At 40.9% G+C, this 66668-nt stretch overlaps 1 long non-coding RNA gene across 2 annotated transcripts; it reads left to right on the top strand.

Moving 5' to 3' along the window:
* The first annotated feature begins 17558 nt into the window (after positions 1-17558).
* LOC309701806 lies at positions 17559-38057 on the top strand. Of its 2 annotated transcripts, none has more exons than XR_014275261.1 (3): positions 17559-17680; positions 36791-36905; positions 37896-38057. It is a non-coding gene; the product is annotated as an uncharacterized lncRNA (long non-coding RNA). The 2 variants fall into 2 exon arrangements; XR_014275262.1 differs by lacking the exon at positions 17559-17680 and adding an exon at positions 18866-19183.
* The last annotated feature ends 28611 nt before the right edge of the window (positions 38058-66668 follow it).

The following is a 66668-nucleotide window of genomic DNA, read 5'->3' as shown; positions in this document are numbered from 1 at the left end:
GGAAGAACGATGATAGATGATGAAGTTCATCACCCACCCACCATGCCGACGAGAGGGACGCAGCGGCGATACATTCGGGGAAAGAGAACGTGCAAATTTGCCCTCAATTAAAATGCACTTCAGCAGTGCTGACGATTGCTTCGTCCCGTGAACGCGCGCGCGCGTGTAACCTCATCTAGCTGCGGCTTTTAATCAGCAGATCAGTCGACACTGTAGCTGTGACTGTGTTTAATAAATGAAGCGTCATGTCTGTTTCATATGCGCGCGCACACCGCAGGGGCGCACGTGTTAATCTGAAGTGACATTGACTTTAATGGCCACTTTAAATGCTTTTATTATTTTAAAGCACTTTACGACTGCCTCTGGTGTGGAGGAGTGCAGTGTGAGCAGTATCAGCACAGCAACAGAAGCTGCTGATGAGTGGCTTACATCCCGCTACCACCGGTTCTTAGGCCACTTTCAGTTCAGTGTCAGTACAGACAGCAAGTTAAAGGATAATCGGGTTTTATTAGAACCTAAATGGGCTCTCCAGTCATTACTGTAAGTATAGCACTTCCATAAAGATGGTGAACTGAAGACAGAAAAAAAGCCCTTCTAGTAGATGCACCTATGGAGTTATTGCGTTCACATGATTTTTAGAAAACTTCACCTCTGACCTTGACCCTGAGGTCGAGATTGCTGAGATTCTAACTCATTTTCACAAAACGTTGTGTTCACACATGCATAAGAGCTTTGACTTTCTTGACATGAGCTGCTTGGGAAAACGGAAATGTTCTAGCACAATTGCATCAGAAATTAAGCGATTTTTAACATGCCAGGCTTCTGCTGTGGTACAAAATTGCCACAATGGCCTGTATTTGTAAAGCGCTTTACACATCCTCCATGTTTGATGCTTAGTAAAGATGCTGGATTCGTTATTCCTTGTTAACCTTTACTGTGTAACTGAGCAGACAAGCAGCTTGGCTCTGGGGTGTAGGGAACCGGTCCTGTGTCAGACATTTTTAATACTGGGTGCATGCGGATTGGACCATTCGCTTCAAACGGGTATGGGAAACCCCCATTATTTACCCCTGTTTCATCAAAAGTCAGCTTTCTTCCTGTTAAAAGGGAGTTTTTCCATACCACTGTCGCCAAGCGCCTGCTCATATTATTATAGAGGTTTATTTTATTTTCAAACCAGACGTAACAATATTTAGGCCTGACCCTAGCAAGCCTGGTTAGCAACAGCATTCATGGGTGCATTGGAATGACACCGGCTAATTTTTGCTAACCGATAGGCTAATAAAATGCTAGAATTTCACTCACCGCCCAAACTTGTTATATGTCAGATAATTGGTTTCAATATTATCCAATGGCACCAAGACTGCAAACATGGTTGCGAGATCCAGTTTAAGGACTAAAGTTTAGCAGATAAGGACTGTGAGTTGAGGCTCCCCGGCGGCTCGGCAGGCGGCCAGCGCAGAGGACCACACATCGTGCTAGCCTCTGATGGAAGAGAGGCCGAACAGGACAGCAAGCCGACCTCAGGCTTGGCAGGACCCCTGCGGGCAATGACCTCCGTCTCCAGCTTGGCAGGTCCTGCTGGTGCACCAGCCTCGGGTGAGGACGCCGCTCTACCGGGCGGCACTGCAAGTCCAGAGAGCAGAGAGCTGCTGGCTCCTGCAACCAGCCAGTAAAGGCAGACATGTCTATGTCCAGTTTTTATCAAGGCAGAAGATATAGAGACCAAAACCGACATTTTAATATAAAAGTCTATGAGGATGGACTCACTTTTGGCCACATCATGAACTGCATTTTACAGCACATCTGTGGTGGACTCATTTTTCAGTCCCATAAGTTGCCTCTTGATTAAAGCCATAAGCCGGCAAACTTTATTATCAAAAAATGTTTATCTTGTCCTTTCTTACCATATTGTAACGAAGGTGACACTCTAAGCAGCTGTAAATATAATTTAGCCTACCACGTGCAGTAAAATTAAGAGGTTAATTTTCTTATTCGTCTAGTTTTATTGTAAAAACCACAGGAAGTCAAAGGAGATGAGTGAATGAGCCAAGGGTTTGAGGCCCCTGCTCTGAAGCGGATTATCTACTGTAGTGTGTCTCATATGTGAAAGGAAAAACTCAACACTGTCTTCAGTTCACGTGTTAAAACAGCTATAATGTAGCTTCAAAACTGCTTGACACTGTTAAATATCCTTATGTTTAAAAATGACCACACCTCCAGCCTATAAAACAGATCTTAATTTAAAAATATGTAAAAGAGAATGTAAGGTCTAACCACAGATAATTTTGATGTCTTAATCAATGTTATTTTCTCAGGCCTAATAAAGCTTAGCCACAATCAAGAGATTAGAGTGCTGTTACAGGCTGAGTAGTGCTCCCCTAAAGAAAAGAAAGGCACATTTATATACGGTTATGTGTTTTGAGTGTCCCTTTATGTCTTATCATTAGTAACAACATTGCACTCATTAAGATAACTGTTGGGACCTTGGAGTGCGGTGACATTGCTTAAAAGAAACCCAGCAGGGCAAAACACAGCAAGAGGTCACAGGATCACACGAGCTCGTTTCGCCAAATTTGCGACACACGAGCTGCGACTTGGAACACGAGATAATTTGGTCTTTAAACTCTTTTCCGCACATTTGACTGATCAAAAGAAAGCAGTACTTTCGACGCGCACACAACAAAGCGAAACAAACTTTGTGATTCGCGCATTAATTTACAACGCCTTTCATTTGTGAAGAGGAGCCTGTGAAATGAGTCACAGGTGCAAAAGGGTAACGAGACTTTTTGAAGATCAAACTAAAGTAAAGGAGTTACCGGTACTGTGAAATCAGGACATCTACTAACTTTCTGGTTGAACTCTGGATTTGAGAATTTGTCATATTTGTGTGTCTTCTTTAGCAAATTATTTTTGTCTGGTTGTTAACTGTGTGCCCTTCAGACGTGCTGCAGCAGTTTCCACAGTTTTCAGGAGGAACTCTCGTAGAAAAATGAGAAATAACATCATAGCTGATGAAGGACAAAACTATGACAATTAAAGATGCAGTGAAACAAAATTTATTTATTCCTTGTAAAATAACTAAATCTGACCACCTAGTCCTTCTTAATACATATACATTTTTGCTGTTAAATGCCTTCTTTTTTTAGGTACACATGTTCAACTGCTCAGTAACATATATATCCAATCAGCCAGTCGCATGGCAGCAGCTCAATGCATTAAGCATGTAGACATGGTCAAAACGACCTGCTGAAGTTCAAACTGAGCATCAGAATGGGGTAGATTCAATTCAGTCAATACAATTTTATTTATATAGCGCCAAAGCACAACAACAGTCGCCTCAAGGAGCTTTATATTGTAAGGTAGACCCTACAATAATACATACAGAGAAAAACCCAACAATCATTTGATTGCTATGAGCAAGCACTTTGGCAACAGTGGGAAGGACAAACTCCCTTTTAATAGGAAGAAACCTCCGGCAGAACCAGGCTCAGGGAGGGGCGGCCATCTGCTGCGACCTTGTTGGGGTGAGAGAAGGAAGACAGGATAAAAGACATGAGACAGGCTAAAAGACGGGTAGATGTTATGCGACTTAAGGAGTGTGCCGATGTTGTCGGTGCCAGACAATCTAGTCTGAGCCTTTCAGAAGCTGCTGTTCTTCTGGGATTTTCTGTAGAGTTTACAGACACTGGTCTGAAAGAGATTGAGTGAGTGAGTTGTGGGTTGAGTGGGTTAATCGGTGATTCTAAATTGCCCATAGTTGTAAATGGGTGTCTGTCCCTCTGTGTTAGCCCTGTGATAGACCGGTGAACTGCCCAGGGTGTATTCTACTTCTCGCCCTATGATAGCGGAGAGGCCGAGGCTCCATCACCCAGTATTTTTTGCTGATCATGTCCATCCCTTTATGACCTCAGTGTAGTCGTGCATCTACTGATGGCTGCTTCCAGCAGCATAACACAGCATGTCACAAAGCTCAAATCAAACTGTTTGCTGAACATGACAACGAGTCATGTTCAGCAAACCAGTGATCAGGTGACCCCCACAGTCACCAGATCTCAATCCCACAGAGCACCTTTGGGATGTGGGAAAATTCACATCTGCAGCAGCTGTGTGATTCTGTCATGTCAACATGGACCAAAATCTCAGAGGAATGCTTCCTGCACCTTGTTGAATCTGTGAAATGGAGAATTAAGACAGCTCTGAAGACCAAAGAAGGTCCAATCCCGTACCAGAATGGTGTATCTAACAAAAGGGCCATTGAGCTTGACACTGCTGAACATACTCTTTATGCGCTCTGCATGCATATGGATTCAAAGGACATCCAGCCATCACAAAAAACACACAAAGAAATGCACCACGCCTGAAAGCTAATTTCCATCTCCATGCACTTTTCCTCACATCTCTCTGGGGGATGTCTTTTCTTCTCTCTCCATTTATCCGCACACGTTTCCAAGACCTTTAAGGTGCCACTCATGAAGATTCATCAGTCAACGTGAAGTGTGTCTACCATGCAAAAGAGACTTGCAATCTTAAGGTAAACACGAGAACTCTAACCTCTTTATGACCTTCCATCTAATCAGTATATTGAATGCGACTCGTGTTTACTTTTAATGCATGACTAAAGAGCTTGTGATAAAACCGTGTTGCTTATTTGAGCAGATTACAGAGTTACAACACGCTCCCCTCCCTCACCCGTCTCCGAAACCGATGTAAGCGAGCCAGTAAAACGCTTCGCAAAACACGAGCTGGTAAAAATGCGAGGACATTTCCTTATCCTGATAGTTCTTTAAAGAAAGTGACTTTTCATTAAAATACAAAAAAAAGAACAACAACTCATAAATGCCACAATAAATTCACGCGTCTAAACTGAAGACAGAGGAAGATTACTTCCTCTGTGCCACCAGCAAGTGGAGAGAAATCTCATAGACACATCCATACACTTATCAGCTTCGAAATGACACAATGCTGCTACCAGGGGGACTTAAATATTAATTCCCAGTCTGGTGAATATAAAAATAAATCCTTTTGCTAATCGTGCCGGGAGATGCTCGCCGGCAGTAAAAAGGTTTTGTGTAAATTACTAAAAGATTAGTTTCTTTGCTGGTTTATCTGCAGGTCCAAAGCACAGAGGTGCATTCCTCAAGCACCCAAAAATTCCTCTCTAACTTTCCGTCAGAAATATAAGGATTTACTCCGGTGTGTGTGTGTGTGTACTGTAAATGTTCCAGCAGCTCCTTTGAAATCCTGCGATTGTCTCTGGTGAAACAAGATAGCGTTGGAGCTTTGAAGGTGTAAAGCTGCGACGGGATGGTATTACCTGCCCGAGATACTACCACACGGGAAGTTTCTGGCCAGTCGGACGCTCGTCACGCATGACAAGGAGACGGGTGTTTTCTCGTGCGATTAGAGCACATTAGCCAAGGTGGGGGCCAGTCAAAACACACCCAGTCCTGTTTGCTTATGTACTTTTTAATCTTTCAGGAGGAAATAAACATTAAAAGTGGGGGTTGGGGGATTTAAGCTTCTCTCTCTGTCACGTACCTACATCCCATAAACACTTATTACTGGCCTATTTAGTCGACATTTTACTTTGAACATGGAGATATTAAAGAAAAAGGCATTTTGTATGACACACTCAGCAAAAAACGTTAAAGCACCTTAGCCGATTAGCGCCTGCTCGAGGCCTCCCTTGGATGTGTTAATATTCCAAGGGGCAGCTCTGAACAGTGTGCTTAATAATGAAATAACCTCTTTTCCCTCTAAAGAGCAGGAATCTTACCGCCCACGCCGAGTGACCAGAACCAGCGCGTTTCGGAGCAAAGAAGTCGTGAAATTTCTCCGCTGTATGTCAGGATTTGCTCCTTGTTTCTCGTAAAAGTTTACGAGTAGCTTTTATGCTTGCTCTCAGCTCTCTGTGTAAAAACCACAAGATTGGCTGCTTGCTAGAGTCAGAGCTGATCAGTTAAAAGCTTATTGATCTGGCGTGGAGGCGTGTGGGGGAGATAGCGGCAGGAATGTGGAAATTACTTTGCCACCTAAAGCTTCCCCCGCCCCCCCAACGTTAAATACACATTCAGAATTAATTGTAGATCTATTTACCTCAGAGAGGAGCACCGGGCTTTAGCAGCCGTGCATTATCGTCTACGTTAATGTGCTGACATGTAATACTGTCCAGGTGACGAAGTCATCAAGAAAAAAAACTATCAAAAAAACTAATATCTGGTGGGTCAGAATGAATAAATCTCCCTATTTAAACACTTTCACGGTCAAATCTCTGTGTTGTTTGCCGAGAATTTCCCCCATCAAAGTGCTTTATATCTTCACACGGGCACGCATTGCATACTGTTCTCAACATCTTACAGAGATTTGAGCACAGACATGAAGTGTGTACACTTCTTATAGATCTTTTAGATATGGATAAAGAGCTTAGGCCTACACACCTTTCTTTCAGCCTCTTCCTCTCTTGATTTTTGCCTCACACCCCTGCTTCTCGTCACTTGCTCTCTACTCTCGAGCACACAGTTGCCCACACATCCTCACACATACACACCCCTGGAGCTTAATTTGCAATAGAAGACTACTTCATTTGAATGTCTTTGATGTAGTGTTGCTTTGCTCAAATGAAGTATCTGATCCCAATCCCCTGGACAGATCCATGTGGGCGTATCGGTGTAACCAACCACTGACGTCCCCAGCCAGCTCCTTTTCTTTGTGCTTCTCACCTGCACTCCACATCACTCTCCATACCCATCTACCATTTTCACCTTCCCAGTTTTATTAATTTACAGTTTTAACAGCACTCGCCTAAAGTGCTGTGAGAAAGTATTTGCCCCCCCATCTCTTGATTTCTTAATCTCCTTTTTTCATATTTTTCACACGTTTCTCGTCAAATGAAGTTTAATGTTAGACAAAGATAACCTGAGTAAATTTATTAAGGGGAAAGAAAACTTCCATACCTACCTGGTGCGGAGTGAAAAACTGGCCCCTAAACCTAATAACTAAGTTTGCGCCACCCTTGGCAGCAAGAAGTGCAATCATGCATTTGTGATAGCTGGCAGTTTTTTGGCCATGAAGTCTTGAGCTTAACTGAGGAAAGTGAGCCCGGCAGTTCTTCAGATGTTGTTCTGGGTTCTTTTGTGACCTCCTGGATGAGTCGTCAAAGCGCTCTTGGATTAATTTTGGTAAGTGTTGGGGAGTAATGGATTAAATGTACCAGCGTTACATATTTAAAATACAAAATATGAGTAGCTGTATCCTGTTACAGTTACAGTGTAAATAGGTGATAATTAGAATACAGTGACTTTGTTGAAATAAATGGACTGCACAACGGTCTTTACCTGTTTCATATGTTAGGCTGGCATTTCTCTATTGCCGGGAACCCAAACAAAACCAAGGCAGGGATAGCTCAGTAGGTAAAGTGGTCGCCCCATGATCGGAAGGTCGGCGGTTCGAATCCACTTAACGGCTACCCTGAGGTACCCCTGAGCAAGGTACCGTCCCTACACACTGCTCCCCGGGCGCCTGCTTAGTGGGCTGCCCACTGCTTCACTGAGTGAATGGGTCAAATGCAGAGAAAAACAAGTAATTTCCCCATGGGGATCAATAAAGTATCCAAACAAAACCAAAAATAAGAGGCTCTGACTGGATATCTGACCGTGCAATGCAAACTCTGTTTGCCAGCAACCACGCTGCTCTAAGCGTCAAAAGACTCCAACTTAAAGAAACATCTGGAAGTTCATTTAAAAAAAAAAAAAAACTAACATTAGCCCACTGCAGCTACCTTAGTTGTGGTAGCTACCTGGGTTTTGTGCCACTTCAGTATCTTTGATGTACTATCACTGTGTGATTTATTACTATTAAAGAAGGCTGCATTACAACCTGCTAGCTGGAAATAATCATGTGCAGTTCTGAAAGCAGACATAAAGAAATATGTTACTGCAACAGAAATAGTTTTCTACATGAGATCACTGCAAAAAATGCAGCCTTACCTAATGTCCACCCTACCGTTACTCATTTTATATTAAGATTTAAAAATGTAGTTGGTGTTGCTTTCAGAACATACATGATTATTTCCAGCTAGCAGGTTGTTAACGCCCTCAAGTCTAACAGTCTGAGGTCTGTGAACTAACCTCAGCTAACGCTAGCTAACAATGTTAGCTCGGTGGCAAGTAGCCTGCAGTAATAGTAATAAATGACACAGCAATAGTACATTCATGTAGTTGTAAAAAGCACTGCAATATATCAAGTAATCCAAAATATTCGGAATACAAAACTCACATTAAGTAACTTAACGGAATATGTTACAAACTACATTTTGGGCATGTATTCTGTAATCTGTAGTGGAATACATTTTTAAAGTAACCTTCCCAACACTGATTTTAGATGTCAGTGAGTTTGCTTCTTTAGATCGCGATATGATGTGTTGGTATTCGAGAGACTTTGTCAGACAGGTTCAATTTAAGGGATTTCTTGATTCAATAGTTCTGACAGTTGCTAGTGAAATTGAACTTAGCTTTCCAGAAAACATGGTTAATCATAGTTAATTCATGATTTACAAAGGCACAAAGGATCACGTAGGTTTGGATAGCCTTTAATAAGGAGCAGGGACACAGGACTTTTCACAGGACTGTATATTCCAACTGTATGTGTTATGTTTACTGTATATGGCCATTATCCAGGTAACCTAATAGATAAAATGGCGCATGGCTTTGACATAATTGTAAACCTAGTATTAGCCTAAAAAAATTCAGGCGACACGATTTTTAGTTGCCAACTATGTCAGTCTGCCATTTGGCTGTGCTGTACTGTACTGTATGAAGTTGTGTACATGTGGTTTGGATGTGATTTTTCTTTGTCGCTGATGAAAGCTGCTGAGGATGGGGGAAAAAAAGACACCACAGGGAAACAGGTGACCTAAAATGTGCCGTGAAGCTCGGTGAAACGTGGGAAGCTGCAAATTTGGTTGTTTATTCTCTAAAGACTCAGCGTTATAAGCGATGTTCCCTTTGCAATGTGACATTACAAAAGGAACATCGCTATCAAAATAATATAGAAAATTTTCTCCATGGTAAAAATATAGAAAATTGTAACTTTAAAGTCACTGGTTTTTGTAATCTGCAATCTAACCTTTGAAATAAAAGGAAAGTGAAATTTAACTGTAATTTCACACACTGAATGGGCTTTGGAAATAGCGGTAGGTTGATCAGTGGGTGACAAAGCATCAATGGCACACACACACACACACACACACACACACACACACACACACACACACACGCACAGATACAGACATGCTTCTCTAAAATCCAGTTGCTACCTAATAAGGGGATTAGAGCATCCCAAAGCCCAGGTTAGTCATTGACTGTGAACAAAAAGCAAAACAGAAAATGAGGGGCTGAAAATGTGCAGATTTAAAAATAACAGTGTTTTTTTAAGGTACTTCAGGTGCATGGATTTCCAGAGTGGCAGCGTGTGAGAGTAAATGTACACACACTCCTACATCCAGTCTCACCACCATCTTGTGCCTTATTGGGGTTAATCCTGTGAGTACACCCAGACAGGCTTACAGATGCCCCTGTAGACTACACCAGCGCCAGTGAGCACAGACAGCATAGCTGAAGTGTTCAGTTCAGAACACGAGGACGCAACAAAAACACGCTGGCAGCCAGCAGCCTCTGAAGTGCTCATTATGATGATGAGGGAGTGGGCAAAAGCTGAGGCATATTACATGGCATGTTGCACAACAATATTAGTTCTCTGCTGTCAAATCATGTGCTAGCCTTACACAGATAAATAACTCTAACTTCAGTTGGTAAGGCTGTGGATATCACCACACAAATCTGCATTTACTATCCCCAGCAAAACAGGACAGGACTTCAAATCATTACCAAAAGTATACAGAGTTTTCTGAATATTGTAGTAATAAATGAAGATACTATTTTGTTCTTTGCTTAGAAATGACTTTCACAGTTTAGGTACTCATGAGCTAGCTTAGGAAAGTGTCTGCTAGCTGTCTGCAGGATTCTAGGTTCTAGGTTCTTTATTATTTGTCACATGCATAGTTATACAAGTATAACACACAGTGAAATGTAGCCTGACACGCTCCTCGACATGTGCAAAAATTGGGGGGGGGGGGGGGGGAGGGGTGTAGAGGAAGAACATTATATATATATATATACACATACATATATTATATACACTGGGTGAATGTGCAGTAGTAGCAGCAAGCAGGTGAATTCTGTACATTAATATGAATAGATATCTGACTATTTTACAGGATAGACAATATAAACATATTTAAAATTAAAGGAATTGAAATGTACATTGTGCCTTGGTTTAGTGTCTGGAAGAGAGTCCTGTCTCAGTCAATTATAGATGATGTGAGAGGGCGGGTGTGTGTGTTTAGGGCACGGATGGCTTGGGGATAGAAGCTCCTCTTGAGTCTCTCTGTCCTTGCCCGGAAGATGCGGAGCCTTCTACCAGATTGCAGAAGTTGGAACAGTTTGTTGCCAGGATGGGACGGGTCCTTCAGTATCTGCGCTGCTCTAGTCCGGCATCTCCTGGTGTAGGTGTAGGACACTGCTTTTACAACCTCCTTATAATCGCTCTGGCTGCTTGCAGGTTACTGTAGTTGCCCATACTGGTGTTGACTTCTGTGCAAACATGGGTTAAGTACTTGTACTTGCCAGTCTTAATTTCGCTGACCAACAATTTTATTCATAGTTTCCGTCAACTACCTGTTTATTTCTGATGACGGCAATACGATAACAAAATAAAAACTAAAAGGTGCAGCTTTTACTTTGTAGGTGGGCAGTCTCCATTTCCAGTTTTCAGTTGCACTTTTCACAGGTGCATTAGTCGCTGGTGAGTAGTTAGAGAAAGTTTGCAGGTAAGGCGGTGTCTTCCGTGCAGTCCGCTAGCACCCAAAGCAGACTGCACGCAGGGTTGCTGTCATCCTAATGTTTACCAGAGATGTGCAATACCACTGATTTCCTTTCCGATCCGATACCAAGTAAAATTCAGGGTGGTATCGACGATACTGATCTGCTATCGATACTTTATACAAAAACGTGATGTTTTATTGTTTTTCAAATCATAGCTTCATAATGATTACAGGACATCAGACTACTTGTTCTTATTGCTAAATAATGCAGAATTATCATATAGAAATCAAAAACCTGGAGTTGTGCACTATTTGAACACCTACCTGCAGCACTAAAGGACTCCGCGAGAGACGTCTGTCTCGCCCTAGCAGCACCTGTCCCTCTCCTCCTCTTCAGTTCGCCTCAACATAAGCTCATCATATTCTGTGATATGATTTACTCTGAGGTGTTTGACGAGGTTAGTGGTGCCACAACACCTCACTGTCTTGCCATGTATCGCAAACCGCGTCTTGGCTGTTTGTGGAGGTAAAATACGTCCACACATGACTCGTGAGTGTGCGTGCCAAGGGGCTGCGACACCTTTATGCAGTCATATTTCGCATATGACTAAGAAAGGCGGAAAAGGAAGTCGTTCCTTCCAAGCTAGACGATCCGAACGATATCGTTTCTTTCCACTGTGTTCCTGTTAATGATAAACTAGAAATTTACCCCAAATTACTAAAATATTGATATTTTAATATGAGAATCATTTCTACAACATAAATGACTGGTATCGGAGGAATCGATATGTCAGTATCGATCCGCACACCACTAATGTCCGCTCAGAGTTCCAAATGAGGTAACACTAGCATGGAAATATTCGACCACAGCCCCTCTTTAATCAACCTTTGAAGAACACTTACATCTACACTGTAAAATTGTTACAGCTGATAATACAATGCAGTTACACCAACTTCAATATCATAACATACGTTTCTAAAATTGCTTGTATTTACTTTGTTTTAACATTGCATTTAACATTAACATTGCACATAGACCGTATTGCAGCTGTTGTTAAACCTGGATGTAGCAATGCCCGACAGTCATTTTCTAGACCTCGGGGCTCTGGTAGGAGTGCAGGGCTGTAAACAGTGTGTAATAATATTTTAGTGAGTATTTATTTTCTCATCAAAGTCTTGGCAAGAAATCAAATAAGACAATTTTTTTCATTGTACCTGCTTTTAGTTCAAAAAGACTTACTGAATTAGCTTATTGCTTAATGGAAATGACTTTTTTTCTCTCTCGTGTCGTTTAAAAAGTATATAAAAGGTTCGACAGTGTAGCACAGAACAGACTGTCTAAAAGCAGAGACACTATCGAGCGTATCCGTCTAGGCCCATAATCAAAGCTAAAGATTTTGTCCTTGAGACGTCCCGCGTGATTTCCACCTCGGCTGCCACCTGTAAATGAGACAATCTCACCTCAAGTTGTCACTTTCTGCCACGACCTTCTTGACCTTCAAGAGTGAGCGCAATGCCCCCACCAAAGTCTTCATTCAGCCACTTTGTGTTGCTGAAGTGTGAGGGCAACATTCGTCGAGGCTAAAGCGAGCCTAAGTGGGTCAGCGTCAAGTGAGCCTTGAAATGAAATGTGATGCGTTTAAGTGTCTTATCATAAACACTCCTTCTGTGGCTTGATTATTCCTTAGAGCAGCTGATATTGAACCTGTCCTTTGACTGGAAATCTAACACGATTTACAGTAAAATCGACTTTACTTATCTCTACTTCTTTGGATCGTGCGTGGAGAATGCTAAATCTTTTTAGAGGATACCACATCTCTTTAAACACACTGACTGCAAACAGCAAAGTGCCGTCGCCATAGCAGCCATTTTATCTACTTTGTTGTTTGCTTCTAAATTACCCTGTTAGCATACCTGATAGAGAAAAGCCGCCCCCCGGCTCTCCATTCGTTATAGGCAGCGATTTCTGGAGTTTAGTTTTGATGTTGTCTGGCCTTAGTTTGCTTGTTTACCTCTGAGGACAAAGGCGAGGCTGATAATGTGGCAGCAGAGTCATGGCCGCTGGCCCTCTTTGATGAGGAGAACGGTCTGTTTGACTAATTACCCTGGTGGTCAGACCGCTTGTTTTTCCAATGCCATATTTTTCCGTCCTCTCTCACACACACTCGGGGTTTTTTTCTCCACAGTTTCTGAGCACACGCACTGAGCCGTGACATGTGATGTGAATATTTGCATTTGAATTAGCACTCTTAATCACTGCGTATTGATCACCTTTTCCCACCGAGTTTCACTGTTTGTTCTGAGGCGTTTTACTTACTTTCATTGAGCCATTTCTCATCCGTGGCATTTCCAACTTCTCGGTTTTCCCACTTGGATTTCCAAACTGCAGTCTACCTTTATCACAGGTCACTGAGGAGAGGAATAATGCGCAGAACATTGTTTGACACGAAATCCATAATCTCCAAAGTGGATCAAAGAACTCATAAATGCACAACTCAGCGGGGAATTATTGATTGCTGTTGTACTGGTCCGAAGGGTAGGAGGGAGAAGAAAAAAGACTATATCTAAATGGGAATTGTAGGATCATTCATCAAGAGTTGAGGACTGGGCATTTACTACGTATACGCCATGCATGTAGTTCAGCAGTTATAGACTAAGGAGCAGTCGTGGAGTAAGGAGATAAATATGGGAAATTTGAACGTATTTTACCCTCATAAACAAAACCTCGTGCTTGTGCAAGCATCATAAATAAAAATGATCCACGAGATTTAAAAAAATGATGATATTCATATAAAAAACCCAAAAGAAACAACATCGCCGAAACTCTCAGCAACACATTGTTTCGTCACATATTGGCAAGCCCTCTTAGATCTCATGTATTTATCACTTAAGAGTAAATTAGTTTGCGGTTTGTGCCCGAGGCCCATTGTCAGATGTGTGCACATAAAAGGGCTGAGAAAGAGACGGCAGCATGTGGGGATGCTTCATCTCTCAGCAGACAAAGATGGCCTACAATTCCCCATATTATGCTGTGTCGTATTTCAAATGCACCACATACCAGCAAAACAGCTCAAAATGCCAACATCACATGACACTGAAGCTTCTCTCTGTACTTTAAACGACTGTGTTATCATGCCCCAAATTGAAATGAGTGTTGCTGCTCTGTGAGCACACAAATCCATTCTGGCTACAGCACGGGCGTTTTCAGGGGTTTCATCTCGTGTCCTGATGAAGAGCTTTGTATGGACCACCTGCGCTCGGGGTCTGGACAAGCAAAAGCTCTGATTGCAAGGTGAATGGAGCGCATACGTATGTGGCGAAGGAAGCGTCACGTCGACACACAAACCTTTCGGAGGGTCTGGCTATCTCCACAGAGTGTGGGTGCAGAAGATTAGCTTCCTGAAGGACAAAGAGAAGCAAACAAATCATTGAGAGTCGAGCACAGGGTGGTAGCCAGGATAAAAATGAAGACACTTTTCTTTGTCTCTTTTTGTTTCTCCTTTAAGCAATGTGATTAAGATTTAATTTCTGACCAAAGCAATGCAGGGGCTGCTTGTCTTTGGATAATCGTATGTGTGTTTATGTGTGCTGGGACAGATGGTGTCTGTGGGGGTGGTAAGTGATAAAGTGTATATCAACCCTGTAATGATAGTATTAGCAGGGAGAGCTGCAGGTGGCTCATCACGATGTTTGCCCGCTAAACTGCTGACTTATGTCCCTGGGTTAAAACAGACAATTGTTATTTACTTGTGAGTGGGAGGCACAGTTGTTTTCCCTCTATCCCACATTTTCTGTCTTTCCTCCAGTTTCTATAAGCTTAAAAGAGTACTCTGAAGAAGTGGTCTGTTGACTTGTGGATTTGACAAAAAAGTGGACTTTTGACTGATCTGAGCCTCTTTGGGAAGGCTGATTCCCATTTCTGAGATGAATTAAAAGTTAGTCAAAACCCAACCAGCAACCAATCATCTGGCTGTCTTGTGTTTGCTTATGAATATTAATAGTTTACATGTGATGCCTGTACTGTACAGTACTGTGCAAAAGTCTAAAACTACCCCATCGGCATTTATATTTTGCAAGGAAATGGGCAATAGATTTAGTGAGTTATTATCAATCCATGACTGATAATGTTCCACTGGGTGTTTTTCTATCCAGGTTTGCTTTTACAGCATTGGCAGTGTGTTTGGGATCATCTTCATGAAAATTGAGGCTGTTGCCGATCGGATCATTTTCAGATGGTTTTCCATGACAGATCAAAATGGTACTTTGCTGCGTTCATTACTCAATCAATTTTGACAAAGCTCTCCACCAAAACTGGCTTAAACACAGCCCCAAACCATAACGGAGCCTCCACAGTGTACCTTGGCTGTAGACACTCAATTTTGTTCAGGTGTCTCAATTCAAATCAATTCAATAAAACTTTATTGATCCTGACGGTCGACCCCGAATGAAATTGGGTTAAGGCTGCCGACATAAAGTTTGAATTCACCACTCCATCAGACGTGTTGCTACTGATTTTCAGTTGTGTCATTTGGCACACCTCAGTCTTTTCTCCTTGTTTTCCTTCTTTATGAAAGAAGACCATTTGAGACCATTTCTGATGTGGCGTCAGTGAACAGTGGCTGTGTCTACTAAAGGTCCAGATACATCCCTGTCTCTACCTCCTATTTCTTAAAGACACGATTTTCAGATACTGTTCATCTCCTGTAGATATTTTTAGGCCTGCCACTTCTTCTTTTGTCCTCTACTTGTTCAGTTTCTTCATTTTTTTCTTTATGTATTTTTGTGAAAGGCTGCTAGTAACAAAGTGCCAAAAGATACAATTTAAAATTGATTCTTTGCTAAATTGTCCGTCATGCGTAGACACAACACTGGTTTATCCACCGAGTTAAGTGCTGTTTTATGCTTGAATGAGTCATAGGTCAGTGTGACCTATTAAAGTGGCTTAAAAGACTAAAAAAAAACATTCCCCTGAAAAAGGTCAGGTACAAGGATTCAACTGAAAATCAGTGAAAAAGCAGCCATTGTCCACTGAAAAAATTTGGACAATGGCTGAAAGTTCTTCAGAGAGCCCAGAGAACTATTTTCCAAATCATTCTTATTAAAAATGACAAGACAGTCTGGCTCCTTGGAAGCAAATATAAAGCAGTTAGAGCAGAATCAAGACTTTTGCACAGTACTGTGAAAGAAATATAAATTAAATTCAGTTTTCAGACATCTCATTTTTAAAACTGTGCTTTCTTATGAAAGGGTTTTACCATTCTGGCCCACTTCTGGTCATTTGGGCTGTATGTGGGACAAATGACTTGGACATCTCTGCTTTATACTTTATCTTTGAAGGCTACCACAAACAAAACACACAGTTGCAAGGACTTAACTATGTACTTTAGTAGTTGTGAAGATTTTCAGACAAATAAAACAGCTGCTGAATCGGAGACTACACTAAGAGTTTCCTGCTTAAATCTGTCGCCCTTCCAGTGGGGACACGTTAAATGTCCATCGCTTAGACGAGTGGCAGTAGACACCTAGCTTCTGGTCTCCACTCTCCCAGAATAATACAGTACACCTTCTTTGTTAAAATACAATAAGTATTAGTTCTTCCAACAACGTAAAATATTTTCACCTTCTTTCCTTTCACTGATACGGGAGTTGACTTCAGGACTGAAGATGAAGGCAGTCAGACTGAAGGCCTTGATGTGGCTACCTGCTGTTACTGTAAATAGGTTGGATCTTCAGTCTGAATGATAAAACATCATCTTTTTGAATCTTAACACCAGTATAGCAGGGAACAGGCAGTGTGGGAGGTACTTTGGGAATATTGAAGCTTTGCTAACTTCTGAGGAGGGAGGGAAAAAAAACCCAACAACAACGATCTCGTGTCAAATCAAACAAAGAACAAAGGTTTTAACTTTAAGTAATAATGCACACGTTTCATCAAAAGAAATGGAGGTACTGCGCTCTATACAGTCTGATTACTTAAGAATTTGGGATCTTGTGGCCTTGGGGCATTTGTTGAATGCTTTGCATTCTGGGCTCTTTTATCAAAACTGTTGTATAATTAAAGTCCTGTAGTGATTGTGGCCGTGTGGAAGGGGTTAAAGGTCATCTCAGCACTGCAAAAAGGGTTACTGGAGCATACTCAAAGTTCATCTATTTCATGCCAAATAAAAAAAAAGTGAACTTTTGTCGACCTTAAAATATTTGTTCAGTTGTTTTTGTGTATTTTTTTGGCATCAATATGAGCTTAAGCATATACAAGTGTGGTGTAGTAAGTACAGCGAGCACGTCAATGAATTCTTTATATCTACATTACTGTTTTGTGTCTTGCTCGTTCCTTGTAGTCTGAGATTTGAGGACGGATCTGCCTTTCATCCCACACGTGCGGAGTTTCTTCTAAAGAAAAACGTAGATGAATGCTGCACGACTGCTGCTCAAAGAATGACAATTACTGTCACTGACCGCAACTAAGTTAACGTGCTTGTTCTCCTCAGATGTGCGTATTCGCTGCATTCGCGACTGAATGGAAATGGAGTTGCCCTTGTGCTGTCAAATTGCAGCGGATGGCTTCAGGTATGCTGAGAAAATGATCTGGTTTGTGTAGGCAATGTGCTTGAGAGTGCATGAGTGGGAGTGAATTAAAGGAAAGTCCAACCAATATTATGAGGGAGAGAGGAGTAGAGCCGGGATTGGTCCGTGCGTGAAAACAGGTGCTGGGGAAAGGAGATGTTGGAGGACTCCTTTACATAACCCGGGTGGAAAAAAGATACAGCGGTGAGGCAGAAGGGGAAAAGGAGAGTAGAGGTAAGATTAAGTAATTACCCTTTCAAGCCTAATTTGAGGTGCTGTTTGAAATTAACCTATGCAAATGAAGTGACTAAATCACACCGAGGACCGCAGTGATTCAGATTCAGCACAGCATTAGTGTTCACATCTTATCACAACACTATCAAATCCAAACGCTGAACTATAGTGAAACTTTCATGAGTGGTATTGAGGAACAGTTCAAATGAAAAGTCACACTGTGTATCAGTATGGTATTCTTTCAGTATGTTTAAGGTACAGTAGAGTTATAAAAGATGATCAAATAAAAGTCAAATAAAAGCTGCAGGTGCGGCTGGAAAACCAAGCAAATATTAGTCATTGTTAAGGATCTACATGGCTTTAATTCTTGACTGATTCTGTTGGAGGTTTCTTCCTGTCGAAAGGGAGTTTTTCCTTCCCACTGTCACCAACGTGCTTGTTCACAGGAGGTCGTGTAATTGTTGGGGTTTGTCTGTATTATTGTAGCGTCTCTACCTTATAAGATTAAGCTTCTTAAGGCGGCTGTTGTTGTGATTTATTGCCTTATAAATAAAACTGAATTAATTGAATTGAATTCCATTATACTGTAAGAAGTTTAAGAAGTTAAGCATTTACAGGATTATTCTGTTATTATTGTAAAACTATAACAGTGCCTTTACGGTATCATACTGTCAGTTCTTTGGCTTTGGTTGCCTGAATGTGATCTGGTGATCGAGTGCTAGTTGAACGTTCACTGTTCTTAGCCAGGCCAAAACCAGAACTTATTAACTACCGTATTTTTGGACCATAAGGCGCATTAAGTGAAACAAAACCGTCAGAAAGGTCAAACTTTACTCAACTCATTCTTCTTGCTTCCTCCACTTCCATACCATCGATTTATTAATGTTCAATTCTCTCGCAACTGCTCTATTCCCATGTTGTTGCAGTATATTACTGACTAACCTCATATTATGGATGGATTATTTCCTGACTGAAGTTTGGTCCGTTTACAGCATCCTGCCATGCAATTGCATTTGTCCCTAACCATCGGGAACCCTCACGTTAACTTTTATCGAGTTGAAAAAAGTTAGCATTCATCCTCCAGCTTCACTGTGTTTTTGTTATGCTAACATAGCTGTAACGCTAGTTATCACGCAGCACATCATTATATACCAGCTAGCCCAACTTCAGTAACTGTCACGGCTGGCGGAGGGAGCCGTGTGGTGTGGAGGAAAAGGAGGACCCAAGATGCAGCAAACTGATGATACGAGTGATGTTTTATTTACAAAGGTGGCGGTGACAAAAACAGGCAACGAGGTATGAGTACTTTACAAACGGAAACCTAAACTGGGAGAAACTAAATAGCAAACCTGAGACCGTACAAAGGGGGTGCGGGGCAGAGGGACGCAGAGACAGGACACCATGGAACGCAGATGAATGCAGAGATACGCAGAAATACACGGATGAGTGCAGACGAGCCGACGAGGAGCACAGGCAGACACCAACTATAAATACACACACCAGGTAATGAGGAAATGGCACACAGGAGGGGACACAGCTGGAACTTAATGGGCATAACGAGACACAGACCTACAAAGTAAAACAGGAAATCTAGAACCCGAACCGGACACAAGGGGGGAGGACACAGAATAACTAGAACAGAGGGAAATAGTCACAAAACACAAAACGCTGGGTCAACGACCCAGGACCATGACAGTAACCCTACAAACATCACTGCTGTTTAGTTTTCTGTCTTCATTTATGTTGGAAGTGATAGCAGAGCTGTACGTTTTAATTTTTTCAGAAATCTCTCAGTCAGAACATGCTATATCATGTTTAGGTAGAAACTAGCAAGCTAACTTCATGCTAACTTCTAGCTCATTTAAAGCTGTAGCCAAAATGCTCCGACAATCCATCAAGCAGTGCGGCTTCGTAGGTTACCAAAGTCATACTAAAAACTTTTTTGATAGATTTTTGAGTGCCGTGTACCACATAAAATCACTTCGAGGTCAGTAAACACAGCCAGAATTCATACACCGGATTATAAGGTGCACTGTCGATTTTTGAGAATATTAAAGGATTTAGGTGCACCTTATTGTCCGGAAAATCCAGTAATAAGTTATTAGTTAAGTGGGTGTTACAGTCTTTGAGCTTGCAAGCACAAAAATTGCCTCTTCGAATTGTTACAGTAGTTTGCACTTTCTTCAGTCTGTGCTGAGTGTGTGTTGGCTTGATTAGTGAACCTGATTTTGAGCAGACGGGTTTTGGGTGGATTCAAACAGAGCGAGACCTGAGTTTGTGCAGCAGGTTGTTTTAACCTGCTACACTCACAATATGTTCAACACTGACTCGTGAACAATCCACGACCTGCATGTGGGTTCATATTTTTTCATCAACATTTACAGTATTTTACTGTATTCACAAATAACACTGACTTGTTATAGTTTCCTGTATTATTATAGACATTTTCTATTTTTTCTTGACTGTTGTTACAGTAAAACTACTTTCAGCTGCTCCTTTATTCACAAGGGGTCACCACAGCAGGTAACTCTGCATGTTTGAGTTGGCAGATTTTTCCACCAGATGCCCTTCCTGCTGCAACTGTCAAAGGGATTTACAACATGTCTCCTCCCGGGATCAAACTCAGGATCTTTCATTTGTTAAACCACTACACGACAGGGACACTTTTTTCCTGTTGTTAAAGTTCTAAAGCTGAGGAATAAATGTTAAAGTCAACATTTTCAGGTAAATTAGACTGTCAGAAAAGAGAGAGATCACAGAATAGAACAAAAAGCACTCAGAGAGAGCAAACCCCTCACTTTCTGCACAATATTTACTTTAAAGGGAATAGTATTATATTTTTACTGTAAACATTATGTAGGAGTAGGTGACGGATAATAGGTATTGATTTGTAAATAACTGGACATGAATAACTTCAGCTGATTATATAATATATATTGTACAATAGCAGTATATTTCTAACTAACTCGGCAGCTCATTTTCTTGACTATACTTTCTTTGACGATATAACACATTTTGGGGCCAAGTTGAAAGAAAGGCAGAAACGTATTTGGATGCAAAAGGTTTTACCATAATGAAAAAGAACAGTGATAAAACAGTACTACTTTCATGCAAGAAACAGCACTGAATTGGAACACTGAAAGAGTTCAGTTTCAATAAAACAAGAATTTACGCTAAAATAATATTTCAGTGATATTTTTGTGTAGCGGTTGTTTCTTGTGGAGTCGGACAAATTGTATGACATTTTAGCGCCACGCTGAATAGAGTTTTTACATCGAATCCATGAAAATCAGCTGCAGTGCCAGGCCGCATCAGCTGATGACTCCACTGATATCCTTCTGCACATCCAATTGACAGATCTATTATAAGGCGCATTATTTAAGCTGCTTTAGCCAGCTTACCGCTCATCTACAACCTGCCTCAACCTCCGCGCCTCTTTTATGCTGTGTCAGTTTGATATCTGTTGTCAGTGATGCATGGTCTGCTCTATATAGGGGGTCTTGCTGCTATGCACAGAACAGAGCCCATTTGCCAAATGTAAATGCCTGCAGTAGGAGATACTAATCCTACTGTACTGCAGGCATTGACTAAACTATAAATTTATTAAAGAAATAACAGACCCCTGACTCTATACACAGCTAATGCAAATGCTAGTCCCTATCAAGTAACAGTATATGAGTTAGCTTGCTTTGCTGGCTGTCTAATTTTGTATTAAGCCACACAGTACACATACACAACTAAAGAAACCATCAGATTTCAGAAATCCAACGCGTGCTGTCAACCAGCAACACTTCAGGCTGTTCTCCCCATAACATCCTGGCACAATTCATAAGCTGGCACGGGTCCATGACTGTGACCTTCTGTAACGACCCACAAAACAGTGCACGATCCCCCAGCGTGCCTCTCTTTGAGTACAAGGAGAAAAGAGGAAGTGAGGCGCATGTGTTTAACTGGCGAAGATGAAATTAAAAGCGGTGATTTCCCTGTTGACTGCTTGCTCTAAGCAGCTGCGCGCTTCTCTTTATGGCGAGCGTGTCACGATCTCTCACCTGTCTGCACACAGCCCGCCTGTCAGCTCTCCGTGTTTGCTCGGTCTTGCGTTAGATATATAAAAACACAAGATATTGTTTTGGTGACATTTACCCGCAAAGGCTTACTCACCGGCTACGATGCACGTCATAAAGGTACAACAGACCTTTCATTCGGCCCTGGAAGAAACAAGCAATAGACGGAACAAATCAATTGGCATTTATGTACTTACTGCTGTATCAAACTACAGTATGTATCCACCCAGCATGGCGTACCGCATGGCTGCAGCTTTATAAGGGATGAATGGACATTATGAAGAGCTTGCTTGGGATCATCTTGCGATCTAAATGCAAATTCAGGAAGGGTGTTAAAGCACTGAGGAAGTTATTACCTACATGGCTGGCTTTGATGAACAGCTCACAGCGTTTCAGGCAAATACCAAAGTGGAGCATTGCATCCATGAGATTAAGATGATTAATTACTCTTTTAAATGTATTCCTTTTTTTAAAAACACCTCGTTCAACCTCAAGCAATCATATTCAGAACCCGTGATGCTACTTGTCTGAAACAGTGCTGTGAATTCAAGTGCAGAGCCTATGCAAAAGCGACTTGTAATCACTACAGAAGCTAAACCATGCTTTCAGTTATGTCATAGACATATATAGGGACTACCTAAGTAAAGGTAAAGTTCACATACAGCATGACTGTGGAATATGGCTTTGCCAGATCAAGCAGACTTTAGTACATTTAGATCGTGTCGTGCTGCACAAAGTAACACTTAAAACTGTGCAACCCCGGCAGAGGAAAATGTGTACTCGTGCCTCTCTTTAAATCTCTCCCCCAAAACTGTTTGAACCAATGCTCATTTATGTAAAAGCCACCAATTTGTGTCACTGTTTTGCAATGATTCCCAAGGACTTTTCCAGAGATAGTCCCAAACATATGCTGATGTGACATCACTCGTGACAAACCTACTTTAAGATAAACTCTTAAAAACACACTTTCAGAAATAAAAGTCACCTTTAGAGGAGGAGAGTGTGTGTGTGGGGGGGTACAGGGAGAGTGAAATGAAAGCAATTTTTCTCCTTTTGAAATGTAAATGCACTGCGATTTGCTGAATACCTTTGAAGAAATCATGTTATTAAGAATCAGGTGTCGCTATGCAGCCACCATTGATACGGAGTTCATAATCTTAAATGAAATATTTTTCTTCCTCTTGCAATTTCTTCACCCTTTTCACTCCTTTCTAAGTGGAGAGCAGGCTTTGTGTGAAAAGGTCATATGGCTTTCATGGAGCTCACACTCACCTGCTGACAGGCGAATGTCATCACTTTCCTTTAAACTTAGTAATGACTCTTTTTACACGCCTTCGTGGCTAAAGCATCGCCATGCGCTGCTCTTTTCAGTATCTTCGCGCAATATGTAAACTATATGCTACACGCGATGAAATGTATAATTATGTCAAAAAGAGTAAATCGAGCTCTTCATTTAGGGATCCAAAGAAACACAGATTTCTTTTTTCTTTAAAGTGCAACATCTATAGAGATCACGGCTTTAAACACTGCCGACAGGAATATTTTTTTGTTATTAAAAACATTCTCTGTGCTCTTCAGCCATGGGTATGTGAAACGGCGTACATGAGACATAACAGTGCACACTGAGGGCATCTATTAACATGAATTTCAGGGTAAGAGTATATTCATCTCTCTCCTTTATCTTCTCCTGTCTGTTTTTTTCGAATTAACATTGTCATGGGTATTACTAATTAGGTCAAATTCAGACGTTCCGAGTACAAATGAACATGCCAGTAAAACTAAGAAAGATTTAATTACCAAACACACAATGCAGATATTACTCTTGTGTTTGGCACGTTGGTGAAAGTATAAACAATGCAGAAGTCATGCTAGCAACACTTAGAAACACCTAGAAATCATATCACTAACAGCATTAGTATGTTTACAGTATTGTAGTATGTTACAATGCTAACATTTGCCGTAGCGTTTAAATGTTTCCAAGCAAAGGTTGATGAGACATTTATAGGGTGTGTAAACAAATACTGGAAAAAATGTAGAATATCATGTATTAATACTGCTGTTCAATATGACGATATAAAAACGTCTATCGTTTCATTTTACGCTATCGTTTGTTTCGTGGTGTCGCAAAATAAGCTGTTTACGGCAATATTTTTTCATCGTTTTGATGGTCACTGTAGTGGCTATATTAATTTCTTAAAGTTCTCTCTTTCTCTTATATTTCATATAACCACACTACAGACAGACAAGCGCCTGTTTTTATGCGTTGTTGTTAGCAACAACGACGGTAAAACCCTCGCGTGTCCGCTTATTTATTTTCCACATAAACCTTTCACAATAAAGCTCAAGATCCTGTTGAGACTTTTCAAAATAAACTGAATCACGTGAAAGAGTATGCAAAGTTGTCATGGTCCTGGGCCATGTGGGCCCAGTATTCTTAGTTCCTTGCATTTTTGTATTTCGTTCCTTATTTAGGCCATGTTTCCTGAGTTGCCCTGTTGTGTTGTTCCCTAAGTGTTTTCCCTTCGTGACTCTTACCCCCTGTGTGCCCCTCTGTGTATTTATGAGCCCTCGTCTCTCTTTGTGTTTTATTCCATGTTTTCCCCAGCCCGTTATGTCTGTGTTCTCCCCGTGCTCTCTCTCCTCCTGTCTGAACCTCTGTACTTCCTGTTTTACTTTGCCCGTCTCCCGTTAGTGTTGCGTTCACTCCTGCCGTGTCTTGTTATGATTATCAGTGTCACCTGTGTTCCCTGTGTGCTCCCACTTCCCTCGTTAACCCTCTGTGTATTTATGTCTGCGTCTTCCTCAGTTCTGTGTCGCGTTCTCCCTCATGCTGCGTGGATTTCCCTGTGTCTCTCTCCGAGTATTAGTTTATTGTTCCCAGTTTTAGTTTTGTATTTTCCTGTCAGCTTGTCAGCAATAAAGCTGCCTTTTGAGTTCATCCCTTGAGTCCGTGAGTTTTGCGATTGGGTCCTCATCCTGCCTGCCACGCAGCGAGCCATGACACAAAGTATTTACAGATGAGAAGCAAAAAAGAGCCGGCAGGTGCTAAAAAATAAACTTCAGACTCAAATGTTAGAACATACGTACGGAGCCCCGCAGGGGACATGGGAGAAAAAAAAATTAAGACGGACTTTTGCGAGATCTCGCAAAACAAACTCGGGATCTCGCAAAAGTTTTAGCCACATTCTTCGGACGCCGGCTCGAAGCCGACCGGGAGGTCGAGGCACGATGTGCCAGGAAAGCGGTGCTCCTCCCAGCTGTAGTAGGTCTTCGGCCTTCGACCTCCCGTCAGCTCGAAGCTAATGGGAGGTCGAAGAAAGAATGCGGCTAAAACTTTTGCGAGATCCCGAGTTTGTTTTGCGAGATCCCGAGTTTGTTTTGCGAGATGTCGCAAAAGTCCGTCTTAATTTTTTTTTTCTCCCATGTCCCCTGCGGGGCTCCGTACTATCGGGACGATAGATGTCTTATATCGGGATATGAGATTTTGGTCATATCGCACAGCCCTATGTATTAATAGTCCTTAATAACTCAGGAGATGCTGCATTCCCTGAGAGGAACATGAATGCCTAAACCAAATCCATCCCATACTTTTTCAGGTTTCAGGCATGGACCACAAAGACCTTACTCTACCATGCCACCATATCCACTTCTGGTTGGAAGATATTACACGAAGAAAAAAAAAGTTAAAGCAATTTTTTCGTTGCATCTCAAACTTCATTCTGTGAAAAAAACATCTGGCCTGTTTCCGTCCTTTAAATTAGAATCAGAATCAGAATCAGAATCAGAATGGGGTTTATTGCCAAATGTTGAGCAGGTTTATAACATTAGGAAATTGCTGCGGTGCTTCAGTGCAAACATAGTGTCATAAATAGCACTTAAATAGACATGAAAAAATAAAAGTAGGGATAAGAATTAAAAGTGCTACGTAGAAAGATATATACATGAGTGCAGGTGGTGATCAGTGCCAAACATGGAATGATGCAGTGAACACAGCGTAGGGTCATGTGTTAGTGGCGGGAACAGTCATATGGTTATTGTTCATGTGTCCAACAGCAGAGGGGAAGAAACTGTTCTTGTGGCGAGAGGTTCTGGTGCGAATGGACCGGAGCCTCCTGCCTGAGGGGAGCAGGTCAAACAGACTGTGTCCAGGGTGAGAAGGGTCAGCTGAGATCCGAGCTGCACGCCGCAATGTCCTGGAGGTGTACAGGTCCTGCAAAGATGGGAGTCTGCAGCCAATCACCTTCTCAGCAGAGCGCACAACACGCTGCAGTCTCTGTTTGTCCCTGATAGTGGCTCCAGCGTACCACACGGTGATGGAGGAGGTGAGGATGGACTCGATGATTGCGGTGTAGAACTGCATCATCGTCCGTGTTGGCAGGTTGAATTTCTTCAGCTGCCTCAGGAAGTACATCCTCTGCTGGGCTTTCTTGATGACGGAGGTGATGGTGGGCTCCCACTTCAGGTCCTGGGTGATGGTGGTACCCAGGAAGCGGAATGAGTCCACAGAGGTGATGGGGGTGTCAGTCAGGATGATGGGGGGGAGTGGAGCTGTGTGCTTCCTGAAGTCCACAATAATCTCCACTGTCTTCTGGGCATTCAGCACCAGGTTGTTGTGGCTGCACCAAGACACCAGACGTTCAACCTCCCTCCTGTAGGCAGACTCGTCCCCGTCCGAGATGAGTCCAATAACGGTGGTGTCATCTGCAAACTTGATTAGCTTGACAGACTGGTGGGTGGAGGTGCAGCAGTTGGTGTACAGGGAGAAGAGCAGAGGAGAAAGAACACAGCCCTGAGGGGAGCCGGTGCTGATGGTCCGGGAGTCCGAGACATTCTTTCCCAGCCTCACGTGCTGCTTCCTGTCCGTCAGGAAGTCAGTGATCCACCGGCAGATGGGATCAGGCACATTCATCTGGGAAAGCTTGCCTCGGAGATGGTCTGGAAGGATGGTGTTGAAGGCAGAGCTGAAGTCCACAAACAGGATCCTGGCGTAGGTTCCTGGGGAGTCCAGATGCTGCAGGATGAAGTGTAGGGCCATGTTGATGGCGTCGTCTACAGATTACTGCCATCGCGTGCCCACAGTTGGCTGCTGTCTCTGGAAGCAGGATTAATTCTGCTTGACTTTGAGTCATTGGAATCTGTAGTATCTGCTGATTTGATTTGGGTGTCTGTTTCTAATTATATTGGTTACTGGTTGTTTGTGCATGCACATTATGGATAAACCTTTAGTCTTTGTTAGGAGGCTGGTGATAGATTGTCACTGGCTCTGCTTTCACTACTCTGATTTAGGATCTGCACAGTATGTGGAAATAGAGCGACCATCGACAAGTAAACAAGTGTGATGCATCATCTTAACAGATTGGTTTCGCTAACCAACTTGCCCAGCATGTGATCTAAAGGAGTTATATTGTAGTGTGAAGAAGTTTTTAATAACTCTGTTAGAAAGGAAAGACTTGGTGATACAGAGGGAAACTTCTGTCTTGTCGGGTTTAATTAAGCAAGTAAGTGGAACAGGCTCAGCAAGATGCAGAAGGTTGTCAATGTATATAAAAAAAATAAAATTTGGGCAGCACAAAATTATGAAACTGTACCAATTTGTCTTGCTAAACAGTGGAGGAAGTGTTGTGTGAGGTCATCGTCTCTACTTGCCGTTCTGTAAAAGTCACTGCGTACCACTGCACTGAATGATGAATGTCTGTACTAAGTTTCAAGGAAAACCATCCGATTTCTTGAGATGTCGGTTTGGACCAAAGTGCTGGACCTGTAAATGGATTAGCATTCCCAGCCCCGAAGCCCTGCTCGCAATGAATGTACATTTCCACTGCAAAAAAAGGACTTTGTAAAGTGTAACTCAGTAACCGGTGTCAGAAATCTCTCCTTCCCAGCCAAACTGTGTTCATGAAGTAGCATTTGTCATAAAAATGACTTATTCTGGCAGCAAAAATAGGTTTCAAAATTCACTTATCTGTGACTCTGGGGTGCTCAAGTGTTTTCTTTTTCTGCTCTGATGAATGAGGATAGCGCAGTGGTTGTTTGTTCCCCATCAGTAACTCTGAAACAGTAACCAAGCTCGTGGCATGAAAGGCAGTTTGGAGGTAGTTTATTTGTCCTGGGATGAGCATGCTGCTCAAGAACGCTCTTTTGTGGCTCTTGTATTAGTTGTTGTAATGCATCTGAGGTGTGAAGTGGATGCCGATATATTGTGTCATTTGCTCTGTAATTAATAATAAGCATCGGCAGGACTGATGGGGAATGCTTATCACATCAGAAGGACTCATCAGTGAATGATCACCAGGAGCAGGATTTAATTGGTGCCTGTTCTTAACTGGTTAGAATTAAAAAACTAGTAAGCTCCTACAGAGAGTAGTCACTACTCTTCTAGGTCGATAACTGACTGGCATTTTCAAAGTGCCTTCAGTATAATAAACATTTTTCATCCTCGTATACTGCTTCACACATAATGACTAATCTCTCCTGGCGCGCACTTATATTACAGTTTGTTTATGTTTTGTATGAGTAATTTATCATGGAGAGGTCATGGAAGATGACTATTATTGTCAACTGCTACTATATAAATGAAACAGGACTGAACAGGATACATGGACAAGCCTATTTAATAACAGGCATTAAATTTTGTGACGCTTCAAATATGGGGTAACATGCATTAACTTCCTTTGGAGGGAACAGCTTAATAGTTGCAAAATGTCAATATATCACACTTACACAAATAAAATTAATACAAGAAAAAAAACTTGTGCTCTACAGCGTTTGAGGAATGAAGATTTGGAAATTAATTTTATTTCTATTTCTACTGCACAAAAGTGCATGATGGTAAAGTTAAATTGCATTCATGACTTCTTGGACCCATCTGCACAGACAACACTGCTAACACAAAACTAGCCAAGAACCCAGATTGCATGTCAACTCCAACTCAGCAACCAGTCTGATCTTCAACAGGTAACATATGCAGTGATGAGAAGCCAGGCTTGCAGCATTATGGTCTCCATTTCTTCCTGGATGTTTCTGGAATAGAATCACTGTGACTTTAAAGGCTCTTTGAGCTGCTTTTCAACGTTGCTTTGTGTTCGTACATTAAAACTACAACAAAACTCCAGTGTGTGTCCTCGTTAGGACTGAGGTTTACATTGTTAACTGATAATTGTGTGCGTTTCAGGCCATTTGATGGAGTCGCGCAAAATTAATTTACTCCAGTGAGTAATAATGTACTGCACTGCTTTTAAGAAAGTAATGAGTAATCTGTAATACGTGACTTTTAGTCAAGCCAATAGTCTGGCACAATATTGAAAAGGCTGTAATGTGTTGTTGTGTTGGAGGGGAGGCAGTGATGAGGACCACGCAGAAAAGCTCATCAGGTTAAAACCAGGAATCTTCTTACTATGAGGCTACAGTACTACTGCACCATTGTGCCAAACTAGAAATAAAATAAAAAAAACTTTTAAAAAGCTGATAATATTTTTAGTTCCTTCAACTGAGGGACAGTCATTATCCCTGAAGAGACAGGGTTTTTCATCCTGCAGCACTGCTCTCTGGCTTTTTGGGGAAGCAACAAGCCCAGAACATTACTGAAAGGTGGGGTTAATGGCAGAATTCGACTCCTTAGCTCTTCTTCAGTGTCCTTTCTAACAGGGGAGGGACATCATCTGTGTAGTGATTTGTCAGGGGAATACACATGGAAGGAAAATAGGCCCTCCTGCTCCATCTCTCTCACTGTGGGAATGGAGAGGTATGAGTGGGCCTGCAGGAAGGGCAGTAAGGAGGTGGGCAGCCAGGCTGCTGCTTCATCTCTCTCAGTCCTGGGTGGCCTGCACAAGCTCAAAATAACTTACTTGGGAGACTCCACCTGTGGCCGTATTAGATTAATAGTCTGTTGCTTTTGTTAGTTAATTTGGGTTTTTTGGTCAAAACAACTCGGCTGCTGTGGAAAAAAATAAATTGTTAAATAGTTTTTTATACTTTTTTAAAAAATTTGTATAGGATGCTACCAGTCGCGTCTTAAAAGTAATGTCGGCTAACGTGACAAGCACTGTAATGGAGCCGAATCCCCACCACTAGAACATTTATCCATTTAACGGAAAGTCCATCCTCTGAAATGCAAACAACAAAGGAGCCTATACAAAAACTGAGAAGCACACACACACACACACACAACAAGGGAAAAGTAATAAATAAGCCGATACACAGGCGGTACAGCTGTGCTGAGGCTGTGAAATTGTATGCAAATTGTACTTCTTTGCACTTGACACTATTTTGCGTTACAGTTATTGTTTGGCTATTTGTAAACCCTTCACTTCTTTGCATTTTTATTAACTGACACAATTAACCCCTAAATTCCCACACGCTTGCAGCTCATCGTGCAGATCACACCTGCCGAACGCGGGGGCATTTTTGCCAACACGTAAAGCATTTTGTCAAAAACGCGTTCATCAAGCAAATTAGTTGCAGCTCGAGAACATTTAGTCTCCCAGAAGTTTCAACGCTACTTTTTCTTGCGACAGACCGAGATTAGCTGTCTTCTACTTCTTCACACCAAACATTTTGACATGTCACAGTAGAAAAAGCATAGGTGTAAAGAAATGATGAGTGAAATGAAGGAATTCTTTTTGCGTTTCAAGGTCCACCAGTGCGTGCAGGCTTCACTGTCAGGGTTTACATGGGCACAGAGCTATTGTCAGTGTTATTCACTGAACAACTAAACTTCTACTTTGACTAAGGAGACGGTAAGAAACGCTGTAGCCTGAGGTCATACTTCGAAGGACTCAATAAGAATGTAAAGTGTTTGCACACACACTTAATTATTAACGGTTTATGAACTGTTATATTCAGATTTGTAATTGCTGATTTTGCAAATACCCAACAAAACAGGTTCTAACTGAATGTAACTCTGAGACATAATTCACATCTTTCCTAAAGGCCGACTTCGAAAGTGTCGTGGCTATAATTTAAACTCGTGGCTGCTTAAAAGCTCGTCTAGACCGAAGCTCATCGCTTTGCTATGACTGCCATCCCAGCTTTTCTTTCCCGCGCACCCACATGCAATCCATTTTTCATGCCTGCTCTGTATTGTATTTCAGCTCGTTTTATTCTGGTCCTCTGGAGAACAGGTGTGTTGTTTTTTTTTTCTTTTTGTACGAAAAAGCAATGTGTGCTGCAGCCTGCTGAGCCCAGGCAGTTGGTTGGGTACATCATGTACTTGCTGGGAACCGATGCCGTCTGTCGTCGATGCCAGTAATCGCTACCAACAGACAATTAACTTCAGCATGTCTTTCAAACTTCTCTGTGACTTATTTTGTCTTTGCAAACTTCTCTTTCTGTAAATAATTAAGCCACTGATGGATTAATTTCGTGTCCGTAGTGAAAACAGTGCCTAACAAATCATTCAACCCCATTTAGGATCATAACAAACTTTCCCTGCAGTATTTTAGTACCTGTAGTCTGGAGTCTTAGGAGCATTCGTGATGTTTGTTCCCGTGGTTGCATCCTGGTGTGAGGCAATGAAATAAAAGCATTTCAGCTCTTAAAAATCAAACATGTGGGCTTTATACCTGCGATTGAACATCAAGCGGAAAGGTATAAGGGAGCGTCGGCTCGCCTTTATCTCTAATGGGCCCCAAACTGCAGTGCTTAGACTGAATATGAATGTTCTGCCGGTGAATTATTAATGTTGTGGTGCGCTTCGTATTCTGCCTGGCACTTCCAGAGGTGATCCACCTCCCACGCGGATTGGAAGCTGTCACCCGTAATTGGAGAAATCACGACAGCACGGAGTTAAGTGCTCCACAGTCCCCGGGTGAAGAATCTGATGGTGCACACTGCAGCACCAAGAGGTGGGAACATTTTCCTATATATTTTTTTTATGGTGCATTTTTTTTTCTCCTCCATACCTCTGAATAATTCTCGTTCTCCATCTCCATCCATCTTTTCAGGATTTCAGAGTGTTTTTCATTCTGCAGTATTAGTTAACTTCCTGAAAAAAATCGTAATTTCCAAGGATGTCATTCTCAGCAAGCGGCAGCGAGGAAATCTCGAGCTGATGCTGAAGTCAGATGGAGTGCTCACGGATCAAGATAAGCTGCAATGACTTTCATCACGACCTTTGACCTTGGCTACAACCTGCGCTTTCCGCTAAACATATTTCCTAAACCGTGTGAGGTGAACCGCATCTGATGAAAAACATTGGCGGCGGCGCACAAGCCACCGCTCGTGACGACTCAGCCGCACATTTTTCTGACAGAGTGACAACTCTGTGCAAAGTGTGTGGATCTCCAGTCCCACGGTGCGCCCAGGGCGCCGTCAAACTGACAGCTCACAGCACAAATGGACCCCTGTGGCCCAAAGATGGAGGCAAAGTTGTTGCCACGGCAAAGAGTTTTGGTTGTCCGATTGGTCCCCGCGAACAAAGGAGATCTGTCAGCTTTCATGACAGGGCCAAGATTGCAGTGTTTTATCCCGGATCAAGCATGATCCATGGTCAAATTGTGGCAGATTCATCCCAACCGTGGCTCTTTGAGACCCGTATGTCTGTCAAAAACTTTAGCGATCGGAAGAGATAAAGCTTATGTTGACAGGGGTTTAGGCCAATGCCGGTCATGTGTGAACCGGTGACAAGGTCAAAAGATGAAATGTGTCGCGGGGAGGGGCGAGGTCTCATCAGGACAGAGGGGAGCGGAGCTCTCGGAGAGATAAGTGAAGCTTGATGTGACAAGGTTTGTCTAAATTTGATAAGAATCCAAAACTGGGGCACGGATTTCGCTCTGCCTCACAGGAACACACACTTTTGTCAAGAGGAATCGTGTGCAGTCTGTTTTTAGCTCCACAATTGGAACTTAATCACTTTAATCCATTCGTTGGATTATGATGCTACTGCTTCATGATAAACCATCTGTGTGAGAAGGTGCCTCTGTGTTAAATTTAAAGTTCACCTATCATCGCTTCCAAATCTGCTTCACTAATTCCGTATTTTCTCCACCGTTTCCTACCACATTTATTCATTTTTCTTATCAATTTCTATTTTAGCCATATGTTTGGATTTAGCTCCATTTCAGCAATAGAAGCTACCCACAAGTCCAATTTCAGTATGGACAAAACACCTACTATCCACTCACGCCATGGTGCAAACAATACACTTTATTTCTATTTTGAGGAAAAGAGAAAAACATTCAACACTGGAACAAATCCAAGAGATGATATAGCTTGCTCTCTCCGACATGCAAATTTAATCGGCATGAAAAGGAAATGAGAAGAAAACAAATCATGCACTGCTGCCAGTCCAGCCAGAAAAACAATGAGATCATATACAACCATAAGGACAGTTTAATGACGCTCTATAAGTCGTTTGGGGGCAATGTTTGCCAAACTATGCTGTAAATGACTCCTTACTGTGTCAGTATGCTAAAGCTCTTATGAGTCATGGGAACACTGAAAGTGTTATTACAGCGTAAAAAGGTTATATCTTTTTCAATATAAAGTTTTCTTGTATTAAATGCATGTGCAGTCTATAATGTGAGCAGGATAGATCCAATATCCTGAATTTCTTTCTCAAAAAAATAAATGAAATCCTTTTAACGGTAATGTCAGAGTAATTGCACTGACGAGCTGCTTGCTGTTCATTTAAGGAGAGTGCTTGGATCTCCTTTTGCTTTACTTTGCTGGAGGTGAACACTTTACAATTTCACATCTCTTGCAAATAAATTGGAATAAAAACACAACTTTACTGTAATAAAGGCAAAGTCTACTACCGGTCGGTTTAATATGGCTCACCAGCAGGTTTTTTACACATCTGCAGAATCTATCCACGAACATCTGCAAACAGAAACAGATGCTCCCTTTAGTGAACTACAGCCATATTATTCCAGATGCCAGATAAAGGATAGGTAAGGTCTCAAAGGTAAAAACAAAAGAGCGAGGTCACACAGTTGTTTTCATTTCATTAGTAAAAGTCTAACCCATTTAGTAGCATAATTATTTTTTAAAGATTTTAATCATTTTTTATGTTCTTTCATTCTGTTTGTATGTCGTAGCCCCAGTGCACTACTACCCTACTGCACCCTACCAGTAATATAATTCCAGTACTACACTATATACATGAACATACATGTACATGGTGTGTTTTGTCATTTGTTGTTATGCTTCCTGACAGCACAATTAAGACAAGACTGAACAAGCCTATCAGGAGAGAGCCTTTTTAACACAGACATACTTTATTGTCATTCAAATTTACATCTTGTAGTACACAATGAGATTTTGTTGCATTGGCTCCATTTGTGCAAAAAAAAACAAAAAACAAGTAGTATTCAAAAAAATTACAATTATTTGTAATTTTAGGTTTGTAAAGTTGCATCTGAGCAAATCTCAACATAAGGAACAATGTCCTTTGGATGAGACCAAGGTGAAGATGGTTGGCCATAATGCACAGCACCAAACAGCATATCAGCACAACATGGTTGGAGCTGTGATATTAGTGTTTCTTTTGCAGCAGCAGGTCTTGAGATCATTCGTCTGACAGCTAAGAGGTGGCTGAAACTGTGTCATGCAACAGGACAATGATGTGAAACAGCAGCACGTCTATAACAGATCGGCTGAAAAATGAAAGAATCGTGGTGCTGCAATGACCCGGTCGACGTCCAGATCTCAACCTTGCATGAAAGGCTGTGGTGGGACCTTAAGAGATATGCATAAATGAATTCCTGCAAACCTCAATGAATTGAAGCAATGCTGTAAAAAAGAGTGGACCACGAGCCAAACAGGAAATAAGTTCAACTTGTTGCTGCTAAAGTTGGTTCTACAAGCTCCTGAATCATGGGGTGTAGTTAGTTTTTCCACATGCTGCTTCTGCACTTTGGCTCAGTTTTTTCTTCAATTAATAATGACATGGTGTAATATTTCATGTGTTGTTCTTCATCTGAGGTCGAATTTCAATAATTTTTAAGATCTGACTGAACAATTTTCTTTATTTATAACCCAAGAAATGAAAGCGTGTGTTCTTTCTTTTTACCATGCATGTATATATATCACTACAATTCGTGAACATTAACTCCCCCCTTATTTTGTTCTACTTATCAAGTTATTCCTCACAGCCTTAGTAAGATGAACATACAGTAAGACCTTGCAGGCTGTTTTACCTGGGGGTTTCCAGATGATGAGATTCAGAATAATTCATTCATATACTGAATATTTAATAAAATGGCATGGGGCAATATGTGAAAGGCTTATTTCATGTTAAAGTATTTTTTTAAGGCTATAAAATAACGTGTGTCCACATAGTGAGGTCAGCGTAGACGGTTAGGGCACAAAAAGTCCTTATATATCCATTTTAGTTATGTCTTAGAAGCTAATCTTAAAATTCTCGAGAATATAAGAGAATATCTAATAAGCTTTGCAGGATGGCTTAAAAAGGGCCTGTTTCTTTCAAATTTTCACAACACAAGCTTTTCACCTGACAATGATCTGCAGGTGTGTGCTGGCATGTGTGAATTCAAAAATATAGGCCATTTATGGGATCCATCTGCCCCAGGACGTACTGCATTTAAAGTGCTTTATGGTACAGTATGGGATCGCCACATACCTGTGATGGCCCATAACCTATTAGCCTTTAAATATATAGCGTGGCTTGCACTGTGTCATTGTGTCACATAAATCTATAATTTTTCACGATATATCTTGAGATTATATATATATATATATATATATATATATATATATATATATATATATATATATATGTGTATATATATATATATATATGCTGTATTTTTTTCTTATGCAGTTATTGCATATGCAGAATCTTTTATTGTGAAACTCATCCTATGGTCATGTTTAAGACCAATAAGACGGTTTCACCTTTCGTTGTTAAGCGACTACAGGGAACTGAAAGCAGGAGTGTGGTCCGCTTGCACCTCTTTCTATCCTCTCTTCTTAATAGATTCAAATTAATGCAGTTTTGCCAGGAGCATCTGATGGAGTTAAGTTATTTGTCCTGGGCCTACACCCTTGTTCCACTCATTTCTATACAAATTCAATTTCAGTTAGAAAAGCAGACTAGCTGTTATTGCCCATTTGTCAAAACAGCAACGCTAGCGTGAATAGCCCGGTGGAGGAGGCGCTGGCTCGTAGCTTAGGACGGTTGCTTCCCTGAAGAAAATCAGATCAAGCATTGTGAGTGTCTCCCACACACCCCTTTGGTTTGTATTAATTCTTTCAAACTGCAGTGACAACGAAAGCCTGGAAACAATAGTCTATTCTTCCGGTGTAGGTGTAGGTCTTTTTGTTTTTGTTTGGGGTTATTTTTTTGCTAAATGACAGTCACTTCTCCATGCCCTGCATGGTTAACATATGTGAATCTCTCCATAGTTAATTCAGAACTTGTTTGTTTCTTAATTTGTGTTTTTTTTTTTTTCAAGACAAAAGGGGGAAGCTTTAATAATAGGAGCAAAAATACGTTACACAAGCAAAAAGTTAATTTGTTAAAATGCGTTAAGGAAGCATAACGGCAAACACTGATCAATGCAGCAAGCTCGCGGTGTGGGTGGACAAAGCAAAGGCTAGCTGCAGAAACAGAAAGTTTGAAGACGAGACCGAAGCAAAGTAAGAGAATTGGTTGCACAGAGGTTTGGGACCAGGGTGTTCCTCAGCTCCGGGGCACAAGCACTTAAGTTTCGCTCACCTATGGAGAGCAGCTTTGCAAGAGTGTGGGAGAGACAAAGTGTTTAAGAGGAGGTGTAGGGCGGCTGGAGGTTGCTTTTTTTTCTTCTTCTTTATCTTCCTCTTTTTCTTCTTCTTGGATCGAGTGCAAATAAAGATGCTGGAAGCACCCAGACAACTGTTTGTCAGCAGTTTTGGCTTTCTGGCAGCATCAGATGAAGAAAGACTTGATAGAGAAAAAGGAAGGTGAATACATGAAAGTGGGATACTGAAGAGTGAAACATCAGCAGTGGTTTTGATTCACCTATTGATCTTGGCAAACTGACGCTCCCTCTCATCCTTGACAGTCTTTCTCTCCTCCCAACTGAAATCTATTTTTTGCTCCCATCAGCAGAAAGGAAGGAAAACATGGCTTTGGCTTGATGATGAGTCAACTCAACCCCAGGTCACATGGTCTACTTTGTTGATATGAGGCTGAATAAAGCATGAGGCTGATCAAGAACAGAGTAAGTTTGCTAACCTTTAAAGTTATCTTTTACTAAGTTAAAACTGCAAATGCTTTCAATATAGGCTAGGAAGTTTGTAAAGCCAGAAATAGCATGTATTTAATTATGCATTCACTTATTAAGTGTAGTTACTTTTTTTTGCAAAACTTTACCATTTTAATAAGAGTGGATACAGTGATTTGATGCAGATAGGGATTAGAAAGTCTGTTCACTCCCTGTTGTCATAGTAAAATTGGTTAAATAAGAGTGTTTGTAGACAAAAAGTTTTGGAAATATATCAGACCTGAATTGAAACAATACTATTATCTTGTATTTATGTTACAGGCAGCGTGACTTTTACACAAAAAAAATCCAAAATACTATTTTGTGCTTATGCCAAATATATTTACAGCTCGCTGCTCTCTTCCTGGACGTCTTCACCTTTCTGAACTCCTCCTGGCTGAAGAATTGGAAAATACTGTATTGCCAAAATTATTCACTATCCGTTTAGCAAACACTATGAAAACACTACACATAAAACTGCATTACTGGAAAGTTGTACATAAAGCATCAAAAGTACAAGTATTTATTCTGTAGATAAATGTTCCCCATTACTGTTGTATGGATCAGTATTACTGCTGCAGATGGTTAAGCTTGAGCTGCTCTGTTCAGTCTGCAGTTATGCATCACATTCTTTTCAATCATTTGAAAACACAGGCCTGCATCTCTTAAAACAACAATACTAAAATATAATTAAAACAAACAAATAGGTGAATTAAAGGGATGTGATATGGTCAGATGTCTGTATCTACAGGGAGATAAAGGGAAGGTGGTGTGCTGCTGAAACTTAGTACTGGTTTCTCAGATATGCAAAACAGAAAGTGCTGGCTGAGCCTGCACCTATCACCTTGCCCGTTTTATTAAACTGGCTTTTACGTATCCTGTCTGTTGTCAAAGCTCTGCTTGCTAATGTGCTATTTGTGATATTCACATTTGTGTGTTTATTTTTAGATTTGACTGAGCTAACACTGCCTGCCTTGGAATGCCACAAGTTAAGGAAGCTGATTTTGCCCATAAAACTCTAGCATTCTGGTAATGTATACTACATATTGGTTAGTGCCCCAGTCACACAGACCTAGAGACCAGTCAGTGACCAGCAAGTAACCACCGGCTGCTGGGAAAAAAATGTGTATTCCCCGACTGGTTGCTGGAGGTTTCTGGCAGGCAGTTGGTGAAACTAGGCATAAAGATGTATGCAGTGCTGCACGATTGCCGATTGCGTCATGGGGCCAAATGTACTTTTGCATTTTACTCTGGTAAAAATCGCTCATTCCACATTGTGCAGCATTTAAGCTAAGCCTGGCTAACTTAGCATATTAGCTAAAAAATAGCTGGGCATTTTAAAACCCATGCTGTTTCATTTTCTTGACAAGATTTAGTTAAGACAATTAGAATGGACATAATATGGCTAACATGTTGCTGAAATAAGAGCCATATAACTTATAGCTGCATGTCTGTGCATGTGACAGTGAACATGTAACAGGTCATTTAACTACGAACAATACATTGAGGTTTTACAGGACTATCACATGGACAGGGTCCTTGATTGTTGCCTTGGCTTACAGGTACTGCTTGGCTTTGGATAGACAGAGCTTATCTGTGGATCAAGCTAAGCTAACTGGTTCAACTTTCAGACAAGAGAGGGATACCTATCGCCTCCTCAAACTTGCAAAAACCTGGAAAAAAAGCTAGAAAATAGCCTTTTGAAAGGGTTTGTAATGTGCCAGTAGATGTTCTGAATGCAAGAACGCCTATCTGGGTTCTTAGTACTGTTATAGTTATAATTTAAACAGAAATGAGTTTCATTGCAGGTACATTGCAATGAATTCTTTCTGAGACTATCGACATTTAGATAAAAGATGTTTCCTTCGGGATCACACCGAATAGTGCAGTAGAATAGTGCAGTATAGTAGAATAGGACAGTACAGTGTAGTATATTAACCTTCAAGGCCCTCCAACTCATTATAATGATGGGTTTAAAAGTAGAACTGAAATATTTCTGAAAGTTTGTCTGTCATACTAACATTGCTGACAATAATTTAAACATATCTGTGGAACTCTCGGTTTAAGTGATGAGCATTTGGTCTTTTTCTACATCTGGATTTATCTCCAAAGTGTCAAATAATCTACCACTGGTGACTATTTCTGTGAAAACACTTCTGGGACACTTATGGGAAACCCTAATACATCCCTGGGTGCATTTTAAGTTTGAGTCTGACTCATGACCACGGTTGCCCTACATGCTCTCTGTGCTCGTACACTCTTCCCCTATCATCTGTGCCTGTTTTCACTTTGTACTCTCTAACAAACAGGCAAACATGGCTTAAAAATAATTTTCTAAATAATACCTTGCAGGCTGATATTTTGATTGTCGCTGCTCCGGCTTGGCTTTCAACAATGCAGGGCGTCAATTTGGAAATTACTGGCCAAAAATAGGAGGCAATTTACCTTCTGCAGCATCAAAATAACGTAATAAAGAATTTGCGTCTGGCAAATAAAAGCCATTGATCATCTTTGTCACAGTTTGATGAGTTCAAATAAGAATTTTTATTATATTTTGATGGACAATAATTTCCAAATTGTATGTTTAAGAGTGAACTGTGTTATTAGCTGCATGCCAGTTGCAAATGTGCACCCATGATGAGAATCTCCCGTTCTTCCACATCCCGAAGGTGCTCTGTTATATTGACATCTGGCGACTGTGGAGTTCATTTGAGTACAGTGAACTCACAGACATGTTCAAGAAACCAGTATGAAATGATCTGAACTGTGATATGGTGAGTTATCCTTTGGGAAGCAGCCATCAGAAGATGTGGTCATAAAGGGAAGGACATGGTCAGCAGCAATACTCAGGTAAGCGGTGGGATTTAAGTGATGCTCAGTTAGGTCGATGGGGCCCGAAGTGTGCCAAGAAAGTATTCCTGTTTATTTATATATCAATGCACTTTATACTAAAAGGTAAAGAACCTCCAATATTTGAGAGAAAACCCCAGCGATCCCCTATGATTAAGTACTTTGTGATGGTGGGAAGGAAAATCTCTCTTTTAACAGGTTTCTCAGGCGCTCAGACCAGCCCATCTGGGACCAACAACCATAACACGATGAAAGTCACCTTTCTTCCCAATTTTGATGTTTGGTTTCAACTTCAGTAGGTCTTGACCATGTCAAGATGTCTAAATGCACTGAGTTGACTCTATCAGGTGTTTCAAATTGTTACTATGTATAGGGGAGGTTAGAGGATGAGTGCCTGCAGCCATTTATAAAACACAATGAAGGTCATAATTTGGTGTCAGTGGGTGTTGAAGATTGTGTTGAAACTGATGGGCTTATAAACACAGAGAACTAATGTTAGATTTTGACCAACCATGCAATGCAATCTAGAAAGCATCTGACTGTCTTCGTTTTACACCATGACCATGATCTCAAACACACAGCCAATGCAATAAAAACACACTTGGATAGAAAAACACACAATATAACACTATAAGTCATGGATTGACCTCCCCATAGTCCTGACCTCAATGTGATTGAAGCAGTGTGGGATCATCTTGGCAAAGAACAGAAGAAAAGGCAGCCAACATCCAAAGAAGAGCCTTTAAATGAGAAGAAGACCGCCTAAGAGAGCTCAGACTGCAATGAAGAATAAAGGTGGTCATACCAACCATTGATTTTCAAGCACATTAGGATTGTACAAAGTCTGTTTTTATTTTATAGACTGTATTTCCTTGAACATTGGCATTCCGCACTGCACTGTGCAGCATACACTACGTGCAGTGCAGCGAGGAATGCTCAGACCTCTACATTGGAGAGACCAAACAGGAGCTTCATAAACGCATGGCACAACATGGAAGAGCCACCTCGACGGGACAAGACTCAGCTGTCCATCTGCATCTTAAGGATAAAGGACACTCTTTCGAGGATGCCAATGTTCACATTTTGGACAGAGAAGACAGATGGTTTGAAAGAGGAGTGAAATAAGCCATTTATGTCCACTGTGAGCGACCATCTTTGAACAGAGGCGGGGGTTTACGACACCAACTGTGTGCCATCTATAATCCAGTTTTGAGATCCCTTCCCAGATGCCTCGATACCAATGTTCCCTCTAATTTTTCATGTGTCTGAGCGAACACACAAACTCCCTGAGCGGTCCCTTGGACCACTGTGAGCAACAGCAGACGTGTGCACTGTGGTCACGCCAGCATCGAATCCATCTAAGTTATATGGTTTATTAAAATAATCAAATTACAGCATTTACATTTATGTTAGACTACTTTTAATTAACTGCTTTAGCCCACTTACAATGAAAATTAAATCTTGTTCACGACCTGTGTAGTATGTTAACACTATTGGAAGTAAAAAGAACTTGAACTCCAATTTTAAAGACACAACTTTCTTCTTATTTTTTTTTGAAAGCTGTGACTTGTATTATGAGTCTGTGGTCTGGGAGAGAGTCCTGTAACTCTCTGTCTGCAAAATACAGCATGTAATGACCAATGTTGGGCAATTAATTATATAGTTACTTCTTCAAAAAAGTTACTGAGTTTTGCAAACAAAGTTTTTTGCAGCTATTTACCTAAAAATGCAGCCAAGGTGTTTTTTAAATAAAGATTTCAAACTATTTACAGAACAATCAGCTGTTCTGCATCAAATCTGATGCCACACAAATTATTTGTGCCACAAAAAATAATTTCTGTCCACTATGAGATAAAGGAGAACATCACAAGCCTGATACCTGCAGGCCTGACAACAGGAGATGTATCACTGCTGTAACACCTGTAACATTCAGCAGGTGCCTCATTGTTCTGACACACAACAAAACTATTGACTACACTACACACTAAGTACACAAGACAACACACTAACTTTAGACTCAAAACACGCTAAACGTCGCAAATCTCTCACATCTCAAAACACCGCCGTCACTCCTAAAACTTCCCCCCTTCCTAAACAACTAAATGCCATGTTGCCATATCATTTTTTGATTCGTCGACATGGTACATTTTTCCACCAATAGGAAAGGGCGGGGTTTTTTGGTTTTGGCTTTTCTCACAGGTGGAGAGTGCTTTCGAGCGTTTTCCTTATAAAACGCAGTTTTTACTGTTTCTGCAGTAAATATAAACAACGATAGTATTCAGGAAGAAAACCAAACATTGCATATTTTTATCATAACTCTGGTTGTACGTGGCCTATCAACACAATTTAAAAACTGCTATAAAGTCCACACTTTTTCCGTCAATTGTTCTGTCTGTCCTGCTCACATCTCCAATGGTTGTACACGTTGTTATTAACGTGGCTTCACTCCTCATCAGCCACGCTGCTTTGCTCGCTAAAACACCGGTGTCGGCACATAAGGACGCTGTCATAGCCTGTCAACGACGCTGATTATCTGCCTAAATACGAATGTGAATTGCAGCATTGGCTGGAGCAGCCAGTCACCGGTTACTTGCTGACTCACACTGCAAAACAGAATGAGTTGTTAACATAATTATTTTAATTGCAATTCAGGTTAGATTTTTTTTTTTTGTGCGCAACGCAAAGTTTCTGGGTGCAGAGACCGTGTCAGCAGCACGCGATTGTGCACGCGCGCAGCTTAGAGGGACCATTGCTCAACACCCACTCACATCCTGGGCCTTTTGACCTCAGTAAATCACATGATAGGGTGGGGCTATGTTTCACAATGGGTTCACCTGAATCCTTGGCTGATTGTGACCCACACCTGTTTTCACACCTTGGCTTGTGTGATTAGGTAGAGGATCAATAGGGGTCCATGACCGTCTTGGGGGGGAAACTCCCATAGTGCCTAAAATCTGGGACTCTCCAACAGTTGCTCTTAGAACTGAAGAAGTTTCTCAGATGAGAGGTGACACATCTTCAAGGAACCTAAACAAGTCCAGACGCTTTTCTTTCCAAGCTCCTTAGAATCAGTGATAGACGTTCAAGTATTGCTACAATACTTAATAAATAATGCAGTTTAAATCTTTGGGTTACACGAGCCTTTGGGGAACATTTTAAAGTCAACCTAAAACAAGAGTCATTTGACACTAGTATTGGTGGGTGGCCAATAAATGCAGCCATTTCATCATTCAGACAAGGTCTTTAAAAAAAGTTATTACTTTAATCATGGTAAGAAAAACCTATACACTGCATGACCTCGTTGTCCTCAGCCTCAGTACTGATGATTGACAGATCTAAGGAGCAAACGGCCAGGCTGGCACGAAATTTGTGGCTCACATTCACCCATCTCGTAGGAAGAACCCTATTGATTATGGTGACTGTGCGTCCTTTTCTCTAGCGCTTCCATTAGGCAACTTAACTTTTCAACAAAACACTGATAGCTTTGTTGGCAAGGCATTTGTTGTGTTCCCAGGAGGGAGAGAGGCAAATATTGACGATATTCAAAGTGTCAGCGAGATGCCACACTTGTACCTCACAACTCGTAATATTTTCCGTGTGTGCATTAATGCTCCAAATGGGTTTGATTTTGAAGACCCAATACTCTTTACTGCACAGCCATGATCATAAGACAGCCTTATGGCCACCCACACATTCTGTCATCATTCCAGTACAACATCTGTCTGCGAGGATAATTGCTAACTTGGGAGATTATTAGGACTCTGTGGTCATCTGTTCTTTCTTTGCGTGCAGAGTTTTGACAGTGGGTTGACTTTTAAAGATAATACAACTCCTGGTTCCTGTAATTCCTATACACATTATTAACTGTCATCCTCCATAAATTTCCAGAACATCAGCCTACTCCGCACCTTTCAAGAATAAAAGTCTTTACAATAAACAGTTTTTTTGTATATATAAACTACATAAAACTCATCATTTTCAATTCTGCATGTCTTAATGGGTCAATATGAAAGTTATGTTTCCTGCCCATCATGACAAGGGCATGCAGCCCGACATTTTAAGCACCGTCCACACAGCAAACAGGCTGACTCCTCGAGCATGTATGCCATGACGTGTCAGCCTGCTTCATTCCCAGTCAAACACTGCCTTTTTGTCAAGGCAGCTGGCATCTCACAGATACACATATGGTCTCCTTTTGTGTCTGTGCTGTGACATGGTGGGTTGTAGCGAGAGGAGTCTGCCACTCTGAACTGCTTACATATGCATGTTTACAAAGGACCCCTTTGTGTCACATTTAAACATTCTGGGTAAGTGTGGCAGTTTACAGTAGATAAAAATGTTTAGCACTAATGATGTAAAAGGAAAAAAAAATGTAACTTAATCTTCCGGTAACCCTCTACAGGGTGCTCATTAAAATACTGGGAAATTCTAAATTAATCTATTACAAGATTATGTCATTATTTCTATTATTCTATTACAAGATCTTCATCAAGGTCAATGAAGTTGCTATACAGATAAAATTAGGTTTAGGGGGACAGATGATCTTTGTTGATTGGCTGGGAGAAATCCATGTAGTTCTATGACCTAAAACAGAGGAGAGGGGCGGTAATTTGGATTGATTGATTGATAATGCTTTATTGATCCCAAAGGAAATTGGGTTAAGGCTGCCGGCAACCAGCTCCACCTTAAACTTCCGACCGTACATACAGTAAACAAACATCACACATGGGGAAGACAGGTTGGAGAGGTAGACCACTAAAGTTACCAAATATCAAATACCGATTCCCACCTGATAAAAGGTTAAACTGCATAAAGTTCCCAAATGGAACACAAACCACGACCTGCATGTCCAGTCTGCTCATGCAGACATTATCGTTCTTTAACCTCCTTAGACCCAAACTCTTCCATGCATGCATTTTTAATTTCTCTTTGCTATTTGGGCTGATTGAGACCTGATGAATGTAAAAACAAAGAATTACCTGATGGTTTTTTGTTTGTTTTTTACTTGATTTTTGTTTCTGAGAAAAATAAGCTCCACATATGATTTCAATAGAACAGTGGCAGTATAATGTCCTCGTAATTGGATATCGGGCCCTTGTGGAGCAAAATTGTGTATTTTGGTCTAGACAACCCAAAATGTGATGTCCACATATGTGGACGCCAGGTCCTAGAAGGTTAAAAAAGGGACGGTTATCTTTCACCTTCCAACATTGTTGCTGTTGGTGCATCGAAGCACCAGCGTCAAGGGACACCATGTGCATATTTCTATCACACCAGCGGCATCTCAAAGAACACATATTTACCGTATTCATAAGTTATTCTTGTTAAGCAGTTGCACATGTAGAATTCATTAATGTATGCATACTGCAAATTTGTAAAAGTATGTGCAGGTTGACATGTGACTCCAATGACAGGTCCGTCCATCAATCAACCATTTTGGTCCCTACTAAAATAAAAAGCATTTGAAAAAGTCCTTTTCCAAGAGGAATATCTTGCACATCGTTCTTTTGTTTTTGCCACAGTAATGTCGCAATTTTAACTCATAACAAGAGAATTTTGTGCTTAATGTTGTAATTGGCAGATGATATATCGTAATTTCTTTGGTTGCTTTTAATTCACCATGAGAGAGACAGGTCTAGTGTGAAAGGAAATTTCCATCCATCCCCGTTACATCCCCCAGATGAACTGTGGTTTTTAATTCATCGTATTTCACCCCAAACAATATTTATGCCCCAAATTCTTTAACACATGTTTGTATGTAAGTACAATTTAATAAATCGGGAAAATAATAATTCCTCAACATTTATAGATTGAGTTTACGGTATGCCAAGCACATTCTCCTTAATGATAAATTATTTGAATAAATAAACCTTTGATTTTATATATTTCAGCTGCATTTTACTCAAAATGATTGCTTCATGTTTATGAGTCTGTTTTTTACCGCACGTTCATGAAACAAATCCCAGTCAGCCCTGACGTACTTGCCTACTTGCCTTGACTAATAATTACACATTATTCAGCAATATTTGGCTTAAAACACGCCACTTTAAAATGGTGACCATGGTAATTACCTGCTTAACATCATCATATTAGCTTTATTATTGGCAGCTTGTCAGCGCAAAGAGCGCAGGGCTACAATCATGGCTAAAGACCTCTCAGTCTAGTTATGATATTCTGTAACATGCTTTAAATTCACCAACATTTCCCAGCGAAACTGCAAATCAAATCCCTGTCAAGTCAACTTGACAGGAATATTTACTTCAAAGTAGCTTTAACCTTTCGGTCTAATCTAACGTCTGCATTCGGGTAGGAAAAGTGAAAAATCAATCAAAAGCATCCTTGACATAAAAATCTGTAAATCACGTCCACGCCAAAACCAAACTGCATTAAATAAACAAATAAGAAACTCTGTTTTTTTAATCATTGTCTAAGCATACCATTTATTCCATGATGGAAAACACTGCTTTGCGATTATTTTTCTTTTTAGAGGTGGAACTATAATTTAGCTCCAAGCTGACAAAACAGAACATTTAAAATAGACTTAAAAAATAAAACAGTGCAATTACATTCCTCCCACAATTCAGCTTTATAGTATTAACTTTATTTATTAATAATTTTGCAATCATGAAGCAATGAAGTGAAGCTTGCTTTCTTTTCTTTTTTTGTTGAAACACTGCAAATCGAGCTCTTAAAGTGTTTCTCCTGAGAACTGTTTTAATTAAATGCATGCAAACATCAAACATGTCTTAATATTGTGGGCTTGTATAAAGGGGGAGAGGGCACGGGTAATTCAATTCCAGGATCAATAAGTCATTGGGGTTGTTCTAAAACAGATATGTCCCCCTGGAGGTGTACATTAAGACTGTAAGCTCTGATTTAGTGTTGGGCCCTGTTGTTTGTTTGTTGCACCCACAGTTCCTCTTCTCTCACCTCTCAGCATCGATTGCATTCCACCCCTTTGGATTTTTTTTTTTCCAAATAAATAACTCCCTCTATGCTTCAAAGGACCTGGATTGCTTCTTTGTTCTCTGTGCATGTGAGTGTGAGAGTTTTCATGTTCTCATCTATGTGTGTCCCTGGGTATATTAGTTGTAAGCAGCAGATAGTCTTAGATCACACTCCGTGTTAATATTCACCTCAGACAAAGTTTTAAAGGCACGTTTTTAATCGAGGGGAAAAAAAAAAAGTTTAACATATCACACAGGCTGATTCATCTGTGAGAATTTATTTGAATTTATTTGTGAGTAAAAGAGAGGAGAGAGAAAAAAAATCAACAATATTTCCTTCAACAGCTGGTGTAGATTAATCTCCGTCCTCGCAAGACGGGGGGAAGGCGTAAAGTTCCAAAATCAAAGTCTTGCAGGTGCAAAATTGAATCTTAAATGTAAATTGATTTGGAGATCAAACATTCTCCAGCCCCTCTATCATTTTAATCAGGCGAAGTCGAGACACTGGTAGAGTAGAGAGGTGCTTGAAATTCTGAATTCACCAAATGCATCTTCCAACCTTGATTAAGGGTGCGAGCGTGCGGAGGAGGGAGGGGGCTCAGCTGCTGTCGTCGTGCTTTTGGGCCAGGTTGAAGAACGCGATCGCTGTGGAGTTGTTCGTGTTTGGTGGCTGTACTGGTCATGTGAGGTCTGCAAAGTTGGTCGAGGAATTACACCAACTTTCTAGCGCTCACTTTGTGCAAGTTAATCAAAGAGGCAGTGCAGAGTTATAGGAACAAATGACCGGAGTAAAGATTAAATCATCCTATATTGAAAAAGAGCACAATTATCCCTTATCTGCAGTAGTAACTCTTTCAGAATAAAAGTTTTGTAAGTCTAGTACAGACACAGAACACAAAATATACATCAAACAAATATTTCTTACTGATTTTTTTCCCATATGGGTCGCATGCAGCTAAATACTTAATTATAAATTTAATCTTTTTGATTGCTTGTTAACTGTTTTGACAGATGTTTGGATCGGCTGACACACATTTAGGAAAAGGAATTATTTTTGCACCAAAACTGTGTCTGCAAAGTCTGAAAGCATTTGGCAAAATAGTTACTGAAACTTTTATTTATTAATTTGTATTCATGATTTAAGACCACAGGCTGATATACTTGATCACGCTGAGAAAAGCAGAAAAATATCGATGGTAGATGCTAAAAACGGGTAATTTTTAACCCACTGCAATATGGCTGCAAGGAAAATTGATACTATCATAGTATATTATATAGCATAACATAACTTTAGTGGCTATTAATGAGATGCTACTGCCATAAAAATTAAATCAGTTGATATAGATGCATAAATGCTAAAAATCTGTATTGTTAGCGTGTTTCTCGGTAGTTGCTAGGCAACATGATGAAGTCATATATATTGATGACATAAGATGTACACACATGAGAAGTTTGGTTCCTCAACTCCTGATGATATTATAGTAACAAAACTGGAAACGAGGTAACAATTTTGCTCTTTTGGTATGGAAATCTAATCTTCGATGATGAAGTAATGTGCTAAAAACACTTGCTTTTATCCGGAGCCATAAATCCAGGATTTAAGATTCTTCTGGATTCAAGAATTGAGCCAGCTAGGAGTCGAACCTAGAATCTTCTGATCCGTAGTCAGACGTGTTATCCATTGCACCACTGGCCCACCTGGTGGGTGACCCTACATTGTCCTTTCTTCACAATCAAAATGTGGTGTCGATTTATTTAAAGATACATGTACGTATGTTCAATTTGTTTTCCAATGGGAAAAGTAGTTTGGCTTTTTATCTAGAAAACCAGGGTGATGCTAACTGTGGATTGGCCAGATGAAAGAGTCATCTATGCAGCACTTGACTCACCCAAATCCCACACAGGACTAACATTTTTACAGTTTCTTTATTCGTATGCTTTTTTATTTGACAGCTCCTAGTTTCCTGGTTTCTTGCATGATGAAGAAAATGGAAAAGCACACGGTTAAATTATGCTTGCTTCAAAGTCCTGCTAATGGTCACAAAAACCAAGGAAAATTTGGTCCAATTTACATACACATACACATTTTCATACCTTTAACTCCTTGCCAGGATTGCGAGCTACACACAGCCTCGTCCCTCTCTGTTGACATGGAGGTTATATTTAGAATTTGGATTGAGTCTTTCCTGTGTTTTATTTCATACTTTTCTGCTCAGGGCTTGTTTGTTTGGTTACTGTTCTCTTTATTTGAAAGTATTTTACATTCAGAGTTGGAAATATATACGTTTTTTGGGCTTACTAGATAACAGTCTTCCTATATGTGTGTGTGTGAGCATACTTGTGTATAAGGTAAACAAAAGAAGAAAATCCTCATAGAAAACAACGAAAACAAAGCTCTATAAGGTACTCTGAGATCTCACATTTTGACAGTTAGAAGGCAGAAAAGTTTTGTGTCTGACGTGCTTTGTCCTGATGTTTGAATCTTTGAGAAACACATTTTCCTTTGTAATAATCATATTCATATTATAATCCAGCCTGGACTTATAGGTCGTTCTAAACCCATTCTGTGGAACTGAGACAACAATCCCATAAATCACTTTTAGTTTATACACAATGGAAATTTTAAATGGGTAAATTCAAACTACATGTACTCGGATCCTTTTTTCCTACATTTTAAACAGATAATACAGGAAAATCCGGAGCTGATGAGCTCTGCAACAATGTTTGTGATACAGTTCAAGAGTAAAACTAATACGAGGATTTATCTTATCAGAATTGGAACACTGGGGCTCTGATATGGGGATGGACACACAGTTGTTCTTGACAGGCCGCAGAGCTGCTTTGGTCTTCTGAGAATGTCTCATCTTCTGCTGCACCTCTCTCTCCCTTACCCTTGTGCACTCCTGCTTCTTTTACGTCTCTCCCCCCTTTCTCAACACGTCTGCTCCGTTCCTGCTAAACTCATTACATGAGCCCGAATGGAAGAACGGGAGCGGGATACAGCCTCTCATACATGATGCGCCCGGCTAATTACCCTGCGCGGCTGACGTCGCCGTTTTTTTTTTATTTTATCTCCCTTACCCAAGAACAGATTAAACACTTGGGATTGACCTGCCCCAGATTTTACGCTACATTGAACTCTTAACAAATGATAGGAGGGTCATCCACGGACAGCTAATTGCAAGAAGCGTATAGTGTATTAAGTCATAATCAAGATTAAATCACACATTTCTAACTTCGATCGCCATTTGGCCTCCATCATGCATTACTTGCATCACTCTAATCTCAATTGCAAATATTGCCTTTTTTGTTCTTTTGTATTAATTTGAGCTTAAATCATAGTGGAGCAGCACGCATAAATACAGAGTATTATGCAATTTAGCTCTTAGACCAATAACCGGCCTCCCAAAGGCTAATGACAATGAGCCTGTAATTTCGATGGAGAAAGGAAATCTATCTAATAAACTGTCATCTGACACCCTTGTCATCTTCCATTTGATAAAACAACAAGGAATGAATTAATCATATGCTTTAAATCTCCTATGATTTCCTCTGCTTTAGCTAATCGTTTCACAAAGATGATTTTTAAAAGAGACTGTTGACAAAATGAATAGATGAGCAATTATGGGTTTCATGGGAATGGCAGATGGAGGCAGAATCAAAGTGAGTGTAAACTGTAAGAGCTCAGCAGAATTTATGAGGGGAAAGAAAAAACAATGCAAATGTGCCAGAACAATGAAGAGTTTCTCTTTCAAGTCTTCTGTTGTACAGAAAATACAATTGAGCCACTGTTTTTTGCACAGAGCAAAAAGTTTCTTACTAAAAGTGAACCGAAGCAATTCTGGAAAAAAAAAAGGCTGGGTTATTTCATTTAACAAGCAAAGCGAAGCACTTGCAGTAAATAAAAATAATTACCTTTTCTGGATAAAATCTTCCAGGCCTTCATGTGAGTCAGGGGTTCAGAAGCACAAACAAAGTTCACAGTCACCAGATAACATCGATTTCCACCCTGCGTGAGGTGTATTGGTGGAGCTATCAATAGCGAGAGCAAAGGCCTCACTTCACTGAGCACTGCGTGACCCTTCTGAAACATCCACACTTATCAGTCACACAGTTTTGAGCCTGACCTCTTTTTTGTAAAACACAATGCTGATACTCAAAAGGCGCTGCCATTCACATTGGCCTTTAAATGGCTTTTTACTCCTTTTTTCCCCTCTTTTCTATTTCCTTCAGAGAACAGTCACAAATAGGCTCGACCAAGTGGTGACGATGTACAGATGTGCGTTACCTTGTCTTTTTGTGGCGCCGTGTCTGTACAGACGTTTGTGTTGAAGAATCAGATGAGTTTGACACTCTAAAGTGAAGTGAGACAAAGGCAAGCCAGAGGATGAACATCCCCTGCCAATAAACCTGACATTTGTCCTCTTTGCACTCCAATATCGCACCAATAACAATTAGCCTGGTAATTGTTTGGCTAATTATGATTAAATATCTGGTGTGGTGCCAGCAAAGCAATCTCTAGTGCAGCTAGCAGTAGTGCAAATGTCAAGGAGTCACTCTGCATTGGTTTAAGGCAATGTAGTGAAGTGAATGCATGGAACTTTACTGTGTTTTCATGCTTGTAAACACAGATAAAGCTTAAATAGGTGCACCCGCAAACACTGCGTTCTCTCTCATGACCTCAATTTGTAACCACAGCTCTGATTTTTCTTTGCCTGTAGGCTGCTGCTTATCAAAGTCTCCTGAACCAAAAGGGTGAAAGCAAGGGTGGATACAGAGGCAGGGGAAGAGGGGGACTTTAAGTAGCACAAATGCAAATTCCATCAGCAGTTAAAGAGAAAGCCTCCTGGCTTGACACCGTGTCAGGTCCTCACTGAAAAAGACCAGTTGCCACTGACATCTCCTTTAACAAATCCAAGACATTGACAGCGAGTCAAGAGTTTGACTTTCCACTGGAAAAGTCTTTTATCTGATTTTATGGTGATAGTCAGAATAATATAAAACAATTCACACTTCCAGTCCTGAGAAAACAGGTCTACAGGACAATTAACTGCAAATGGCAAATCTGTGTTTTTGTCTTTTTGGTTTTGGGCTGTTTGTCAGAAAAAACAAAAGTAGACTTGGAGCTTATGATAGATAGTTCTGCCATGTAGAATTTAGATGACAAGACAGACACCCACATTGTGACCATAGACAGTATTAAATATGAATGTAGTCACCATGATGTAATCGGTGTGGTCTGTGAAGTCCCCCAAGCCTAGCATTTTTTACCAGTTTCAAACTGGATGTCGTGACCAGTAGATTTGATTGGGCAACCAAGGACACCCCACACTGAGTGTGTTGTCCTCACAATGAGGGCATCCTAGATAATCTCCCTTTTCTGACTTTTACTTATCCTTTACAAAATGGACTTCATGTTTTCTTGACCCAAAACTAGCAATTTAACAAACACTCTCATCAGGAAAATGTTTACAGTTGCTTGCAACCTGAGGAATCCCCTCGGTGACAATTACTAAGAATGATGGCTTAAAGCCCTCCTGCACTAGCCTCACTGTTTAAACCTGGAAATCATATCCATCCTTCACAATGTCCATGATAAGATCTGGTGTTTAGTATCAAACAGTGTGCTCCTGTATTTACGCTTGACTGTTTTTATGGTGTAAATACATTCACCCTGAAAAGTACAGCAACGTAATATGTGCTACAAGTACCCAGATGTTGTCTTATAGTGTTTAAACGGTCAAATAGTGTCTAACTCTGTGCAATCCTCACTGCTGATTGTCATCATTTAGTATTAAGGGCCATTCACACAGGAAGTCATTTGCAGCGTCATGGTAACCAGTGGTTATAGGGAAGCAATCTTATTGAGTGACTTCAAGTGACAAAATAACCACTGGTGATGCAAAGTGGGCAGATGTTAGCCCTGAGATGAGCAATAAAAGCGACTGCCAATGAGAGTGCAGCATACCACTGATTGACATGTAAAAGGGTGCTAAATATATTAGAGGTTTACACTAGAAAATTCATTAGCAACCAAGTGTCAGTGACAAAGCAATGTCCTTTAAAGTGGTGGCAAGTAATACAGTAAAGTAGTAAAGTAATATAGTACGCATTGAAGAAAGTGACACGTTACATTACTTTCACATTACTCTGGAGCGTCACCTGAATTGCACTGACCCATAATTGTTAGCTAACTATATAAACACGAGGCTAAGGCGCCTGCACAGATGTGTGATCTTTCTCTTTATGTGTGAACACAAAACTGACAACAAAACGCAAAGTTGAAAGCGGCTCAATTGCCATATTGACCATACTGTGGAAACACGTACAGGTACCAATGGCAGCTACAAGCTCTTCAATGGCTTTGTGAACTGTTGATGTTGGCTCTCAGCTAGCTTTTGTGTTAGCATGTGGCCTGTGCAAATGCTAGCAAACAGATGAAGTTGTGTTGCAGTACTAATTTTAGTACACCCAGTTTTACACCCAGCACTGGAGACAAGTGAATTGCTCCTCGTGCGGACATCATTAGTGTACGACATTCAGGTTGTGCCACTAGAATTGTTGAAATTGAGCAACAATGTACAAACATACCATGATAACTGACCCGTCTGAAGAAAAACAAACCTCTGTGGACCTCCACAGCTAACTAAATTGATGCATTTCATTTCGCTCGCTTCAAGTCTCTGCGTTAAAAAACTTCATCTCCCTGAACAACGACTTAATCAATAAAGAAAACAGGCGATAGCTGCACGTTGAACTTTCTGTAATCATACCTCTAACAAAGTGACTTTAAAGCACTTACCCTCTGATAAAACAGTTACAAGCCCAGATAAACTGATTCACATTCATCTTATCACCCCTCTCTGCCTCCACCAGCGATTCAAAAGGGGACAGGTCAACGTGCTGTTGCTGCTTCACCAGGTCCTAACCCACGGCTCCGGCTGTGACGATATTGCTGCTGTTCCAGTCAGACTGTTACCTCGTCCCCTCGTCCCCTCCCCTCCATGTCTCCCTTTCGCTCCGGGCCGCTCTTCACTCCGCTCCTGTGGCGGAACCGTCAGGTCCTTGTTGCTAGGCAACTGCTGTCTTAAGATTTTCCCAGTAGAGTTTTGAAGGTAATAAAACAATGCCCCAAGACAAACAGCGACTGGAACCGGAAAGGCCTCAGGGAGAAGGACTGGGAGGACGAGAGAGAAAGAGAGAGCGAGGGATAGTACATAGTTCAACTAAAACTCTCGTCTGGCTTTTAATTAAAAATAATTGTCGCTAAAAGACTCAAACTCTGGTCAGAATCAGTGAATATAAGCAGAGGGAATGTGAGGCATTGAAGAAAGAGCCATGAAATTCATTCTTCTCATTCTGCAATCACACCTTGTAATTGAAATCTTATTGCGCGATGACTGAGCATCCAAGCTGAGAAACAGCTGTCTTTTTCAAGGTTACAGAGTCCCAAGGTTATGCAAACATATGGCAATGTATTACTTCACTCTCCATCCTTTGATACATAACCATGCTCACCCCGATTACAGTTACAAGATGGCAACGCCGGAGTTTTGATTGACACATGCCACTCTGATTTCTTTTGTGCTCCCTAAAGAGAACGGTCAGCCTTTTGTTCAGCGGGTGGGGTGGCTCATTTTCCGCAGGTCTGGCTGAGAATACATGTGAGCAAAAGCTTGTCTGCATACACAAATGAACCGATTTGTCAGGCAGATTTGATTGGAAAGAGATGTGTTTTTTTCCTCTCTCTCTCCTCTCTTTCTCTCTATACAAGACACCCTGTGAAATTAATGCAACACAAACAAAGTATTTGGAGACAGCGCGCAGCTCCTCTGGCACACTGAATTATGGCGAGGCATGAGGGAGATGAAAACTTTTGTTTTATTTCATTTGCAGTTTTCCTTTCTCCCGATCAAAGCCCTTGTAGGAGATGGAACATCAAAGAAGAGCTTTTACTAATACAAGCAATAAACGACTCCCACAAGGTTTGGTTTGAATTTAGCAGGTTTTTCCCTATAGCGTGCTTTTTATGAGTGACACAAGACAGCTCAAACAACTGCTCTCCTTCCCCCTATTTAAACCGCCGAACAATACGAGGTGTCACAGATTCCAAACCTTGGGGAAAAAAAGCTGGCTGCAGCTGAAAAGCAAGCGCATAAGAGATTTTTAAGAGTCTCTCTTGACACTAAATGACAAGGAAACACTACTCTAAAGTAATCATCAAACATGGCACCGAAACACCCCTCCCGTTCGATTCATTATTTAATTGTATCATTTCAATCTGTGCAGTTGCCGTTTGACTGTTGCCAGTTTTGCCGGTGGAATTGAACACGAGAGAGAGACAGGAGACGTTGGCCCCCCACTAATCAAAATGCAAATATCTGCGTCCCTGTTGGAGTATTAGTGGAGGTTGAATCTCGTGGCTCTAAATTGAAAGATGATGAATGTGCAGGTTATTTTTTTGATGCTTGTAATGTGAGGCAGCTTTGAAATTAAAAAAAAAAGTCATAAAAATAAATAAATAAAAATGCAGATGAATTTAGAGAGTAAATAACAAGAGCGGGAGGTGTAGAGTGATAATAGAGGGAATGGCAAGGTGCATAACAAAAGTGTCAAGGGTTTTTGAGACAGCATGCTGCCAGTGACCACAGTGGCACTTCACAGATGCCAGGTAAAGACTTGATTACATGGAACAATTGCAAATGGTCTGCGTGACACTTGTTATCTGGCTGTCAATCACAGGAGTCACTCGAGGATTGTGACAACCGCCTCCTTTGACCGTCAAGTGTGTCCGCCTATCAGGCAGACTGTGCATCGAGTGCATGAACCCTTTGAAACACAGACCGAGGTATTGTATTCCCTGAATAAATGCAGATGGATATATATAATATTTAATAATATACTATATATTAAAGTGAGTGGCTAACGCAAAAAAACTATTTGTCTAAATAAATCGACTTGTAAGACTTAATATTTGAAGTTACCCTAGACGCTTCAGCACAGTGGTGCTTTGTCTTAAATAACAATGAGTATACTAACATTGTTTACAATTATATTGCTGACATACATGTAGGTACTATGTAAACCGTGTGGTTAAATGGCAATTAACAACACAGTCATGTGAAAAAGAAAGTATTTTCACAATACAGTCCTGTGCAAAGCTAAGTGCCCCCCCCCTGCTTCAATAGCTTGTAGAACCACCTTGAGCAGCAATAATTTGAAGTCATCATTTTCTTTTTGACTTTATGAGTCTCTCACATTGTTGTGGAGGATTTTGGCCTCTTCTTTACAACGTTGTTTCAGTTCATCGAGGTTTGCGGGTGTACGATTATGCACGACTCTCTTAAAGTCCCACACAAGCAAGCCAGTCATGTTGGGATTGGGATTACTATCCTGTTGCATGACCTAATTTTGGTCAAAGTTTAGCTGTCAGATACATATTTGACTCAAGAATACTTTGGTGTACAGAGGAGTTTGTGGTTGACTCAATGACTGCAAGGTGCAGGTACTGTGTCTTCAAAACAAGCCCAAATCATCACACCTCCACCACCGTGTTTGATAGTTGGTATGAAGCATTTGTGCTGATAAGCTGTGTTTGGTTTTCCTTAAAAATGTCGCTGTACATTATGGTCAAATAGATTTGTTTTTAACTTTCTTTTTCACATGACTACGCATCCAAATGTTGATGGAAATTTAATTAAAGCTGCAATCTATTGATCACAAAGTTTAAAGAAAATATTATTGTGACACCAAGTAAAAAGTCAAAGGACCTCAAAAGTTATATCTAATGAGTTGAAGTTGTGCATGAATGTGAGTACCAAATCTCATTCCAATCAATGCTTTTGTCCCATTTTTATACCAATGAAAACCTTATGCTTAAATGATGCTTAATCTCTGGATAGATTTTAAGCATTGCACCAGTGAGGTGGACATAATGGGATAAACACATACTCTACCTCATAATGATGGTAGAAAAGGGGCTTCACTAACAATTAAGAGTCATCCTCAGGGGTACATGAATATATATAACTGCATGGCAATCCATGTTTAATAGTTGTTTGAACTGAAATTGTGCACGGACCGATTGACAGACTGTGATGTCATAAAGCCATGCAGCTTGTGCCTATAAAAAATACTCACTCTAACAAGTCTCACAGCACATGGAGCTACCTGACCCTCGATGCCATCTCCACATTCAGACCAATCCAGTGCAGCTCCTTTGCTGCTGGTGACATTATACCATATATCATTATCATGCATTGCTCATCCGCAGATTTCAGACATTCACATTTTCCACACGCAAACAGAACAAAACTGGTTCTAGTGGCTATTTGAGAAAATTCTATTTTTCTACTTGGTCAGGAAAATGGTCCAAAGGCCACAAGGTGGTGCTAGTCCATTGCTCTCCATCTTTTTCCCTCTATTGGAATGAACTTACTTCCTGTTGCTGTCAGACACTGCTTGTCAATACTTGAGTGCTCAGCACAGTCTTTCATACCTGTGTGTCTTGTGTGTGTATGTGACTGGAAATGAATGATTAAACAAAAGCTGTGTCAAAGATGCTACTCGTTAAAATAATATGTGTATATATCGCACAGGAGCACTAGTCATCGGTTTTTGCTTAATTTGTTGGCATTTAAACTAAAACCAATCAAACGAATTCTCCTCTGATTCAGTCTGCCTCTCTTCTGTTTTGCATGTGGTCCCCCTCCCCTTCACATACACAGTACATCCACTTGCGTTATCTGAGTCTGGGGCTTCTGATTTCAGGAAGCAACACAGTTCAGTTAATGGAAAAAAAACCTCAGAGCAAATCGCCAGTAAACCTCTTCCGTTGCAGACACTGACGGGATAGTCCTCCTTCAAGATTACACGTGATGCATGAGCAGTTTGAAGGAACAAGCTGCTCGCGAGCTGATACCTGGACAGATATTTGGATGAATGGTGGCGCTCGTGTATGATTGTACTTTTGTCATGCTGTGACACTTCAGTTTGTGCAGCGACACCTTTACAAATGCTCTCCCACGAGATAAAGCTTCCAGCCATTGTTTAAATTTGAACATCCGGCACGTTAAATCAAATGCAAATGCTTGTGCGGGAAACTATATAAAGAGCCCCGTTTGAAAAGAAGACTTGCACCTAACGTTGGTAATTTTCCTAGTGGTATTAATCTCTTTATAAGACCCCTTTATCGCTATTCCTTCGGTTTTTCCACTGTCTTTTTGGCTGAGATGATCCTATGAAGTGTCGTGACTGAGCAAAAGGAGAAAGCTTCAAAAATCTGGAGTACCAATTAAAGAAATGGCCGTCCTCATCCTCGAGCAGGCCTGAAAGCTGAAAGACAGAGAATCTTCAGATCCTGAAGATCTTTATTCTCTCCCCTTTTCTCTGTCTTATCCTTTCAGACCATTTGCTTTAGGCTCTATCTTGACCTTCAATAATGTATCCACGCTCGACATCTGAATAGGGGACACAGCAGGGAGTGTCATCACTGAAATTCAACTCTCACAATGAATATCATCTTAATTTAGGGCCAAGTTCTGGAGTGGAGACGAGGGCCATTGATTATGCCGTGTTAATCAGCACAGTAAAGGCATTTTTATTGAAATTGGAGTCAGAAACATTCACAAACATAGTACATGTCCGTGTGACGAACTCCGGTCTGGGAGCAAAGTTGTCGTAGCACGATTTGGACTACAAAATGCCACATCAAAGACATGCAATGAGCTGGGGTTCTGGCACATTTACAGGTCAGACGGCATCCCCTCTTCTCCTCCTGTCCACTCTGAGCTACTACAGGAGGGTCATTATAGGCAGAAACATATGCCATTCAGCAGGCATGCTCTGCTGTCCAATTAGTGGCCTGAAAGCACTCATCTGAAGCCAAGCATAGAAAGTGGCAAAACACATGTCCACAAGTCCAAAGTAATCACATTTTGTCCCTTAACATCTATAGTTTACAGTGTAAGTTTCCAGACTTGCATCACAGTTGAATTTAAAGCAAGGGGGAAAGAGATATTTCTCTACCCTCTACAGGAGTAGAGGGTAGGCTGCACATACAGGAACACACAACCACTCACTGTGTGTTTCATAAATCTTTTAAACTCCTGTCAAGTCACACCAATATTCCCCTTACAAAGAAACTGTGTCGCCTCTCTGAGACGCATAAAATCTTAGAAGAAAATATCTTTTCCAAGCTATTTATTTACTTCTCTTTTCCCCTCGCCCACACAATCCTGGCAGTTTTCATCGACTTCATAGGTGCTGATATCCAGGATTCTAGGATGTCTGACTTTTTTATTTGCTGTCAGAGGAGAAGCCAAGGACAAGGGCTTAGCAAGTCACACAGCAATATCCAGTCAATCCTGCGTTTTTCAATATATCACACACAAACAAACCTTTGTACACTACAGCCACAACAGATAAATAAGAAATTCCAACCAAGTGGTATCTCCCTGTTCTGTAAGTGGAAGCAACAGGTCAGCTGAGCAAGACCCTGCAAGGAAAGCTATCTATATTAAAATATATACAATCCAATGAGGGGAGGAATGAAATAGCATTGTTTGTAGCAAAATTTGGAACAATGTTGGAAAAAAAACAACCTCTTTTCAATTGACATAGCAGGTCCCTGCCAAGGAGTAAAAACAATCTAAAATTTCATGAGCACAGGCCAGCTGAGATAAGATACACTTTATTTATCTAGAAAATTGGGAAGTTATTATATTATAGCAGCTAACTTAGGAAAAGCTACGCTCAGAATCAGCTTTACTGACTAAGTGTGCGTCCACACACGAGGTCCAGCTCTTTGCTCTCGCTGTACGTTACACAGTAGACAGCAGACAATAACAACATATATATTTATGGGGCAATGATGCAGAGCGCACAGATGTTTGCATGAAGATGATGGAATAAACAATTGAAGGATAACTAGTTACTATATAGAGAGTATATCCTTTATCCTTCAAGTTCGGGTCCTCTATCAGAGGCCCAGGAGCTTGAGGGTCCTGCAGTAATCTTTGCTGTTCCTAGGACTGCACTCTTCTGGACAGAGATCTCGGATGTTGTTCCTTGGATCTACTAAAACCTTTCGCCCAGTTTGGGGGTCACTGCACCGAGTGCTCCGATTACCACTGGGACCACTGTTGCCTTCGCCCTCCATGTTATTTTTCAAGCTTCTCGTGTTCCTTTTTCCTGATGTTGCTATTGGTCTGTATCGCTACGCCTATCACTACAGCCGTCTTCATCTGCTTGTCCACCACTATGTCTGGTTGGTTGGCCAACACCAGTTTGTCTGTCTGTATCTGGAAGTCACACAGGATGTTAGCTTGGTCATTCTCAACTAGATACTGTGTGTGTGTGTGTGTGTGTGTGGGGGGGGGGTCTGTGTAGTAGAACCACCAGTAGGATCCGCCGGGAAAGATTCTCCAATTCCAAGTCATAGGAACACAAAACTTGCCTTGACAAGACTTTCAAAACAAAACGAAGCCATTTCTATGCAGGTAAAGTTAATGAAAAGAAAAGAAAACAACAACAGCACTTTCTCTAACAGACTCCGGCAGAAAAAAGAAACTATAAGATTCCTCTCACATTTTGTTTTGTACATATTGCATACCAACGTTTACTCATTTTTATAATGAACTAACACAATTCATAGATATTTGTGACCGAAATATAAATGTATTTGAAAAGTAGTTCATTGATATATAAAAGCAGAAATATGCCTGAGGCTCTCATGTTGGTCGGAATAATAAAATTATTTAATACAAATAATACAAATATGAAACAGCCTACCTGCATCAACCAAAAAAGTCTTCATCGCATACACTCAGTGAAGGCTGAATACCAGCTTAAAAGGACAACCAACAAACAGAGGAGAAAAAAACTGGAATATATAAGATATATTTCATGGAGATATTCATTCAAACATAATATAATATATACATAATATATTTTCTATTGTGTCGACATAATATATGTCGACACAATAGAAAAAACCCACAAAAGGCAATAAAACATAACACAAAAGTGACATGATATATAATTTGATCCACCATATGAAGTAATTAACAGCTATATTAATAACAGCCGGTTCCGCTCTCTTATTTCTCCGATAAACCAGGGCTAAGCCAACTCCGATCAGCATGAACCCTGTTATCATGGTTCCGAATAGATAGATATCTTCAGCGTCCTCGATCGACAGTCCCGCCAGACACATGATCCTCCAGTTCTGCCACCTGTCCATCGTGTATCCGGCAGGGAAAGTCCCTCCAGGGCACTCAGGCTCTCCCGAGCCCAGATTTCTCGTTGAGAAAAGGGTGTCAATAGCATTCAGAGACCAGTTGATCAAATCCATAATTCTCTTTTAGGTTTTAGAGAACGACAGTGGGAGGCTATTCCAGGGAATAGTAAGCACATTTCATCCTTATTACTGGTCGATGTACTCAGCATCTAGCTACCACTACAGAAGAGGAGCAGCAATAAAGCCAGTAAGGTTTTTTAAGTGACGGGTGATTTCAAATGCAACTTTTCTAACAGCGTGACAAATATCAGCAAAAATACAAATTTCTGTTCTGTTTGGCCCACAGTGTGTCTGCACAGTTGTATTTCCCAGGGAGAGAGAGGAATAAAAGCTAATATATGACACCATCAGAGATGGAGAAAGATGTAAGAAAGAGAGGACAGGAGAGGAAGACGAGGAGTCATTTTCATCGGTGAGAACTGCTCAGCAAGTGACATTTGATACATTGGAAATTTAAATCTTTCTTGTAGTGTCCTAATTCATTTTACACTTGTTTAGTCACATATTGGATCTATACATGATCCAGTGCTGAAGTGATCTGTGTAACATCAAACTGAAGCACTATAATCGCGTGTTATTCATAGGCTGCATGAGGAAATATGAGGCTGTTTGATGAAGACTAAACTGCTTTGTTTGCAGCATTTACTGTATGTTGGACGCCAGTGCAGGCTGTGATGTTTATGGCCAGTGTAAGGTCACATCAAGGTTAGCGAGCATCAGTTTAAGCAGATGGTGCTGATTAGACTCACTGAATTCTTTCTTTTATACTAATTTCTGCTGTCAGTCCTTTTAGCTCATGTAACATCTCCTTATACCTATTTGATTTCAGCAGTGACTCTCAAAGTGGCACCAGCACAAGTCAGCTGATCATGGCCTGTATCAATGAAGCTCGCAACGCAGATGACGATGACCCCGCTGCACCACTACAACTAATCCCTCTTTAACCCCTGTTCCCACGTAATCAAAAGCATGCAGCACAATGTAAACTATTCATTCTAAGCAGAACTGCATTCTAATTACTAAATAACTAAATTTAAAAAAAAGACTTCCTGACAATTTATGAAAAATTTAGAGTATGTATTTCCATTCCATACATTTCTCCGCCAGCACAGAATGAAATGTTGTCTTTTAATATCTCTTACAGTAAAATGTAGTAAAAATGATTTGGCTTTGTGAGAAGGAATTAAAAAATGTAATCAATGAGTTCCCCCTTCTGCACATAACTAAAAGATTCAGCGCTGTGGTCCTTGCTCTATCTGTCCCAAACTTTCGGAGCAAAACAATCGGTGAATAAAAACAATACATATATATAAAAAAGGAGGTTCTGCTTGGCAACACTGATGACCTCAGGAGAGCCAAGGACTAGCGGTCCAGTATCCAGAGAAAGATGGATTCCGCTGCCCGAAATGGGCCCGGATTATCTCTCTGGCGCAGGAGCCGGAAGAAAGGGAGCAACTGAACATCTCTGGGCGGTGAAAAATGAGGGAGCGAGATACTATTTCTCCTTTAATTCACAAGGGGTGGCCTGGCTCAGCCTGTGATAAGACACAAGTGATCAACATCCTTTGAGTTGGTGGCTCGCCTCCCTTCTTCCTCGCTGATATGTAGGACGTATTTTGCTTCCGCCAACAGGTACGGTGCAGGTAAAAAAGGAAACGGGAGGGGGGGCGGAGAGGAAGCACGGAGCTACCCTATATTGCAGAGCCCAGATCTGGATTTATGATCATGGGCAGTTGAGAGTACTCCATTGGGTCCAGGCGGGGAGGAGGGGGCTACGGAGATATTTCTTGTCTTGTATCCACATTCTTTGAATTGTTCCTCACATTTCCTCCAAGGACAAACTAAACACATCTCTGTCTCAAACCTTTAACTTTCCCCTCCATCCTTATTGAAGTGCAAATAAATAAATTGATCTTCACGCCTGGTCAAATGTATGACTGGCTCTGCGCGTTCGAGGTGTTTTACACTTGGCCAGCGTCAGTCATTCTTGTGCCATTAGAGCATACCGTCAGCAGTTTTTTTCTTTTTTAAGCATTTGTGAATATTCCAATTAACCCACTGAAAAGATTCCGACTTGCTTCATTTAAAGTATTGTTAACACGGAGCACTTACAGCTCAGCGGCTCATTTTGCTTCAGAAAACACAGTATAAAGTAATAGAAGCAACGGAGTGACATTTGATGGAACAATAGACCTCAATTAAATTATTATATTAAATTCACTATTTGCCAACTTCTGCATTATGCAAAAACACTACATGATACGGAACGCTGGACTGCTGAATAAATTACACGTACTCTTTCATTCTTTGAACCGAAAATTCTCATAAATTAAACACTTAAATTCATCCCTTAAAAAAACAGAAGAAAGTTTGATCAAATGAAGCACTAGTTTGTTTGTTTTCGTGACACTGATATGAGCTTCTTTTCACATCGCAGAGTTGTGTTCTGAAGAAGCGTAAACAAAAGTGATTCTATCAAAGACGGAAAGGAAATACACTTTAGAGGCATTAATTAGGGGAAGTGAGATTGTTTACTTGTTGTCATCTTCTTTTTGTTGTTCTTAAAGACGCCTTGTGTTCGGTTTGGTTAAGAAGCATTACAGGTGAGCACGTACCCGGCGAGTTGTGCGGTAGAAAGAAAGCTGTGAAGAAAACACCAAACAGGCTGCTGTTTTCAAATGCTGACATGAAAGTACGAGGGGACCGAAACGATTAAGAGAAAAGAAGAAAAAGAAGAAAAAAAAAAGAACATGAAGCTCTCTTATCCGAAGCTTCTATCTCACAGGTGATACGAGTTGTAATGGAAGTCCCCCTTCCCGTCGTACACTCTCCCCAGAGCCGGTCCAGCCTGGCTTTATCTCACCTTGAGTGATTGCTGTCTAGACTTTGCAAAGCGCCAACGCTGAACCTCAACTCTACAGCTTCTTATTCCTGTTTTGCTTTGCCAAAACTTCCAGCCCTCCTCCCCTGCAGGCTCACGGTTGTCACAGCCAATGAAAGCCACAGTCTCTCAAACCACCCAAACCGTGATTAAATCTTCACTTCTGAAATGCCAGAGTTTGGGTTTGCATCTATTTGGCATTGGGCTGGTAATTACATTCTTCTAATTTATTCATCTCAAAAGGATAATTGTTCACCTTGACATAATTCAACTATGTGTGATCCATGGGTGCAGAATTGTCTAATTGCTTTTATCGAGTGGGATAGAAGGGGGAAAAAAGCTCATTTCAAAATAAATAAATAAATAAAACTCTTCTAACAAAATAGAACAATAAAAATACTTTCTTCAAAAGTGGTGATTAATTGCTTCTACTGACCAGTTTTCACATAGCACATCGTTATATACCAGCTAGTCCAACTTCAGTAACCCTACAAACTTCACTGTTTAGTTTTCTGTCTTCATTTATGTTGGAAATGATAGCAGAGCTGTACTTTTTAATTTTTTCAGATATCTCCCAGTCAGAACATGCTACATCATGTTTAGGTGGAAACTAGCGAGTTAACTTCCTGCTAACCTCTAATTCTGTTAAATTTAATAAATTCTGTTTTCTTGGATGCCTGGATGTTAAATGGTAAATGGCCTGTATTTGTATAGCGCTTTACTTGGTTCTATGGACCCCAAAGCGCTTTACACTATACACAATCATCCACCCATTCACACACACATTCACATGCTGGTGATGGCAAGCTACAGTGTAGCCACAGCCACCCTGGGGCGCACTGACAGAGGCGAGGCTGCCGGACACTGGCGCCACCGGGCCCTCTGACCACCACCAGTAGGTAACGGGTGAAGTGTCTTGCCCAAGGACACAACGACCGAGACTGTCGGAGCCGGGGCTCGAACCGGCAACCTTCTGATTACAAGACGAACTCTTGAGCCATGATCGCCCCGATAAACTTAATTGTTACACCTGGTAAAGCAACAACGCTGATGATTTTATTAAAGATGAAAGAATTTAGACAGTTTTTAACTTTCAGTGATACTGCAGGATCCAGATTACTCCGCGAAGGTTCTGACTATGGTAGCCGCAATGCTCTGACAATCCATCAGAATTCATACATATGGCGCACCGGATTATAAGGCACACAATTTTTGAGAAAATTAAAGGATTTTAAGTGCGCTTTATAGTACATAATATCTACTCATCAACTAAACTAGTTTTGATTCGTAATTGAAAGCAGAGCTTTACTATTATAGGATTTTAAGACAGATAGCAATAACAATATTTGAAAAAAAGCTGATATTTTCTTTCTTTCAGACATTAACAGATTTCCGTAACAGTTGCTATGTATTGTTATTTATAAGTTATTAATAAGATAACATTGTAATGTGGTTTTAAAATCATTTAAATATGTATTTTTTTATATGCCATTTATGCTTTGGCTCTTAGATTAGGTGATTATTGTGTTGGTGGCATTTACACAAGGAGTGCCATCTAGTGGACAAACTATGGAACATCAACACTCAAATATCAGCAAATACAGTGGGGCAAAAAAGTATTTAGTCAGCCACCGATTGTGCAAGTTCCCCCACTTAAAATGATGACAGAGGTCAGTAATTTGCACCAGAGGTACACTTCAACTGTGAGAGACAGAATGTGAAAAAAAAATCCATGAATCCACATGGTAGGATTTGTAAAGAATTTATTCGTAAATCAGGGTGGAAAATAAGTATTTGGTCAATAACAAAAATACAACTCAATACTTTGTAACATAACCTTTGTTGGCAATAACAGAGGTCAAACGTTTACTATAGGTCTTTACCAGGTTTGCACACACAGTAGCTGGTATTTTGGCCCATTCCTCCATGCAGATCTTCTCGAGAGCAGTGATGTTTTGGGGCTGTCGCCGAGCAACACGGACTTTCAACTCCCGCCACAGATTTTCTATGGGGTTGAGGTCTGGAGACTGGCTAGGCCACTTCAGGACTTTCAAATGCTTCTTACGGTGCCACTCCTTTGTTGCCCGGGCGGTGTGTTTTGGATCATTGTCATGTTGGAAGACCCAGCCTCGTTTCATCTTCAAAGTTCTCACTGATGGAAGGAGGTTTTGGCTCAAAATCTCACGATACATGGCCCCATTCATTCTGTCCTTAACACGGATCAGTCGTCCTGTCCCCTTGGCAGAAAAACAGCCCCATAGCATGATGTTTCCACCCCCATGCTTCACAGTAGGTATGGTGTTCTTGGGATGCAACTCAGTATTCTTCGTCCTCCAAACACGATGAGTTGAGTTTATACCAAAAAGTTCTACTTTGGTTTCATCTGACCACATGACATTCTCCCAATCCTCTGCTGTATCATCCATGTGCTCTCTGGCAAACTTCAGACGGGCCTGGACATGCACTGGCTTCAGCAGCGGAACACGTCTGGCACTGTGGGATTTGATTCCCTGCCGTTGTAGTGTGTTACTGATGGTGACCTTTGTTACTTTGGTCCCAGCTCTCTGCAGGTCATTCACCAGGTCCCCCCGTGTGGTTCTGGGATCTTTGCTCACCGTTCTCATGATCATTTTGACCCCACGGGATGAGATCTTGCGTGGAGCCCCAGATCGAGGGAGATTATCAGTGGTCTTGTATGTCTTCCATTTTCTGATGATTGCTCCCACAGTTGATTTTTTCACACC

The sequence above is a fragment of the Aulonocara stuartgranti genome, assembly GCF_965226115.1.
Source record: "Aulonocara stuartgranti genome assembly, chromosome: 3".
Classification (NCBI taxonomy): domain Eukaryota; kingdom Metazoa; phylum Chordata; class Actinopteri; order Cichliformes; family Cichlidae; genus Aulonocara; species Aulonocara stuartgranti.
This window is presented reverse-complemented; position numbering and strand designations above follow the sequence as displayed.